This window comes from Oncorhynchus clarkii, chromosome 28, assembly GCF_045791955.1.
Source record: "Oncorhynchus clarkii lewisi isolate Uvic-CL-2024 chromosome 28, UVic_Ocla_1.0, whole genome shotgun sequence".
NCBI classification, from domain to species: Eukaryota; Metazoa; Chordata; class Actinopteri; order Salmoniformes; family Salmonidae; genus Oncorhynchus; species Oncorhynchus clarkii.
This window is the reverse complement of record NC_092174.1, coordinates 27,439,014-27,511,102: the sequence shown is the minus strand read 5'-3', so window position 1 is coordinate 27,511,102 and position 72,089 is coordinate 27,439,014. Positions and strand designations below refer to the sequence as shown.

The 72,089-nt window shown below is 42.3% G+C and overlaps 2 protein-coding genes across 2 annotated transcripts; both read right to left on the bottom strand.

The window, feature by feature from the left end:
- Positions 1–27,289: 27,289 nt before the first annotated feature.
- LOC139387139 (forkhead box protein F2-like) lies at positions 27,290–30,577 on the bottom strand. Its single transcript, XM_071133162.1, has 2 exons — positions 29,107–30,577; positions 27,290–27,952 (listed from the first exon to the last, which is right to left on the bottom strand). Exons 1-2 carry the CDS (start codon positions 30,101–30,103, stop codon positions 27,777–27,779), a joined length of 1,173 nt encoding a protein of 390 aa, XP_070989263.1. The 5' UTR covers positions 30,104–30,577; the 3' UTR covers positions 27,290–27,776.
- Positions 30,578–36,465: 5,888 nt separating this feature from the next.
- LOC139387087 (forkhead box protein Q1-like) lies at positions 36,466–38,091 on the bottom strand. The gene has a single exon (XM_071133082.1). It carries the CDS (start codon positions 37,900–37,902, stop codon positions 37,003–37,005), a length of 900 nt encoding a protein of 299 aa, XP_070989183.1. The 5' UTR covers positions 37,903–38,091; the 3' UTR covers positions 36,466–37,002.
- Positions 38,092–72,089: the final 33,998 nt, after the last annotated feature.

Below are 72,089 nucleotides of genomic sequence, written 5' to 3'. Positions count from 1 at the left end.
CAATTGGAGGTCAGGTAGTACAGAGTGAGCAGCAATGGATATCCTGGCCACACACACGACTTTAGAAAAAGAGAGGAGGTGTTGGTAACTCCCAGTCCCTTCCAGCCAAAGACACAAGACTCCAGGCGTGAGCGCGCTGCCTGCTCACGTACACAATCAGATTATGAACTAAATTTGTTACTGAAGAATATTTCCAAACATGAGCAAACACATTAGAGAAACCAACAGGTGGAAGGATAAATAATGAATACCAATGTATTTTGTAAATTCTGAAAATATTGTCTGGTGGCCTAATAGGCTGCACTTACACAGACAGTCCCAAATCAATGACCAGAATTGGACTGCCTGTGTAGACACCCGAATTATGATTGTTTTTTTTGTTTTTTCCAGGAGTTGGTCTTTTGACCAATCAGCTCTGAAAAAGATCTGATGTGAAAAGTTCTGATGTGATTGATCAAAAGACCAATTAGTGGGGGAAAAAAAATCAGAATTGGGCTGCCTTTGTAAACGCAGCCATTTAGGCCTACATTTAGATTAAGACAGTTGGTGATCGTGTGACCTTAATTGGCACATTCATTAATATGCTATTACAATCAAGTTTAAAAAATAGTTTTCATTCAGAATGTGCTTACATGTTGCTATTCATTCTGAAATAATTGGACAACAAAAAGTCCCCTATCATCTCAGTTTGGGTGAATCACTCAATTGCAAGCTTAACTTGCACATCTGTTTTCAAATAAGCAATACATACGCGTTAGGAGGCGGCAATAACCCCAAGTGTTTGCTTCCTGCAGTTTAGTGTCCTAATACCAAGCTTTATTAAGGCAGTCTGTTAGTAAAAAGTCTCAATCAACACACGCGGTCGGATCAAAGCTCCACGGAGTGCTCCTCATCCAGTGCAGTGGGCGGTATGTGAGATCTCATTACGACAGAATTAAAGCTGGGTTTGGCCAGAGAAAAAGTCAAGGTGCGAAAGTTTGCTCTAAGTGAGAAGCAGATTAAACAGAGGAACCAAATGGGGTGGTCAAACAGCTAACATGTGTCATTCTTGTGGTCAAAAGGTGTGACTACTAACGGAATAATTGCATTATAATGTAGCTTAGACAAGATAAACTATATAGGCCTACCGTTAGTTTTGGTTGCATGGGAAAGCCTCTTATCTATTAGCTCAGACAACTAACTAAAATCAAACGGATTGTATCAAGTTGAATGTGTCTAACACGCTTAAGACCGGTTTTATTGTATTTATCTATTCTATATTCAGCCTCTCGTATATGCTGCTAAACGTGGACACCATGACATTCAGCTGTAAATATTTTTTTAGGTTGACAATTTTATTACTAAAATAAAACATATTCACTCAAAATTATCCCAGGGACACACTATTCAAAATAAAATTGTCGGCCTATCAGAAATGATTATGGATGATCAGGTTTGCATTATATATAAACAATTATATTAATTATATAGAAGTGATATAAGTGATGTTATCGTTTTGATATTAATTAAGCCTACACTATTAGAAAACACGCTTCTTATATGGCACCCCTAAAGGTTCTATAAAGAACCCTTTTGTAAGGTTCTTTGATCAGAACCCCAGGGGTTCGTCTTCACTGAACTAAAATGTGTGTATTTCAAAAACATTTTTATTGCTCGGTACTACCGCACTGTTGGAGCTAGAAACACAAGCCTTTTGCTGCACCTTCGAAAACAGCTGCAATTCTGTGTATGTGATCAATAAACTTTCATTTGATTTGAAATGTGGTACCATATAGAACCCTTGAGTTCCATACAGGGTTCTATATGGAAACAATTTCGGTTCTATATAGAACCTTCAGCAAGCATCGAACCCTTTTTGGTTATATGCATAACCTTTCTTTCTAAGTGTAATATTTCTTAATGCATACCTAGCTATTTTGTATTAATAAATGAGGCATATTTACCAGAGATATGAGCCCACCCTCAGCAACAATATCTATTTTTTTCATCGTGAATATATTTCATGCAATTAAGTGATTCCATAGTTCTTAAAATTTGACAATAAACGAATGCAAACTACACAAACGTGTATCGGTGCGCCAGTCGTAGTGAATGCCTGTGGACAACGGCTATATCATTTAGGATGAATAAGATGCTCCCCTACAGCTGCTCTTTTGCCACACATGTTAACTTTCTAGAGAATAAACACAGGAGGCGAAAACATGAAATTGTTAATGGTCATTGTGAGGCTAAATTACGGCTTCAATATCGCCCTAATCCCTTACAGGTCGTCTTGATTAAATGGCTGTGCACTGGCGCTCCACCGGTTTCTTCTTACAGGGACCCGGGCATGAACTTTTTCCACTGCCCGGGGCTGTTTACACAATTCACAACGTGTCTCTTACTTAACCCCATGCTTCTGCCCACCCAGTACCCCATTCCTCTGAACCATGCATTTAGTAGATCTACTACTACTCAAGTAGGCCCAGGCGATATGTTATTTATTTGTGATATCACTGAAGCTATGAATGGGCTACAGTAGTTTGAATTCATGTACAGGAACAATTATCGACAACATATAAATTCATCTGTTTTAACAAATACAAAATATTATAGCGAAGCTCAACATGTTAGAAGCATTACTGGGACTGTACAGCCCTACTTTGCGTGTCATGTGTAGGTCAGGGTAGTAGGTTAGTTTTGTTGTGTCATGCTATACGTTTTTGGGCTTATATCGACTACCTGAAAAGTATGTGGAAAAAGTCCACCACGTAAATATCCATATACAAAGTCCAACATGGGAAAAAAATATGAATAGCCCTTACTCAAAATTGTGTGGCAGGGCTAAATCATTTTTAGGTATGGCTCATTGGCTTTCCAGTATGGGTTATGGATTGGAGCTAATTCTGCATTGATGGTGTGCAATTAGCGCCCCCTGGTGATCAATACGGGATCTATCAGTCACATAGCTTTAGGTATTTGCACATTTGAGTTTATTGTATGAGTGACATGGATTGGAATGTTAACTTGCGAACTTGAAGGGGGGGGGGGGGGATTAGGTAAAAAAAAATCAATATTAAATTATTAACCTATCATCATTAACATAATATTTTATTATATTATTTGTATTATATTATTATTAATATTTTTTATTTACAATGTAAATTAAATGGTTCGGACCTGCCCCCAAACCAGGCTCGAACTGTACTTGCTAGCAGTGAATTGCGAGTGAGGAGTGCCGGTAGAGCATCCCTAAGAAAAATCTGGTTTCCAAAAATGAAAAGAAAGGAAAGAAAGACATGAGAGAGAAAAGAAAGTGTCACCCAATTTTTCACAAAGGTAGGTGGGTGTAGTCCATGAGTGGTGGTGATTAGCTTAGTCCATAGTGAAATAGGCTACTTTTGCTCCCCAAACATTAGTTGCTTAATAATATCGTCACAGAAAATTCTGAGTGTTTACGTTTCACTCCTCTTTTAGCCGACATTTAATCAATGCAGGCAAACTTACTAAATCAGTTATCCTTGCCCTTCCCTGGTACCAGGCCAAACAGATGCAGCTTCAGGCTCAGCAGCCCTGTCTCCTCATACCCATACCCCTGAACCAGCCCTGTCTCCCCATCCCCACCCCCCTGAAGCAGCCCTGTCTCCCCATCCCCACCCCCCTGAACCAGCCCTGTCTCCCCATCCCCACCCCCCAAACCGGCCCTGTCTCCCCATCCCCATACCCCTGAACCGGCCCTGTCTCCCCATCCCCATACCCCTGAACCAACCCTGTCTCCCCATCCCCATACCCCTGAACCAGCCCTGTCTCCCCATCCCCATGCCCCTGAACCAGCCCTGTCTCCCCATCCCCATGCCCCTGAACCAGCCCTAGCCCTGTCTCCCCATCCCCATGCCCCTGAACCAGCCCTGTCTCCCGATCCCCATACCCCTGAACCAGCCCTGTCTCCCCATCCACATACCCCTGAACCAGCCCTACTCCCAACTGAAGAAGGAGGTGAGCAGCATTGTGTTGAATGACATGTCAGTTGGCATAATTGCAGGTACTGCAATATATTGAAGACAGGAATGTGATTCTCCAGTCAGGAAAAATCTTACTTGACACAGAGGCAGCCAATATCAGAGCCGTAAAAGGAAGAGATGGAGGCTCTTAGAGATGGATGGGAGTCTCTCCTGTCTGAGGCAACACTGATTGCAACGCAAATGGATGTTGCACCTCAATTTAGCAAGGAACACAGAGGAAAAGGAAGAGACTCCATGATGAGACCTCTCAAGAGGAGACAGCTCAGGACAGTGCAGCAACGGTGTTTCGGAACACAGTGTTTTTTTACTGCTATGGACAACATCATAAGTGACTTGGACACTAGGTTCCACACCGCTGCAATGGCTAATTGACATCATTTGTGTCAATTGGAGGTGTACCTGTGGATGTATTTCTGGGCCTACCTTCACACTCAGTGCCTCTTTGCTTGACATCATGGGAAAATCAAAAGAAATCAGCCAAGACCTCAGAAAAAAAATTGTAGACCTCCACAAGTCTGGTTCATGCTTGGGAGCAATTTCCAAATGCCTGAAGGTACCACGTTCATCTGAACAAACAATAGTACGCAGGTATAAACACCATGGGGCCACGCAGTGGTCATATCGCTCAGGAAGGAGACTCGTTCTGTCTCCTAGAAATGAACATACTTTGGTGTGAAATGTGCAAATCAATCCCAAAACAACAGCAAAGGACCTTGTGAAGATGTTGGAGGTAACAGGTACAAAAGTATCTACATCCATAGCGAAACGAGTCCTATATCGACATAACCTGAAAGGCCGCTCAGCAAGGAAGAAGCCACTGCTCCAAAACCACTATAAAAAAGCCAGACTACGGTTAACAGCTGCACATGGGGACAAAGATCGTACTTTTTGGAGAAATTTTCTCCGGTCTGATGAAACAAAAATAGAACTGTTTGGCCACCATGAACATTGTTATGTTTGGAGGAAAAAGGTGGAGGCTTGCAAGCCGAAGAACACCATCCCAACCATGAAGCACGGGAGTGCCAGCATCATGTTGGGGGATGCTTTGCTGCAGGAGGGACTGGTTCACTTCACAAAATAGATGGCATCATGAGGAAAATTATGTGGATATACTAAAGCAACATCTCAAGACATCAGTCAGTCAGGATGTTAAAGCCTGGTCGCAAATGGGTCTTCCAAATGGACAATGACAAAATGGCTTAAGGGCAACAAAGTCAAGGTATTGGAGTGGCCATCACAAAGCCCTGACCTCAATCCTATGGGGGTGGCAGCATCATGTTATGGGGGTGCTTTGCTGCAGGAGGGACTGGTGCACTTCAAAAAAATAGATGTCATTATGAGGAAGAACAATTATGTGGATATATTGAAGCAACATCTCAAGACATCAGTCAGGAAGTTAAAGCTTGGTCGCAAAGAGTCTTCCAAATGCACAATGACCCCAAGCATACTTCCAAAGTTGTGGCAAAATGGACTAAAGACAACAAAGTCAAGGTATTGGAGTGGCCATCACAAAGCCCTGACCTCAATCCCATAGAAAATGTGTGGGCAGAACTGAAAAAGCATGTGCAAGCAAGGAGGCCTACAAACCTAACTCAGTTACACCAGCTCTGTCAGGAGGAATGGGCCAAAACTCACCCCACTTATTATGGGAAGCTTGTGGAAGGCTACACGAAACGTTTGACCCAAGTTAAACAATTTAAAGACAATGCTACCAAATACTAATTGAGTGTATGTAAACTTCTGACCCACTGGGAATGTGATGAAAGAAATTAAAGCTGAAATAAATCATTCCCTCTACAGTTATTCTGACATTTCACATTCTTAAAATAAAGTGGTGATCCTAACTGACCTAAAACATGGAATTCTTACTTGGATTAAATGTCAGGAATTGTTAAAAACTGAGTTTAAATCAAATCAAATCAAATCAAATTTATTTATATAGCCCTTCGTACATCAGCTGATATCTCAAAGTGCTGTACCGAAACCCAGCCTAAAACCACAAACAGCAAGCAATGCAGGTGTAGAAGCACGGTGGCTAGGAAAAACTCCCTAGAAAGGCCAAAACCTTGGAAGAAACCTAGAGAGGAACCAGGCTATGTGGGGTGGCCAGTCCTCTTCTGGCTGTGCCGGGTGGAGATTATAACAAAACATGGTCAAGATGTTCAAATGTTCATGAATGACCAGCATGGTCGAATAATAATAAGGCAGAACAGTTGAAACTGGAGCAGCAGCACAGTCAGGTGGCCTGGGGACAGCAAGGAGTCATCATGTCAGGTATTCCTGGGGCATGGTCCTAGGGCTCAGGTCCTCCGAGAGAGAGAAAGAAAGAGAGAATTAGAGAGAGCATATGTGGGATGGCCAGTCCTCTTCTGGCTGTGCCGGGTGGAGATTATAACAGAACATGGCCAAGATGTTCAAATGTTCATAAGTGACCAGCATGGTCAAATAATATTAAGGCAGAACAGTTGAAACTGGTGCAGCAGCACAGCCAGGTGGACTGGGGACAGCAAGGAGTCATCATGTCAGGTAGTCCTGGGGCATGGTCCTAGGGCTCAGGTCCTCCGAGAGAGAGAAAGAGAGAAGGAGAGAATTAGAGAACGCACACCTAGATTCACACAGGACACCGAATAGGACAGGAGAAGTACTCCAGATATAGCAAACTGACCCTAGCCCCCTGACACATAAACTACTACTGCAGCATAAATACTGGAGGCTGAGACAGGAGGGGTCAGGAGACACTGTGGCCCATTCCGAGGACACCCCCGGACAGGGCCAAACAGGAAGGATATAACCCCACCCACTTTGCCAAAGCACAGCCCCCACACCACTAGAGGGATATCTTCAACCACCAACTTACCATCCTGAGACAAGGCTGAGTATAGCCCACAAAGACCTCCGCCACGGCACAACCCAAGGGGGGGAGGGCCAACCCAGACAGGATGACCACATCAGTGACTCAACCCACTCAGGTGACGCACCCCCTCCAGGGACGGCATGAGAGAGCCCCAAGTAAGCCAGTGACTCAGCCCCTGTAATAGGGTTAGAGGCAGAGAATCCCAGTGGAAAGAGGGGAACCGGCCAGGCAGAGACAGCAAGGGCGGTTCGTTGCTCCAGAGCCTTTCCGTTCACCCTCCCACTCCTGGGCCAGACTACACTCAATCATATGACCCACTGAAGAGATGAGTCTTCAGTAGAGACTTAAAGGTTGAGACCGAGTTTGCGTCTCTGACATGGGTAGGCAGACCGTTCCATAAAAATGGAGCTCTATAGGAGAAAGCCCTGCCTCCAGCTGTTTGCTTAGAAATTCTAGGGACAATTAGGAGGCCTGCGTCTTGTGACCGTAGCGTACGTGTAGGTATGTACGGCAGGACCAAATCAGAGAGATAGGTAGGAGCAAGCCCATGTAATGCTTTGTAGGTTAGCAGTAAAACCTTGAAATCAGCCCTTGCTTTGACAGGAAGCCAGTGTAGAGAGGCTAGCACTGGAGTAATATGATCAAATTTTTTGGTTCTAGTCAGGATTCTAGCAGCCGTATTTAGCACTAACTGAAGTTTATTTAGTGCTTTATCCGGGTAGCCGGAAAGTAGAGCATTGCAGTAGTCTAACCTAGAAGTGACAAAAGCATGGATTAATTTTTCTGCATCATTTTTGGACAGAAAGTTTCTGATTTTTGCAATGTTACGTAGATGGAAAAAAGCTGTCCTTGAAATGGTCTTGATATGTTCTTCAAAAGAGAGATCAGGGTCCAGAGTAACGCCGAGGTCCTTCACAGTTTTATTTGAGACGACTGTACAACCATTAAGATTAATTGTCAGATTCAACAGAAGATCTCTTTGTTTCTTGGGACCTAGAACAAGCATCTCTGTTTTGTCCGAGTTTAAAAGTAGAAAGTTTGCAGCCATCCACTTCCTTTTTTTGGGGGCTTCACCATGTTTAATTGAAATGTACAGCTGTGTGTCATCCGCATAGCAGTGAAAGTTAACATTATGTTTTCGAATAACATCCCCAAGAGGTAAAATATATAGTGAAAACAATAGTGGTCCTAAAACGGAACCTTGAGGAACACCGAAATTTACAGTTGATTTGTCAGAGGACAAACTATTCACAGAGACATACTGATATCTTTCCGACAGATAAGATCTAAACCAGGCCAGAACTTGTCCGTGTAGACCAATTTGGGTTTCCAATCTCTCCAAAAGAATGTGGTGATCGATGGTATCAAAAGCAGCACTAAGGTCTAGGAGCACGAGGACAGATGCAGAGCCTCGGTCCGATGCCATTAAAATGTCATTTACCACCTTCACAAGTGCCGTCTCAGTGCTATGATGGGGTCTAAAACCAGACTGAAGCATTTCGTATACATTGTTTGTCTTCAGGAAGGCAGTGAGTTGTTGCGCAACAGCCTTTTCTAAAATTTTTGAGAGGAATGGAAGATTCGATATAGGCCGATAGTTTTTTATATTTTCTTGGTCAAGGTTTGGCTTTTTCAAGAGAGGCTTTATTACTGCCACTTTTAGTGAGTTTGGTACACATCCGGTGGATAGAGAGCCGTTTATTATGTTCAACATAGGAGGGCCAAGCACAGGAAGCAGCTCTTTCAGTAGTTTAGTTGGAATAGGGTCCAGTATGCAGCTTGAAGGTTTAGAGGCCATGATTATTTTCATCATTGTGTCAAGAGATATAGTACTAAAACACTTGAGCGTCTCTCTTGATCCTAGGTCCTGGCAGAGTTGTGCAGACTCAGGACAACTGATCTTTGAAGGAATACGCAGATTTAAGGAAGAGTCCGTAATTTGCTTTCTAATAATCATAATCTTTTCCTCAAAGAAGTTCATGAATTTATCACTGCTAAAGTGAAAGTCATCCTCTCTTGGGGAATGCTGCTTTTTAGTTAGCTTTGCGACAGTATCAAAAAGGAATTTCGGATTGTTCTTATTTTCCTCAATTAAGTTAGAAAAATAGGATGATCGAGCAGCAGTAAGGGCTCTTCGGTACTGCACAGTACTGTCTTTCCAAGCTAGTCGGAAGACTTCCAGTTTGGTGTGGCACCATTTCCGTTCCAATTTTCTGGAAGCTTGCTTCAGAGCTCGGGTATTTTCTGTGTACCAGGGAGCTAGTTTCTTATGAGAAATGTTTTTAGTTTTTAGGGGTGCAACTGCATCTAGGGTATTGCGCAAGGTTAAATTGAGTTCCTCAGTTAGGTGGTTAACTGATTTTTGTCCTCTGGCGTCCTTGGGTAGACAGAGGGAATCTGGAAGGACATCAAGGAATCTTTGTGTTGTCTGTGAATTTATAGCACGACTTTTGATGATCCTTGGTTGGGGTCTGAGCAGATTATTTGTTGCAATTGCAAACATAATAAAATGGTGGTCCGATAGTCCAGGATTATGAGGAAAAACATTAAGATCCACAACATTTATTCCATGGGACAAAACTAGGTCCAGCGTATGACTGTGACAGTGAGTGGGTCCAGAGACATGTTGGACAAAACCCACTGAGTCGATGATGGCTCCGAAAGCCTTTTGGAGTGGGTCTGTGGACTTTTCCATGTGAATATTAAAGTCACCAAAGATTAGAATATTATCCACTATGACTACAAGGTCCGATAGGAATTCAGGGAACTCAGTGAGGAACGCTGTATATGGCCCAGGAGGCCTGTAAACAGTAGCTATAAAAAGTGATTGAGTAGGCTGCATAGATTTCATGACTAGAAGCTCAAAAGACGAAAACGTCATTTTTTTTTTGTAAATTGAAATTTGCTATCGTAAATGTTAGCAACACCTCCGCCTTTGCGGGATGCACGGGGGATATGGTCACTAGTGTAGCCAGGAGGTGAGGCCTCATTTAACACAGTAAATTCATCAGGCTTAAGCCATGTTTCAGTCAGGCCAATCACATCAAGATTATGATCAGTGATTAGTTCATTGACTATAATTGCCTTTGAAGTAAGGGATCTAACATTAAGTAGCCCTATTTTGAGATGTGAGGTATCATGATCTCTTTCAATAATGACAGGAATGGAGGTGGTCTTTATCCTAGTGAGATTGCTAAGGCGAACACCGCCATGTTTAGTTTTGCCCAACCTAGGTCGAGGCACAGACACTGTCTCAATGGTGATAGCTGAGCTGACTACACTGACTGTGCTAGTGGCAGACTCCACTATGCTGGCAGGCTGGCTAACAGCCTGCTGCCTGGCCTGCACCCTATTTCATTGTGGAGCTAGAGGAGTTAGAGCCCTGTCTATGTTGGTAGATAAAATGAGAGCACCCCTCCAGCTAGGATGGAGTCCGTCACTCCTCAGCAGGTCAGGCTTGGTCCTGTTTGTGGGTGAGTCCCAGAAAGAGGGCCAATTATCTACAAATTCTATCTTTTGGGAGGGGCAGAAAACAGTTTTCAACCAGCGATTGAGTTGTGAGACTCTGCTGTAGAGCTCATCACTCCCCCTAACTGGGAGGGGGCCAGAGACAATTACTCGATGCCGACACATCTTTCTAGCTGATTTACACGCAGAAGCTATGTTGCGCTTGGTGATCTCTGACTGTTTCATCCTAACATCGTTGGTGCCGACGTGGATAACAATATCTCTATACTCTCTACACTCGCCAGTTTTAGCTTTAGCCAGCACCATCTTCAGATTAGCCTTAACGTCGGTAGCCCTGCCCCCCGGTAAACAGTGTATGATCGCTGGATGATTCGTTTTAAGTCTAATACTGCGGGTAATGGAGTCGCCAATGACTAGAGTTTTCAATTTGTCAGAGCTAATGGTGGGAAGCTTCGGCGTCTCAGACCCCGTAACGGGAGGAGTAGAGACCAGAGAAGACTCGGCCTCTGACTCCGACCCGCTGCTTAATGGGGAAAACCGGTTGAAAGTATCTGTCGGCTGAATGAGCGACACCGGTTGAGCGTTCCTACAGCATTTCCTTCCAGAAACCGTGAGAAAGTTGTCCGGCTGCGGGGACTGTGCCAGGGGATTTATACTACTATCTGTATTTACTGGTGGCACAGACGCTGTTTCATCCTTTCCTACACTGAAATTACCCTTGCCTAGCGATTGCGTCTGAAGCTGGGCTTGTAGCACAGCTATCCTCGCCGTAAGGCGAGTACAGCGACTGCAATTAGAAGGCATCATGTTAATGTTACTACTTAGCTTCGGCTGTTGGAGGTCCTGACGAACCACGTCCAGATAAAGCGTCCGGAGTGAAAAAGTTGAGGAGGAAAAAACAAAAATATAAACGGTAATTAAAAAGTAAAAACCGTAAATTTGTCAGGTAGCAAAACAGGTTGGCAACAAAACGCACAGCAACTCAAAAACAAGTCTGCAAGTCGTGACCGGAAATGACTTTGGAGTTGTATTTGGCTTAGGTGTATGTAAACTTCCGACTTCAACTGTATGCTGTGGCTAAGAAAGTAATACTATGTGTATGTTGTGTAGTAAGCTGTTAGTAGCCCATGTGCCTCACCCTAATAATTTGGTCCCTTTCCCCCTCATAACTTAGCCTACTGTTCTGACTTGGTGGTGCACATGTAGCATATAGACTGTTTTAGAGAAATGTCATCATCAAATATTGTATGAGCTTTCATTGTCTGCTTATAAGCCCCCCTAGTTTATCACACAGTTCTGACTTGGTGTACAGGGAGAATACTGTAAGAACGGCACACGTTCTGAATTCTGTCGCTGTACATTTCAAAAGTGCTGAACAAATAGTTATGTTGACGACGTCCGTCCTAGCTCGCTGGTTAATGTCTTAATCGAAATTACGGATTGACTCTTATCCGCTTGTCGTCCCCTTATGCCATAGTTTGTACATCTCAAATGTCAGTAGAAACCACACTTGTTTAAGCAAGTCAGCTATATCAGCTATGTTTTTTTTTCTCCTTGTCCCAGTCTGCAATCTCCACATGTCTTAAGCTGACCACCATCATTCCTGTTCCCAAGAACTCTATGGCTTCTGGCCATAATGACTACCCTGTAGCACTCACATCTGTAATCACAAAATGCTTTGAAAGGCTGGTTATGGTACACATACACTCCATCATCCCACAAACCCTAGACCCACTCCAATTTGCGTACCGCCCCATCCACGTCGATGGGGCTCCATTTCCTCAGTGTCCAAATCACTAAGGACTTAAAATGGTCCACACACACTCGCACAGTCCTCAGGAGGTTGAAAAGGTTTGGCATGGGCCCTCAGATCCTAGAAAGGTTATACAGCTACACCATTGAGAGCATCTTGACTGGCTGCACCACTGCTTGGTATGGCAACAGCACTGCCCTTTATTGCGTGGCTCTACAGAGGGTGATGTGGACAGCCCAGTACATAACTGGGGCCGAGCTCCCTGCCATCCTAACTATCTCTCAGAGTCTCACAATAGAAATATAAGTTATTGCAAATGTCAAATTTTGAAGTGTTTCAGGTTAAATTAATTCTGAATGTTTAAGGTTAGGGTTAAGTGTAGGCATTAACTCTGAAATCTTAAGGTTAGGCATTAACTCCAAATGGTTAAGGTAAGGGTTAACGCCTCAATCACACTGACCAACTGGCAAGTGTCTTCTCTGACATTTTCAACCTCATCCTGTTCGAGTCTATAATACCAACATGTTTTAAGCAGACCACCATAGTCCCTGTGCCCAAGAACACTTTGGTAACATGCCTAAATGACGACCGACCCGTAGCACTCACGTCTGTAGCCATGAAGTGCTTTGAAAGGCTGGTCATGGCTCACATCAACACCATTATCCCAGAAACCCTAGACCCACTCCAATTTGCATACTGCCCTAATAGATCCACAGATGATGCAATCTCTATTGCACTCCACACTGCCCTTTCCCACCTGGACAAAAGCAACACCTATGTGAGAATGCTATTCATTGACTACAGCTCAGCGTTCAACACCATAGTGCCCTCAAAGCTCATAAATAAGCTAAGGACCCTGGGCCTAAACACCCCCCTCTGCAACTGGATCCTGGACTTCCTGACAGGCTGCCCCCAGGTGGTAAGGGTAGGTAATATCACATCCGCCACGCTGATCCTCAACACAGGGGCCCCTCAGGAGTGCGTGCTCAGTCCCCTCCTGTACTCCCTGTTCACTCATGACTGCATAGCCAGGCACGACTCCAACACCATCATTAAGTTTGCAGATGACACAAGTGGTTGGCCTGATCACCGACAACGACGAGACAGCTTATAGGGAGAAGGTCAGACACCTGGCTGTGTGGTGTTAGGACAACAAACACAACAAAGGAGATGATTGTGGACTACAGGAAAAAGAGGACCGAGCAGGTCCCCATTCTCATCAACAGGGCTGTAGTGGATCAGTTTGAGAGCTTCAAGTTCCTTGGTGTCCACATCACCAACAAACTAACATGGTCCAAACACACCAAGACAGTCGTGAAGAGGGCACAACAAACCTATTCCCCCTCAGGAGACTGAAAAGATTTGGCATGGGTCCTCAGATCCTCAAAAGGTTCTACAGCTGCACCATTGAGAGCATTGGTTGCTTCACTGCCTGGTATGGCAACTGATCGGCCTCCGAGCCCAAGGCACTACAGAGGACCCAGTACATCACTGGGGCCAAGCTTCCTGCCATCCAGGACCTCTATATCAGGCGGTGTCAGAGGAAGGCCCTAAAAATTGTCAAAGACTCTAGCCACCCTAGTCACAGACTGTTCTCTCTGCTGCCGCATGGCAAGCGGTACCAGAGCGCCAAGTCTAGGTCCAAGAGGCTTCAAAACAGCATCTACCCCCAAGCCATAAGACTCCTGAACATCTAATCAAATGGCTACTCAGACTATTTGCTTCGCCCCCCCCCCCCCCCTGTCTTTTATACACTGCTGCTACTCTCTGTTGTTATCATCTATACAGTCACTTTATTAACTCTACCTACATGTACATATTACCTCAACTAACCGGTGCCCCCGCACATTGACTCTGTACCGGTACCCCTCTGTATATAGTCTCGCTATTGTTATTTTACTGCTGCTCTATAATTACTTGCTACTTTTATTTCTTATTCTTACTTATATTTGTTTTAAACTGCATTGTTGTTTAGGGGCTCGTAAGTAAGCATTTCACTGTAAGGTCTACTACACCTGTTATATTCAGCGCATGTGACTAATAACCTTTGATTTGATCTTGCATTTTGGTACACCAGAAGTACATTCATTTCCAATGGAACACTGCGTTTGCATTGCAGAATTACAGAGGCAGTTGCAGTGCGTTCTGTGTGGTGCATACGTTGGATTTATCGAACGTATTCATCACATTGTATACATAAACGACTTGACAGAAATTGTAGCAGAAGGTGAATGTTGAACTTTTGTTGCACACACATCCAGGTGATGCTGCGTTCCATTTTGTGCAATGACGCTGTAGGTGTGATTGAGGCATAAGGTTTTGGATAGGCTTAAAACTAAAATCTAAAATATGACTTTCTATCGTTGGATTTGAACTTGCAACCTTTGGAAGTTTAGGCATTAACTCCTAAATATTAAGATTAGGCATTAACTCCAAATGGTTAAGGTAAGGGTTAAGGTTTGGTCTTAAAGCAGAAATAAAAAAATGACTGTATATTGCTGGATTTTAAATTGCAAACTTTGGAATCAGAGGCAAATGCTTATCACAAGTGACCTGGTTGGCCATCCAGGATCTCTATAGCAGGCGATGTGAATTGTCGCCGTAGCTTTAAATCTCAGCAGTGTTTTTTGTTTTTGTTGCTTGACTGCACTGAGCCACCAGAGGTCCAGGCAAGAAGCAACTCCCCAGGGAATTACCCCGAAGTTATCCAACCCACTTCTTTAATGACTCAATTTTTGTCCTAAATTTGCTGACAACCATCCGACAATAACCTCATAAAATATACCAGACATAGCCTATTACTGTACTCTTATTACATTTATTTCAGTGTGGGTAAATGTCAAGGGCTGTCTTTGACAGAAGTTTTAGTTGGGCCCTTGGAATTTGGCTTTGCTGCTGATTGGGCTGTTTCAAAGAATTGACGCTACTGCCCCCATGTGTTTTATGTCCATATTATATTTAACTTAGCTTCTTTTGTCGTTTTGCCAATAACTAAATAACACAATGGAGGACACAGTGGCGATTTTAGCATGTAAATCTTGGTGGGGCAAACTCCCCAATTAGTTTTTTAGACACATGCCAGCAAAGCCATTACAGAACACAACACTGAACATTACATTAATTTCACTCTAACAGTGACAAGTATGCCCACAAACTGTTAGGGCCTACATAAAGCTGTCCCAACAGCAGAGCTTTCTTTTCTGCACCATGGAGTGAATCCTTACCACTGCTACACCTGGCTATCAGCGGAGCCTTGTCTGGAAGCGAAACAGTTCATTCAGCCTCATTTACTGCCTTTAAAAAACATAGCTGATATGGCTGACTTGCTTAAACAAATGTGGTTTCTACTGACATTTGAGATGTACAAACTATGGCATGAGGGGACAACGAGTGGATAAGAGTCAATCCGTAATTTCGATTAAGACATTAACCAGCGAGCTAGGACGGACTTCGTCAACATAACTATTTGTTCAGCACTTTTGTAGTGTACAGCGACAGAATTCAGAACATGTGCAATTCTTACAGTATTCTCCCTGTACACCAAGTCAGAACCGTATGATAAATAAAGGGGGCACATGCGCAGACAATGAAAGCTCTTACAATATTCGATGATGATGTTTATCTAAAACATGTGCACCAGCAACAGCTAACATCTTACTAAACAACAAATACAATTAGTATTATTTTCTTAGCTACAGTATACATATCTCCCTGGCATATTATTTATGCAGCAGCATACAATACATTTTTGGACTCACCTTGTTGTGCTCACTTGAACAGGAAGCTGGTGTAGTGGTCCTTCGTGGGCAAATTTTGTCATCAAACTTTCTCATCAAAGTCTGTCATTCTCTGGATTCTTGGTGCTTTCAAAACAATTGGGAACTCTGAAAAAACAAGGTTGAATCATAACGTCAGTGATCTTCAGGTCGGAGCTCTAGAAAGAGGACAGAGTACCCGACTTGGAATTCCGAGTGCAAAACAGGCAATAATTGATTTGATTTTATTATTATTTTAGCTGAACAGGTGGGGCTCTGCCACCTGAATGATGGGTCGCCACCGGTAGGACATAAAAAAAACTTTAGTGATAGCCTAATAATTGATTTCCCATTAGAGCAGCAGATTTATTTACCTCAAAAGAGTTGTTTGTTGATTGATGGCAGATGTTGCTCACTGGAAAATATCAAGCTCCCTTCTGACCCGGCGAGGTCACCTGACCTTTAATTTTGTTTAATGTTGGTCACCTGACCTTACATGTTTACTGATAACGTCATATACAAACTATACCTTTAACAGAAGTCCAACAGCAGATTCTGATAATCATACTAGATCACATGCATTTGACTGACTGGCCATATATAGTGAACAAAAATATAAATGCAACATGCAACAATTTCAAGGATTTTACTGAGGTACAGCTCATTTAAAGAAATGAGTCAATTCAAATGAATTGATTAGGCCCTAATCTATGGTTTTCACATGACTGGGCAGGGGTGCAGCTATGTTGGGCTGGGAGGGCATAGGCCCACCCACTTGGCAGCCAAGACCATCCACTGGTGAGCCAGGACCAACCAATCAGAATGAGTTTTTCCTAAAAACTTGAGACATATGAGGCATTGTGTTGTCTGACAAAACTGCACATTTTAAAGTGGCCTTTTATTCTCCCCACCACAAGTGCACCCGTGTAATGATCATGCTGTTTAATAAATTATTGATTTGCCACACCTGTCAGGTGGATGGATTATCTTGGCAAAGGAGAAAAGCTCACTAACAGGGACGTAAACACATTTGTGCACAGAATTTAAGAAAAATAATTTCAGGGATTTATTTTTTCAGCTCATGAAACATAGAACCCACATTTTACATTTTGTGTTCATATTTTAGTTCAGTGTAGCTTCCAGTGTTGAACACCTAGTTCCTCTTATTTATCACAAACTGTGGCAAGTGTTTGAGTCCCATATGAGTTGATTTCCCCATTTGAAATGTAGAACTACATTTATTGTGTTAGTGTGCTGAGAAGTGAAGTGTTGCCAAATACTTGAAAATGAAGATTTAGAATTAGTTTAATACGGAACTACGTCTTTCTTGAACCTTTCGGCCAAATACATTGCTGTGGCCTAATAGTCATCACCTAAATGTAGGCTTCCAAAGTTGTATATGCATTTTCATAATCATCTACTTTGTCACATATGCAAATAAAAACCTTGCCCCGTGGGGGCTTCTGACTAACTGTTGTCTCTGGGCCGTGCCTGGGCTTTACCGCCTTAGTGAATCACTCCACCAATTAGTGATTGTAGTAAGGGGTAAATTACAGCTATTTGACATGACCACGAGTGTCTTCAACTTATAAACGTACATGTGTAATCCTCCTACATTTGTATTGCTGCGAAAGCTTATGAATGTGTGTGAAACTGACAGGCAAAAGCTTATATGCGAAAACGTGCCTTTTTAATTTTGTCTGCAACGTAGCCTAGTCAAGGATGCATCATACAATAGCCTATTGGGACACTACATTTTACAGACCGAGTGGAACAAAAGTAAACCTTGAATTTGGAGGTTTTAAATATCTCTCTGGTGGCCAAGTTGACCTAAGAAATGCCACAGGTTGGTGGATATAAAGTCTAAGATCATTGATAGGCTGATGCAGAATTTGTTGCAAGAAATAATCACTGTCAGCTGGTGAGCATAGGGCTAACGTGTGCCAGGTTACGGACAGGACCAGCTACAATGTAACGTTCTGTCATGTGTAACTATGTCGACTATTGTAATTGGCTGATGGACATTTTGAGACTGAGGTCCAGGTTAAACTTAAGCTTTTCTAATGTTCGCATGTAAACCCCATCAGGTTTAGTTGTATCAATATAAACACATTTTTGATCAACTTCCACGTTGCGGTTGCTGTTTCACTTGAGGAATCGTACCTTAGTATTGAGGAACACGCAGCCACAACCCCTAATGAAATCAATCAAATTCAATCAAATTGATTTATAAAGCCCTTTTTACATCGGCCTATGTCACAAAGTGCTAACCAGCCTAAAACCCCAAAACAGCAAGCAATGCAGATGTAGAAGCACGGTGACTAGGAAAAACTCCCAAGAAAGGCAGGAACCTAGGAAGAAACCTAGCGAGGAACCAGGCTCAGGTAGTAATGTATCTATGAAAATAATGCCTTTATCCTGCAGAAAATAGTCTTTAAAATAGAGTCAGGGCATCATTGCCAGGTGATGGCTGACCATCAGAGCAAAGTGGATAATAATTGGAATTACCCAGCCACAGCTGAACCAATAGATGTTCTAGTCAAAGATTTCTTTATTTTCTAAAGCAAAGTAACCTTTCTGAAACGTTAAACAATCACCCTCCAGAATCCAGTTTTTAAGAGCCCTGTCTTGTCTCAAGTGGGAATGGGCAGGCTGAATTCTGAATCTATCCATCATCAATCATACATAACACCGATCTTTTCATAATGTCAGGGCTTCTTATGAGGCGATGGTTCACTAATGAGGCATGATTAAGGCAGCTGAACTGCTTTTTGCCTAACAAAAACCCTCAGAAGTTTTGGGTTAATAGACTTATGATGGATTGTGAATCATAAAGATATGTAGTGGTGTTGCTAGTAGTTTCTGGTGGTGGTTGTTATTGTTGTCGAAGGAATATTAGACAGCATTGAAAGTAGTAGTGAAAGCCAGGTTGAACTACACAGTCTATACGTATTACATAACCTGGAAAATATCCCACTTATTTCACCTTTTATTTATTCATCAGAGAGATACGCTGCTCTTCTATGGCAAGGATGTAGGCCTGTGGCAAAGAGGAGTATGGTGGGGATTCAGACATCTAATGGAACATTCACCTATACCTGGGAGGACTAGGAGGCCATGCCATCAGGTGATGAGTTCCACAGGAGTCCTATGGATAGAGGTAGGCCTGTGTGACTGCAAATGCTTAATGTGTAAGGGACCCACCAATTGGAAGTAGCCTATGGATTGTGAGAGAGATACATAGAGTGCCTTGCAAAAGTATTCATGCCCCTTGGCATTTTGTTGCATTACAACCTGTAATTTAAATTGTTTTTTGGGGGGGGGATTTCATGTAATGGACATGCACAAAATAGTCCAAATTGGTGAAGTGAAATGAAAAAAATTACTTGTGTGAAAAAATTATTTTTAAAAAATTAATGGAAAAGTGGTGCGTTGATATGTACAACAAACCTGCCAAGAAAGGGCCGCCCATCCAAATTCACTTTACGGAAGAGTGGCCAGAAAAAAAGCCATTGTTTAAAGAAAAAAATAAGCAAACACGTTTGTTGTTCGCCAAAAGGCATGTGGGAGACTCCACAAACATATGGAAGAAGGTACTCTGGTCAGATGAGACTAAAATTGAGCTTTTTGGCCATCAAGGAAGACGCTATGTCTGGCACAAACCCAACACCTCTCATCACCCCGAGTACACCATCCCCACAATGAAGCATGGTGGTTTCAGCATCCTGCTGTTGGGATGTTTTTCATCGACAGGGACTGGGAAACAGGTCAGAATTGAAGGAATGATGGATGGCGCTAAATACAGGGAAATTGAGGGAAACCTGTTTCAGTCTTCCAGAGATTTGAGACTGGGACGGAGGTTCACCTTCCAGCAGGACAACTACCCTAAGCATATTGCTAAAGCAACACTCAAGTGGTTTAAGGGGATACATTTAAATGCCTTGGAATGGTCTAGTCAAAGCCCAGACCTCAATCCAATTGAGAATCTGTGGTATGACTTAAAGATTGTTGTAGACAAGCGGAACCCATCCAACTTGAAGGAGCTAGAGGAGTTTTGCCTTGAAGAATGAGCAAAAATCCCAGTGGGTAGATGTGCCAAGCTTATAGAGACATACCCCAAGAGACTTGCAGCTGTAATTGCTGCAAAAGGTGGCCCTACAAAGTATTGACTTTGGGGGGTAAATAGTTGTGCACGCTTGGACCATCCAGATTATTAATAATTTGACTTAACCTGCAGTGCAATGATGATCTATGCAATAGGGATAAAATCTCTATAATGTTAAGGGGCAGCTTTGTTAATGCATTTACATATAGAATAAAGTTTTCTGCTTTAACGTTTCTGAAATGTTAGTATTTTCTAATGTTATACTCTCACACAATGCATCATGCACATCTGCTGAAGCTGTTAGTGAAAAGTATGATGTTTAGATTTGAAAAATGACTGCAGATGATGAAAGAGCACTTTTTCCATTCTTGTTTTTTCTTGTGGTTTTTCATGGTGATGTTGATGATAATGAATACATCATCTAAACTCTGTTTTTTTTATAAGTAACTGACATTAGCTGCATAACTTTGTGTGGTTACACATACTGTACTTTGAAAATTATTTATTTCATTTTCTTCCTTTCACAATGAATGGACCCCAGCCAGAGTCAACATAGACCCCATATACAGTATATTCTGAAATTAAATTCAATTTGCATCCACCCTCGGCTAAGCAGAATAATCTAATACCATTTACCTTCATGATATAGTAGATACATTTCCATTCAACTGCAGATTCAACCTGTTTTGTATGAACCACAATTTGAGAAATCTTGGAGGTCAGTTGTTGCTGCTGGCTGGCCAGTCATATAGAAAAGCTGTAAGCCTGGTAATGAATGAGGCAGAGGGAAGGCTCAAGACTGAGTCTTGTCTATATGTTCAGGTATGTATCATGCCCATGAAAGAGGAAATGATCACTAGCACCTACCAGTGTCTAGATGCTGTATTGAACCTGAACCATTTCACATTCCAGACATCAGAGGTATATATTTGATGGTTGTATAGCTGCAGATTACTTTAACTACTACTGTGGGTAATAAAATACCAATATTCCCAATATGATTGCATCCTCTCAAATTTCAATTCTGAGCAAACTTATGGAGAAAACACAAATTGGAACTTTCTCAATTCCTGTGGCTGGATGCCGCTCGTGCTTGATGGTTGTATCCCCACCTTGTCATCATTCCACATCCGAATGGCCTGTGCTACCTGGAACTTGCCTGCCAAGGAAGTTGTCTCCATCTGCTTCTCCTCCTCCATCTTGTAGTGGAGTAGACGGAGAACAGCAAGAGGATTGTTCCATTCAGTGCTGGTCCCATGTCACAATTCGTGGAAACCGAAGGCAGAGAGAGGCAGGATGCTAAGTGGACTGGAGTGTCTACAAGAGGTTCGGAGCAGAATGACATAAGGAATAGCTGCACTGGTGCCTGTTCTACCTGCGCCTTCATTTCCGGAATTGCCTGTGTCTGCGACGGCTGTGATGACTCCAGCAGCGGCTTTGTTGTCGAGTTAGGCTCCTTTCCCTCTCTTTGGATCTGACGGGGGATCTCCTGCTGTGAGAGGTCTGAACCTATTGTCGGAAGCAGCGGGCTTATGCCTTCCTGCTTCTCATGGGCCCGTGAAAGTTTAATTGAATTGTGTGAGGGGTAGGAATGGGCAGATTTCTCCATCCCCTTCTCCGGCCATTGTATTGGGCAGTTCAATGGTAAGAAATGTCTCAGTCCCTGGAGCAAAAATGTTGCGCTATCCAGAAGCACGAGTACAGGACATCAATAAGCTGCTCCCAAACATTTTAAACCGGCATCAGGAAATGTAGTCTATCATGGTTCTTGTGGTATTCAATGACATTATGAAGGGCAGCTCAGAACAGCTGAAGATTTCAAAGAACTGATAGGGTCTCTGCTTGACACCAACAAATTCCCCATACAATCTGGCCCTGTGACCTCCCTAAATTGTGGGAATGAACGTTTCAGACTTTTAGCCCTCCATAACTGGCTATGACACTATTACCGCTCTTTTGTGTGTATCATTAATTGACAATTTTGATACCTTCTGGAAACAAAGCTTGTTTTATAAGGAGGATTGGATACACCCAATCATTTGGGTTCCTGGATCTTTTCACAGCGTTATAAGGGTGCTTTGAGACAATTACTTATCAAGCCCAAATCCCAAGCCCAATTCAGTTAATCCCTACCATTGTGTTGCTGAGTTGTCATAATGCTTCAACAAATGTACATTATACCAGGGGTGTTGAAAGACACAATTTAAGTAACATAATTTGTGTCCCTCTAACTGCTCCGAAGGCCTCTGCTGATCCTACAGCTATTGTATGCATTACTGTAATCAACGCTGTGTGCCCTAGTAGGAAATCCACTGTGTGCAGCTCACCCTGCACTATCATAAATTCCATGAGCATGGCTACTTCTGCTGAGCATCCCAGTAAAGCTATGAAAACAATCAAGCATCCCAGAAAAGTGTTACAAATAGCCCACATTAACATATCTATCTTAGGAAACAATGTTCATGAAATCAATAATTTGCTAGTAACAGATGACATTCATATGCTGACAACCTCTGAAACTCACTTAGATAATACCTTTGATGATAAAGTGGTAGCAATACATGGTTATAACATCTACAGAAAAGACAAAAATGCCAAATGTGGAGGTGTTGCCATTTATATTCAGAACCGCATTCCTGTAAAGCTTAGAAAGGATCTCATGTTCAATACTGTTGAAGTAATGATAACAGGTTCATCTGCCTCACCTCCCATTCTGGTGGGACGCTGCTATAGATCACCAAGTGCTAACAGTCCGTATCTGGATAACATGTGAGAAATGCTTGATAATGTATGTGATATCAACAGAGAGGTATCTTTTCTGGGTGATTTAAATATTGACTGGCTTTCATCAAGCTACCCACGTAAGAAAAAGCTTCAAACTGTAACTAGTGCCTGCAACCTGGTTCAGGTTATCAGACAACCTACCACGTTGACTGATAATCAACATGTATTGATCACATCTTTACTAATGCTGCAGAAATGCTTTAAAGCAGTATCCAAATCTATCGGATGAAGTGATCACAATATAGTAGCCATGTCTAGGAAAATCAAAGTTCTGAAGCCTGGGCCTAATACAGTGTATAAGAGGTCATACAATATGTTTTGTTGTGATTCCTATGTTGTTGATGTAAAAAATATTTGTTGGTCTGTGGTGTGTAATGAGGAGCAACCAGATGCTGCACTTGACACATTTATGAAATTGCTTTTTCCAGTTAGTAATAAGCATGCACCCATTAAGAAAATTACTCTAAAAACTGTATGGTTAAGAGGGATGAGGCAAAGGAATGGCAAATAAGTCTGGCTGTACAACCGATTGGCAAACGTACTGCAAATTGAGAAATCATGTGACTAAACTGAATAAAAAGAAGAAACTCCACTCTGAAATAAATATAAATTACACAAAGAATGATAGTTAACAAATTTGGAGCACCTTACATTACGATTTGGGCAAAAAGGCAAACTCAGCTCCATCATTCATTGAATCAGATGGCTCATTCATCACAAAACCAACTGATATTGCCGATTACTTTAATGATTTTTTCATTGGCAAGATTAGCAAATTTAGGCATGAAATGCCAGTATCAAATGCTGACACTACAAATTCACGTATAGCTAATCAAATTATGAATGACAAGCATTGTAATTTTGAATTCTATAAAGTGAGTGTGGAAGAAGTGAAAAAAAGATTGTTGTCTATTTTAACAGACTTTCAACATGCTTATAGGGAAGGACATACAACAAGCACAGCACTCATACAAATTCATGATTATTGGCTGAGAGAAATTGATGATAAAAAGATTGCGGGAGGTGTTTTGTTAGACTTCAGTGCAGCTTTTGACATTATCGATCATAGTCTGCTGATGAAAAAACATATGTATTATGGCTTTACACCCTCTGCTATATTGTGGATTTAGAATGACCTGTCTAACAGAGCACAGAGGATGTTCTTTAATGGAAGCCTCTCCAACATAATCCAGGTAGAATCAGGAATTCCCCAAGGCAGCTGTCTAGGCCCATTACTTAAAATCTTTACTAATGTCATGCTACTGGTCTTGAGTAAAGCCAGTGTGTCTACGTATGCAGATGATTCAACACTATACACGTCAGCTACTACAGTAAGTGAAATCACTGCAGCACTTAACAAAGAGCTGCAGTTAGTTTCAGAATGGGTGGAAAGGAATAAGCTAGTCCTAAATATTCCCAAAACTAAAATAATTGTATTTGGGACAAGTCATTCACTAAACCCTAAACCTCAACTAAGTCTTATAATAAATAATGTGGAAATTTAGCAAGTTGAGGTGACTAAACTGCTTGGACTAACCCTGGATTGTAAACTGTCATGGTCAAAACATGTTGATACAACAGTAGATAAGATGGGGAGACGTTTGTCCATAATAAAGCACTACTCTGCCGTTTTAACAACACTATCAACAAGCAGGTCCTACAGACTCTAGTTTTGTCGCACCCAGACTACTGTTCAGTCATATGGTCAGGTGCCACAAAGAGGGACCTCTAAAAATTACAATTGGCTCAGAACAGGTCAGCACGGCAGGCCCTTAAATGTACACAGAGAGCTAACATTATTAATATGCATGTAAATATCTCATGGCTCAAAGTGGAGATGAGATTGGCTTCATCACTACTCATTTTTGTAAAAGGCGTTGAATATGCTGAAAGCACCAAGTTGTCTGTTTAAACTACTAGCACACAGCTTAGACACCCATGCATAACCCACAAGACATGCCACCAAAGGTCTCTTCACAATCCCCAAGTCAAGAACAGACTATGGGAGTTGCACAGTACTACACAGAGCCACATGGATGTTGTATTGTAAATATGTGATAGTGGAGTAGTGGCCTGAGGGAACACATTAAATGTATTGGGTAAAGTGTTATGAAATGTAATGTAATGTAATATTTAAACTGTATATAACTGCCTTAATTTTCCTTGACCACAGCTTCTAATAGGGATCCTTAATAAATACAAACACAAAGTTAAAAATAATATCCCTCTACCCATTTCTCTGTCTATATGAGAGGTGTACAGGTAAGCCAGTACCACTAGGTGGTGACATCGGTACATCATTGCAATAGAGGGACTTGTGACCAAATTGTATGCTTAACTAATAGCCTCAAATCCAAACTTGAGTAACCTTCTGTTTCACTATTGTTTCACTTATGCAGATTTCAGGCAAAACAATTGATGCCTTTTAGCTATTATTCATTTCGCAAAGGCCAACCAAGGAAGCTTCTCCAACTTTTTTATATTTTTCTTTCTCTCTTCTCTCTACACCGCTATGCCTCAATTTTATCCAAACGTGTAGGCTACACGTTTATTACTGTTTAAAATAAGTCAAACCAAGTGATATCTAGAAAACAACTGCCCACACACAACAGAGTCATTCCTCCAAATCAGATTGATAAATGAGGATCTAGAGAATAAACTATATTGTTTGAATAGTAGGCCTAAGTATGTTTAAATGTTTGTAATGGATGCTGCATTTTCAAAGTCCCCATTTCACAGATTTCTCAAATTTTGTATTTAAAATGTACGCTAATGCCCTCATGATTATTTATCAAATGTATCCTGTAACAATTCTGTAACAATATGTTCATATTAGTATGAACATGTTAGATAGTCGATCACACTGGCTATTAATTCACTAAATAATTTAAATTAACACTATAGAGTACAAGTCATATGTTTGCTGCGAAGATCAGCAAGAAAGCGCACAACATTCAGATGAGCTATTTTATTTTAATATCTCTAGCATGAAGAGATGTTCGTTTTCAACCGCAATATTTCTAAATTTGTCGGTGGGTTCCGGTCGAATTCGACCGATTTACGAGGTTTCTCTCTGAAAAATGTAGTTAATTTAATCTGATTGTCACAAGGTTCCATGACTTTGTCCACACAGGGCATCTGAACACACAAAATATATTTAGATGATTTTCATTTCATTTTGAGTGTTTTATGTAACTTTTGTACACCTGTGGTGTTCCCGGTCAAAAATGACCGGTCATTAGAAGTGAATGGATGAGACTACAATTAGTGTATAAAATTGAGTTCAGGCACATGCCCATTAATCAGATGTACACACTTCCCTCTCCCAGACCCCCACATGCATGTGTGTTTGAGCACACACACACACACACACACACACACACACACACACACACACACACACACACACCTCACTCCCCTTCTTGGCTTCCATGGCAACCCCCAATAGAAAATGTTCCCCACGGGAACCACTCCTGTTGGCATTCTCACAAACAGTCGCAACATTCTTTCAGTAATATATAGAACTTTTCTCGCAGCTCTGGTATATAAAAGCTTTTTTGAGGCCTTGCTCACAATTCATTCTGTGGCAGCACAATGACCAAACGATATACTGTATGTGAGGCTCTTGAACATATCTTTCATCGTGACACTGGTGAGGAGGAGAGAGTCATTGTTACATTTTGACACAAAGTAGTCTGTGAAAAATAGCACAATATGTTTCATCTGAGTATTTGTTATAGTCAAAATAACCCATACATTATGCTATCTTTACTCAAAACGAGTTGTCTGAGCTCAGGTCAATGAGGCCTACAGGCCATAAATAGCAAATAGAAGTTCAAAACTTGTAATGTTTACAATAACTTAAGTTGATCAAAAGATGTAACACAACATGAGGTGATAATATATGTGTTATTATGGATTTATGATCAGCTATAATGGGGCGGTAATTTTGGACTGGAAACACAGAACATGAAACGAACACAATAGGAGGGTTAAATTAGTACTAGGTTTCAGTTGTATGTAGTATGGAGAAGGTGAGCTGCCTGTGGTCGTAATTTTAGCTATGCTTTTTTTTAAGACATCAGATTTTAGGGATGTGGATTCGCTTGGCTCTCGTGTTTTCCCCGATTCACCATTCACCAGGGTTCCCATTCTCATTGTTGCAATGTAACTTTACCTTTGAATACATTTCTAATTGAAATGTCCATCTAATATTCATGTTTCGCAAGGCTACTGATTGATAACTAAATCAAACATTGCATTTGTACAGTTTATGCTGAATAATACATTATAGGTATTAATATGTTGTGTAATTATTTGTAAACAGTGCATTCATTGAATTAAAATAATATGCTATAACAATAACAACAGTTATATTAAGGTTTGCAATAACAAAAACAACATACCAAAACACCTCATTGTCATAAAGTGGTAAAATTGTCTCAAACGCAATCTTGGGAAATAATTCCCTTGCTGTATACATTTACCTTTGAATAAAAACTAACCCAAACAGTTTTAAAATATATATATTTATTGGCTTGCTGTAGCCTACAGCGAAATCTTAAAAAAAAGAAAACTCTGGGGTCTAGAAGTAAGTGCAAATAGCTAAAGATAACCCGGGGTGAATGTGCATGTATTTTTAAGTAAACACATTTAATGTGGTTGGATATTACATTTTATCCATGTCGATAACTGGTACTCACACACTAACCTACAATATTGAATGATACAATAACTTCTGAATAGATCATGGCATGGACGAGCTGTCTGAGCCGTGATTGACAACGTGTTGGACAATGGCAATACATGCATTTTTTCAATTTTTACTTCATGCACTCCGTCGTTTTTAAATTCTCCGGAATGGTGTCGTGACACAGACCTTCTCAGAGACAAATAGAGTGCCCGACGTTATGTATATATAGCCTACATTCCCCTAATTCGTCTTAGATATTTGTACCGGACTTGGCAAGGGACAAATGGTATAAGCGTATAGCTTGTATATAGTGTAGTTCATGTGAGCTTCATCCAAGATGGCAATGGTCTTATTGCGTTTATTTCACATGATGCATGGCTTGACATCCTGACAGACGCTCTGGTGATGGTGATGTAGCTGGTGATAGTATGATCCACTGGCAGTCGCCGGGTGAAACGAAGAAATTCCGTTAAAGTTTAAAAAAAGATCTTTCCTGTCACACACTGGCGATGAAGGGCTTGAGTATCGAGATAATCCCACTGCAAACAGATGGAAGAGACGTGACAGTCAAACACCAACCTTGTAAATACTATAACAACTTATTCTAATACACATAATGACTGCAATCCATGGCGTGTGTTTCAGCCTATAGGTACCAATATTTGGACGTTGTATTTATCTAAATGGAATATACTCCATTTATTTTTATAAAATGGTAGGCTTGAATTTTTCCTTAAACATGCAGATCATTTAGAGCATACATGATCACGAAAAACAAACGAATTTATGAAACATTACTTTTACAATGTGAAAATAGTAGACCTATTTGCATATTTAAGGTTGGCATTTCAGAATGTTGTGAGTGTCGTTCTATTTTCATCACATTTTAAATATATACCATAATTACTTTGCTTTCTATTTAGTCCTGAATTTGCTTATATTTATTACGTACACGACAGTATTGAGATAATGCTGCTTTAGCCTAATATCTGTAAAATCTATAACTATTTCAGAAACAGCAGTGGTGTTTCTGTTGAACCTATTTATTTATTTCAGTAATATTACCGTTATACCATTTATGTGTTGTTCAATAAGTGTAAACCTTTCGGAGACCATTAAGTAAAGGTCACATGTTCACAATGGTCACAATAAACCATTTTTATAGATAGGTAAAACTGTATTCAGTGTTGACATAGATATATTGTTGTATATTAATTTACACATAATTGGGTGTTGTCATATTATTGTCATGTCACATATTGTTGTTTGGAGCATTTTCAATAAGGACTTGAAAATAAAATCTAGGCTACGTGTTCAACTTTATTGGGAATGATTCTGTTAATCTTGGCAATAGCATTTGCTTTAATATTGTTAGAAATATGACTTTATTGTTTATATTTTTCGTCATATTTTCATAGTTCTGTAATAGTCTTTTGGTCATAAGTGGACAAGCAGAGTAATGTCCGTGTTGCCTAACTAGGCCAGATGTCTACTTCCCTCTGATTCGCAATTTGCAATTGCCCATCTCGACTACTTACAAATAAAATAGCTCATATAAATACGAACTATTTAATGCAAACTATCCATCGGAGTGGACGATTGGTTGTATACGAGTTGTATATTTTATAATTGGCCATATATTGCACAAATTAAAGATTGTGTTCGCCTATATTGACAGGAAAGTAAAGCCTACCTGAAATGTCAGATGAGTCCCTTCCGTTGTGATGGATATAGCTTTGCTCCAGAGAGTATGGGGACATGCTGGAGTGCAAGGCGGAGGATGTGGGACTGTTTGAGGCCAGGGATTGCTGCTTGATATATGGAGACATACCAGGTGATGCCCAGTGTGAGGGGGCACTGGCGTAGGGAGAAGCACTGGCGTAGGGAGAATGACAGTCCAAAGTGCCCACTGCCATCGCAGCCGGGGAGGTGTGCAAAGGGCTACTACTGCTGTCCGGGCAGTAGTCTCCATTAGACGCCACCTGACAAGCCGCCATGTAGGTGGACCCGGGGCTTGGTGACATATGAGGGACATGATGCCCTCCACCCAGCCCGTCGTAGCTCCCTGGCATCGTGTTCCCCATCACGTCCAGGTTGTAACCGTTGGCATGACATGCCAAGGACGCGGAGGGGTTCTGGAAATCAAAGTTTTGGGGAAGTATCGACGCTCCAAAACCGATGCCATTCATCATTCGATACATTGGTTTCAGAGCTTGGCATTTCCTACGGAATCCGCGAGGTCTGCGACGGAAGGATCCCTCCTCGAACATAAACTCGCTGCCCGGGTCTATAGTCCAGTAGTGGCCCTTCCCTGGTCTGCCGAGGCCCTTAGGCAGTTTGATGAAGCACTCGTTTAAAGACAGGTTGTGCCTCACTGAGTTTTTCCAGCCCTGGTAAGACCCCATAAAGAACGGGAAACGGGCCTGAAGGAACTGATATATTTCTGCCAGAGTAAGCGTCTTTGTCGGGGAGCTTTGGATAGCCATCACAATGAGGGCGATGTATGAATAGGGCGGTTTCTCAGGTCGCCTCAAGCCAGAGTTGCCCTTTTTCCCTTTAGTTGATGCATTTGTTGAGCTCTCCGCCACTGGCTGTGCGCTCATCGGTGTGGCGTGCATCACTCCGGCTGCTGGGCTGCATCTCAGAGGATGAGACGGCACCAGATGTTGCTGTGAGCTCTCAGTCGTCATGTTTGCGTCCACTTTAGAGACACAGAAGGACACGTGTAGGCTACGACCAATGCCTTGCTCGACTTTTGTTCCACTGACCTGAAATGTCTAATACTGCCCTGAAATGTCTAAGAAGTAGGCTACACCAAATCCTCTTCAGTCAGCTACTTCAGACGTTCTAGAAAATATGTTTCCAAATGGATAATCGAATAAGTTAGTGTCCAGTGGCGATTCACTGCACGTGTATTGCTGTTATAATCAGGAAAAACAGCTGTGTATCGGTGTGGCCGCTGCTCCAACTCCGTCTCACTGTGGCCATCTCTGGAAATAACCCTTTAAGAGGGGAAACATAAAGCTCTTCGACTTTCCTGCGCATATCCCACTCGGCCAAACAAAACTCGACCACCTATCAATTCTTCAATCTCTCTCTGCCCTATAGATCCCGGCTAAATCCCTCTAAGAAATCGCTAGGATCTCCAGATCCAACCCCTGCCAGATCTGGCCTCCGTCCAGACATAATTCTAGCAAGAGCCACACATAACACAGTGCAGAGCAGAGGACTAACAGAGACCTCCTCCCACCCGCTCCTCACAACTCTAATACACGCAATTACACCATTTATCAAACTTATTTAGACACTGCAGTCAACACTGCAACAGCCAAAGGATGAAGGCAATGGTTCCAAATTAACTATGACACCGCTTGCTTATATACCAGAGACAGAAACACAGTATAGCCCTATTCTATTTAGTAGAATTCTAGTTTAGTTGTACAATATATATACTGTGATAGTATTCTAATTAATTAATTATTGTGTTCATTCATGATGCTCTCTGTTGTCCTTATTCAAAATAGGTTGCGCTTGAATGATAGCACATTGGACCTATGATGTACTTGAAGATGGAAAAAAATACAAGAAGAGTAGATAACTACAGATAATAGTATTTTGCTGAACAGTCAGAGCTTCTTCGAGCTTGCGGTTTTGTCTAGCAAAGGTAATAATAGTCCTTAGTTGTCGTGTTAATTTGTTGGGGGATGTTCAGGATAGGACTTTGCCATGAGTGGAACCATGCTTTTTCCATCAGGCGCTGCCAGTATACCACACACATCGCGCGAGTGTCAGTTTACGGGCTCGAGCCTGGATCATATCCCCCGAGAGCTGAATTAATTGCACAGATCCAAATGAGGTCTTGGAGATAGATGTAAATGTTTCCATATTTATAGTACCCTAATGATGATGATTATGATGTTATTTTGTTGTTATTGTTCTGTCGTTTTGAGTTTATAATTATTTAGAAGCTAAACAAATGAGTCTAGGCCTTATAATGTACAAGAGGAAACCATGCATGCATGCAGATTGTGCCCATATGCTGGGGAACATTGTACCATGCGTAATGCATACACAATGCTTGTAAGGAGATTATGTTTGGGGAAACAAAAGAAGGTCAAACGAAAACTGGTAGGAAGTGTCGCCTCTACCAATTAATGTGATCAGGATAAGTTCAAATGAAATTCAAATCAGTTCAGGCAATCTAAATAAAAAAATAATCGAGGAAACATGGATAGACGACACCTTTGGCTGTACATGCAATATAATTTAACCAAATATGCATTTATATTCCTATAAGGGAATACAGGAAAATAACAAAATGATCAAGTCAAAGATTTAATGACGACATTGAAGCTATTTGGAGACGCGGTGTTAGCAATTTGTTCTACCCGTTGAATGTGTAATAACAGTAAGGTATTTTAAGCCAATAGCTTTGATGCAACAGTTAGAAATGACAAGCTCAAACTCCTAACCAAACAAGGATGTGGAGATAAGATCATTTTTCATTATAAAAACAAAGGTAGAGAACATAATCTCCTCAGAATTTCCGGCAATAATAACCCCGCTGCGTTCAGGATGCACAGCTGGTTCAAGGAACTTTTTTGTCTCAGTCACAGAAGAATACTTGGAAGGTTTTGAAAATGTAACGCACAGAATGAGAGATACTGCAATATCGTCTTGGTAAAAATCTAACAAAAAATCGATGTGGACTGAAATCCACTTAAAGTCTACATCGTGATTCTCCCTCACCCTGCTCATGTGTCTCTATTTGAGGCGTCGGCTATTTGTAACTTCAGACAGAATATATATATATATATATATATATATATATATATATATATATATATATATATATATTTATATACTGAATGTCTGTATCACACACAGCAAGCTTCTCGGACACAGAAAAATACTTTGGCGTATTTCTGCCCCAATACAGGAACCAATTAATAATGACATTTGTGCCACATTAATAATGATAAACATAATTTATATAAAGAACATCATAGCTGAATGTATTATTATTGTTGTAGTTGTTATTATTATTAGTAGTAGTAATAGTATGCCAACTTATTTTTGCAAATAACGATAGTTATTAATGATTCTTGTAACGCAGTAGGCCTACATATGAAGTTGCCTACTGTGATATTCGTAACAATGTTAGTTTAAATCTCGAATAATATATATGAAACATTTGAAGGGATATAACTCATGTTATTGGATCATTGGTCCCGCTATAGATGACCTGCAGCTTATAAAGGCTTCATAAAGCCTTCATAAAGACTTCATAAACACTACATAAATGTGTTGCAAATCATATATAACCTTATTTCATGCTCTATAAAGGGTTCATAAATGTGGCATAACTGTGTGACATAACCAGCAAAGTCAAATGTGACATAACCCACTATGTCAAATAGGACATAAACATGTGCTTTATAAAGGGTGGCATAAGCAACGCTTAATAAAGACTCTAGAAATCATATTAACCTTGTCAAGCATCTTGGTAGAGCATTGCAACGCCAAGATAGTGTGTTCAATTCCCGGGACCACCAATATGTAAAAATGTATGCACGCATTACTGTAAGTTGCTTTGGATAATGTGTCTGCTAAATGGCATATATATTACTCTAAAACATTTATAGTTTGGCCCAACCTCTTTCCGTCTTGGTGCATAGCCAATATTGTACCTGACCTTAACTTTCCCCATAATGCTGTGCTGCAGGATGACACGCTCGAAAGTGCAGTCTTGCATAGCAAAAAACAACAACTTAGTAGTGCATTTTAAATCAGTTTTTCTCTTTTGCCTAATTCATACATTTTTTTCCGCACATTTGATTATCTTGCATTTGTTTTCCAGGTTTCGGATTTACCCAATTTTTTTCTGGCTTTCTCACACTTTTTTAAATAGAGAAACCACAAAATTAGATTTTCTGTGTTCACAACAATGCTTAAAATGCAACCATGGACCCTTTAAGAGGTCCGGGAAAAATCTTCGAAACGTACATTTTTGAGTGTAGTTTCCCTTTAATTCCCATTTAAAGCATGCACTGTTGTTTGGTTCACTGGTGTTTCTGCAGTGCAGTAAGCCCCCATGTGATGGTATTCGCAAATCAAATTCCCACTTGTGGTGCCACTGGACAGCAAAAAATGTGTAAGTTAAGCGTTATCTATTGTAATTTAATTTAGTTTGTAGTAGTTAAGCAATGAGTTATATTACATAGCTACCTCAATCGTTATTTCAAATAATTTTGGGGACTTCACAGCAATTGCTAGCCAGCTAAGTTACATAGCTAGCTAACTATACCAACACAAAATGTAGCCAACTAACAGGCTCAACTAAATACAAATCCCCCAATAAACATCAATGTCTCATAGTCATGTCATGAGATTTGTAAATTTAAGAGGAATCTAATAAAACGAATCAAAATGAGTTTCTCATCTCCCCCATTTAGAGTATTTCTGGTTCAGCACAGAAATGTCCTTAACCAGATGGTGTGGCAAAGGTATTTTCTAACAGACCTGCTAACTTTCTTTGTGGTTACTTTTAAGGTTGGAACCTCCAGCAGGCAGAGACAAGAACCATCTGTCCACCAGCTCAGGGACAAGCTATTCTATTCGTAGCCCTGTGTAATGTTCAATGTAATTGCATTGCTGGACTTTTTTAGACTTAAAGTATTTGTATTGTTTTAAAAATGTAAAAATAATATTTAATATTTATTTGTTTTAGCTGTTAGTATCTGTTAGTATGTGTTATGAATGACCAAAGGTGTCTGACTTTAAAGTAAGTTCAGTGTCATGTGATATAGAGTCCTTATGGATGTGTTATGATTGACCGAAGGAGTCTCACTTTAAAGTATTACAGGACACTACATACATTGTCAATAAATAGATTATACATCTATGGTTCTCATGATCTACAGGTTGCTGTACGGTGTGAGAGGTATTTAGATGGGTTGATGGACCAACAAAGCCTGAGTTGAAGTGTGTGTGCGTGTGTGTGTCAGAGCCAAGATTATTTGGAGTAGTCCTACCTGAGACTACCGCAACAGGCATTCCTCTTCTGTTCCCATAATGGAGACTAGGGCTTGAATACAACCTGTTACAAAGGTGGCATCCGTTTGTGGCTGATCTTTCAGTGGGGGAGTGGGTGAAGTCAGTGGCGGAGTGGGTGAATATGTCAAAGACCTGACTGGGCCCAGCACCTGCACAGTATGGCTCATTATATTGTTGTGTGCTTGTTTGTGTACTGAGGAACATGTATCTTGGTTCCAGAATAAAGACACTTTCAAGTTCCTTATGTTGAATTTCCTTTTGTAGACTACAGTACATTTAACGCTATTGCTCACACATCATATACAAGCCTGGGATATCAACCATTCAAACCTGGACCTTAGTGGGAGTGACTATATAATTCAACGGGAACGACCTTACTGAGTCAAGTATTTGTCATCAGGCATCAGCAAAAACATTACACCTGGTCGTCACTAGTTAACCCAGCCACAAAGTCAGAATTGTGGCTCAACTCTGCCCATTTCCACAATTTAACCACACTGCTAAACTTATGCCTAACCTAACCTGAAATTAAGACCAATAAACTAATTTTTGTCCTCGTACATTTTTACAATTAAGCCCATTTAACTTGTGGCTGTGCTATCTAGTGGAAACCATTCCCCCTGGCCTCAAGGGAGAGAAAAAACAACAGGCCCTACCTTCCAGCTAGCTAATTAGCAAAGGACAAAGGACAAAGCTATTTATTAATGGATTTACCGAGAAGAAGAAAGACTACACCCTTACAGCCTATGGTCAATGTGTGTCGCGCGTGTGAGGAAAACTATCCCAAGAAGAGTTACCAAACATCTCTTTATTGCCAAGACGTCGGGCCGATAGGACAGAAGTGCAAACGACACGTGGCAGAAGGTGTTGTAGGAGATGATTGGCTGGTAGATTATACAAACGAGTAATGCTTTTCAAGTTTGATGGTTTGGTCTACCAGCCCTTAGGTGTAATGTGACTATGACTTCAAATTAAAGAGTGTCTGCCATCTTTTAGCACAATATGTCACAATTTATAAAGCAGGTGTTTAAATCATATTTGACATAGTGGGTTATTTCACATTTGACATTGGTGATTATGTCACACAGTTCTGCGATATTTAGGAACCCTTTATAAAGCACGACAGAAGGTTATAGATGGTTTGTAACACATTTATGTAGTTCTTATGAAGGCATTGCGAAGGTTTTATGATGCCTTTATAAGCTGAACGTCATTTTTTAAGCGGGACCGGATCATGTTTAGTGATTTATTAAAGTGAGATGTGATATATAGCCTACCATTAGTCTACTATTAGCCTACCATTAGCCTAGCCTTTCGCAACCCTTTTCGATATCTTCAGGTCCTCCTTCCTTGTACTTCCGTCCGTCCTTATTTCCCTTCTCTGGCCTTTTTACCCTGGTTTCCCTTTTAATGTGTTTATGCTATTTCATACAGCGATAGTCTAGGCGAGACGACAATAGCCTATACTGTAAGAATATTTACAACATTATCAACGTGTTTCATTCAGCACATTCATTGTTTGAGTGCTGACAATGATAGGGATACGTTTTGAATGACAGCTTTCAGTCAACGAAGCCTTACGAATTAGGCATCATGTCACGCGCATGTCCCAATCAATTTCAATTTGACAGCGAGCGAATAAAATTAGCCTAATAATATGTCGCCTTGATAGAAATGGTAAAGCAGTGTTTTGAAAAGGGTTGGATATTAGACCAAGTCGATTAGGCAATTTTTACATTTATTTTTAAAAGCACCTGCAGGCCTACAACATACAGTCAGTCAGTCAGTGGTTTTGACGGTATGTTGGGATTTAGTCATTCATAATTAATTTCTCAAAGGTTCCCTTCATTTTGACGTTTTGAATATCATTTTTCTTGCAAACAACTTGTAGGGCAGATATCTTGTATATCTTATTTTTTCACAATCTATGCGCTATGGATTCAATAAGATAATAAAGATAGAAACACATCACATTTCAAAGTTAAAGTTTCTCTTTATTACAAATATTAATCGTGTTTTTTAAAATAAAAACATACAAACAGCTCGACTAGCACAAATGACATGCCAAATGTTATAAACAGCATGTTCTGAAGCTCAACTGATTGTCGAAAGTAACAACTTTTCAACAAACCAACGACATAAATAGCCTATAATCTATACATCATAAACTGTACACTGTATAGCACAAAAAAATGCCCTTGATTTAAAGGGAAATTACCACAGAACCTCAAAGGAATGACATAAAGCCTACTCCTTCCCACACTAAATGTCCATACTAAAATGCCCTGATGAAATAATACGACGCCCTGTGTAGGTGACTGGTTGTCCACATTTAAGGTAATGCAATAAAATGCATTTAGTTGATACACAATAATAACTAAAGTACACAAGTGCAAACTCAGTGTTTTCATTCCATTTGCTACACCCCTCGGGTCCATTATGACAACAAACGTTCTATTTCTAATAGGTGGTAAACGTCAGTTTTTTTTTAAGTAGTTGGCGATGGTACTGTAGAGATTATCTGGTAAACTGATTATGCCTTTGAATAATATTCTGCGGGGTAACTGTCTTTGCGATTGTCCCTCTCTGAATAAAATCCACCACCGTATGCCCTCAGCACATGCGCAGCGTATGAGTCCACATGGAACATCGACTGGGCGTGATGTGGCAAGGCGACAGGTGATCCTCTCATAATGTGTGGCATCATCTGAGTGTAACCGGGCCACGGTAATGCAGCAACGGTGGGAGAATCCTCTGCCCACTCCTGTCTCTTGAACGGTTTGCTGAGGATACTGTCTATAGCGAACGAACTGGAGAACTTGGCACTGCTGGGTCCGGTTTTAGTGGCTGGGGGTGTGGATGTGATGGTGACTTGCGCGTTCTCGTCGGCAGCATGGTCGGAGACGTTTTGCTCTTTGCCTGTCTTTTTATTGATGCGCTTTCTCCTGCGTCGGAACACTCCGTCAGCGAAGGTGTACTCGCTGTGAGGATTCAGCATCCAGTAGTTGTCTTTCCCCCAGGGTCTGGACGGGTCCCGGAGGACCTTTAGAAAACAGTCGTTAAGTGACAAGTTGTGGCGCACCGAATTTCTCCAACCAGTGTAGCTGCCCCGGAAAAATGGAAACTTTTTCATCAGATAGTCATTGATCTCTGCCAGAGTCAGACGACCAGATGTTGAGTCACGGATAGCCATGGCAATCAGTGCGATGTAAGAGTACGGAGGTTTTGGTCTCCGTATGTACGGTTTGCCAATGCCTATGCCGTCTACGCCGGGTGTGACAGGTGGCGGGCTGTGCGCCACGCAGTCCCCATCCGAACCCAACTCTTCCTCACCGGAGAGAGGCGAGCGGACGCTGCCCTCGGCATCGCTGCACAGCTCCTGCAAAGATTTCACCTCGTTGTGGTGGTTTCCACAGAATACTTCAAGTTTCATGTTGTCTATTATTATTTATCCTATAGCCTACTGCTAGTTTTCTATCCAAATTGTATCAGAATCTCAAGTAAAAACAGGCACGTCCTCAGATGAAGTCTTGTCTTGTGCGTAAATGTGTCAAAACGCAGACCGCTTTCTGTCAAAATATCCTAGAAGTACCTGATGAAGTCACCGTCCTCATACCTTTGGGTTCACTAGCTCGTCTCACCTCCCGTCTGTCTGGTGACCTGTTTATAGCACAGGCTCACCTCAGTACCAACCCAACTAGGCGGGGCTAGATGATGATTATGGATATTTTGGAACAAATGAAATATCATGCACTCTCAATGTTTATGACACATCGTAAATCATCATATCTATTTTTATGTAAGTGTTTTTTTGGAAATACGATTGCGATGAATACCCCTTTCACCATCCTGTTTTCAGCATAACAAGACAAGTATATGCTACCTTTCATGTGTAACTCGATCAGGCTGTGAAAGTAGACACCTCTGGAGAATTTCACCTGAGACAACAGGTGGCGTTATTTTCCTTTCCATCCGTTCTGTCTAGAAGGATACCATCATTATGGAGAGTTATACCTGATCCATTATCGTTTTGTTTGAATTTTCAAATGTTTCAGTTTGGCCATCATTTGTCTGCAGATGCACTTAATAATGCCCTATTTGATGCAAGCAGCCTCCACTGATTTTTTATATATTTTTTATATAGAGATGCTATACAGTGCTTGTATTACTTTGAATATTATTTTCCCACAGTTTCTCTACTCTTTGCCTGCTCTGCATCTAGGAAAGAAAGCATTTCGTCAAACAAATAAGAGCTATCTCAGCTGTCAATCATGGGGACATCCCAGAAGCACACTCATAGTCAAGTAATTCTCTGTAAAGTCAGCAGTAGGTTAATGTTACTGTAAAAGGCTGAAAAATTAAAATGCCATTATAAATAGTTAACATTCAGTTGTCCTATGCTGGTGTGTGGTAATTCCATACTTATTAAACTATGGTTAATGTAGAGAGGACATCACAAGCAGTGTTGGGGATACTACTCTGAAAATATAGTTTACCAAGCTACCAATTACTTCACACCAAATGAAGTTAAGCTACACAAAAGTTACCCCTATGAAAACTATAGTTTACTCAACTAAAGTTACCTTGAAAAAGTAGTTCACTACATCCAAACTACTGCGTTAAAAATGATCATACAGTATGTAAATCAGAAATGTCACAGACTACAAATTGCAAGAACAGATATCTTTGTGGTCATATGTTAACAGAATGTGTAACTTAGCCTATTAAACACAAAAGCAATGTGTCAAGTGAAAATTAGGCAACCATATTTAATCACATTTTTGCAAAAAAAGTAGTGTTGTTCCGGTAGTTAGCTACACTGCTACATAGAAAAAAAGTAATCAACTACTGAAAACACTACCTCAATTTGAATTTAGTTGAACTACCACCAAGCTACTGCAAAATGTAGTTTTATTACTCGTTGAACTACATGTTCAACACTGATCACAAGGCAGGTATTAAGGGCGGGCGGGGCTAATGGTTAACTCTTAGTGAGTCTTAAGTTGTTTTGTCTTGAAGAATATTCACACTTGTGGATTTCAGTGTGAAGAAGACAAAATAAAAACAACTCGTTTTAAAGTGCAAAGTGACACTTTCATGTGTTCTCATGATCACACATCAAAACACTTTTTTTGATAGAGCTGAAAGCATGTTCATGCCAACTCCAGCACCCACGTAGAGACCAATGTTGTTGTGTGAGTCTTTCTTTCCTAAACAGCAGCAACTAGATTATTTACCTGTGTATACTTGTTCCCCCTTGTTGCTGTGGTACTGAATGTTGGCCTCTTTTGATTAATTACTTATTTTGATTAATTAATTTATCTTGAACCTTTTATTGCAGTGGGCTAAATCAGGGTCACACAGAGTGTTTCTTGATAGTCTTAAACAAATCTACTTTGAATCAAAAGTATACAACTCACACACATGATTATGGTCTTAACAAAAATAAGACACCTCTGTACCATGTCAGATATATAGCTGAAATGTTTTCAATTTAGATTTTGCATTCCAATATTACACTTTATATACAGTATCAGTCAAAAGTTTGGACACACCTACTCAAAGTTTTTTAAATTTATTTAATTTTTTTTTTTTTTTTTACTATTTTCTACATTGTAGAATAATAGTGAAGACATCAAAACTATGAAAAAACACATATGGAATCATGTCTTAACCAAAGAAGTGTTTTACAAATCAAAATATATTTTACCTGTTAGATTCTTCAAAGTAGCCACACTTTGCCTTGATGACAGCAATGCACCCTCTTGGCATTCTCTCAACCAGCTCCACATGGAATGCTTTTCCAACAGTCTTGAAGGAGTTCCCACATATTCTGAGCACCTTTTGGCTGCTTTTGCTTCACTCTACGGTCTAACTCATCCTAAACCATCTCAATTGGGTTGAGGTCAGGTGATTGTGGATGCCAGGTCATCTGATGCAGCACTCCATCACTCTCCTTCTTGATCAAATAGCTCTTACGCAGCCTAGAGGTGTGTTGGGTCATTGTCCTGTTTAAAAACAAATGGTAGTCCCACTAAGCACAAACCAGATGGGATGGTGTATTGCTGCATAATGCTGTGGTAGCCAGGCTGGTTAAGTGTGCCTTGAATTCTAAATAAATCACTGTCAGTGTCACCAGCAAAGCACCACAACATCATCACACCTCCTCCTCCATGCTTCACGGTGGGAACCACACATTCTGTGATTATCCATTCACCTAATCTGCGTCTCACAAAGACATGGTGGTTGGAACCAAAAATCTCACATTTGGACTCATCAGATTAACGGACAGATTTCCACCGGTCTAATGTCAATTGCTCGTGTTTCTTGGCCCAAGTACGTCTTTTATTCTTATTGGTGTCCTTTTAGTAGTGGTTTCTTTGCAGCAAATAGACCATGAAGGCCTGATTCACGCAGTCTCCTCTGAGCACTTGATGTTGAGATGTGTCTGTAACTTGAACTTCTGAGGCTGGTAACTAATGAACTTATCCTCTGCAGCAGGGGTAACTCTGGGTTTTCCTTTCCTGTGGTGGTCCTCATGCGAGCCAGCTTCATAATAGGCCTTGATGGTTATTGCGACTGCATTGAAACTTTTGAAGTTCTTGAAATTTTCCACATTGACTGAACTTCATGTCTTCAAATAATGATGGGCTGTTGTTTCTCTTTGCTTATATGAGCTGTTCTTGCCATAATATGGACTTGGTCTTATACCAAATAGGGCTATATTCTGTATACCACCCCAACCTTGTCACAATACAACTGATTGGCTCAAATGCATTAAGAAGGAAATACATTTCACTAATTAACTTTAGTGGTTTCCAGGTGGTTTCCAGGTGACTACCTCATGAAGCTGTTTGAGAGAAGGCCAAGAGTGTGCAAAGCTGTCATCAAGGCAAAGGGTGGCTACTTTGAAGAATCTCAAATATAGAATATATTTAGATTTGTTTAACACTGTTTTGGTTACTACATGATTCCATTGTCACGCCCTGACCTTAGTTATCTTTGTTTTCATTATTATTTGGTTTGGTCAGGGTGTAACAAGGGTGGTGTGTTTTTGTTGTTGTTGTATTGTCTAGGGGTTTCTCTGGTCTAGGGGTTTATATGTCTATGGGGGCTTATATGTCTATGGTTGCCTAGATTGGTTCTCAATTAGAGGCAGCTGTTTATCGTTGTCTCTGATTGGGAACCATATTTAGGTAGCCATATTCCTTGGTTTATCTGTGGGTTATTGTTTATGTGTTGTTCCCTGTGTCAGCACTCAGTTTATATAGCGTCATGTTCATTTTGTTATTTTGTAAAGTTTGTTTAGTGTTTCTTCGTTTAATTAAAAGAAGAATGTATTCTCATCACGCTGCCCTTTGGTCTCCTCTATACGACGAACGTGACATCCATATGTGTTATTTCATTGTTTTGATGTCTTCACTCTTCTACAATGTATAAAATAAAGAAATCCTTGAAAGATTAGGTGTCCAAACTTTTGACTGGTACTGTACATCACAGGAGACTGAAATATTACAAAACCGTTTGACATAGAAACACCGAATTTTGAGAAAAAAAAAAAGTTTATTATTTATGAAACTTATTAATAACATTCCACCCAGGACACTAGATGTCAATTTGGTAATTTGACAGCAGGAAAAGACTACATAAATAGCCTTAAGGCTACTGATGACTTAAAGGAACAGGGAAGTTATGCAGATATTATACGACGGGGACACCATAATTGTGAAAACCGAGCGTCTAGCTGGAAGCCATTCTGGAAATATGCAAAGAGTGAGCAAGGTAAGCCCAATGCTTTCTGGGTAAGCATTCATCTCAAGGTCATGTACAGTTTAACAAAAGAGAAGGAAGATCACCCATACTGTTTGGTCACTGTGAAAAGCATTTGTCTGTTTCTCTATCTCTGTTGGTTTCAGGGTTTGGTTAGGCTATCTAATCCAGAGGATGCCCACCAAAAGTTTAGCAAAACACTGGTTGTGAAACATGGAGATTTTGCATTGTTTGTTGTGGTACTGAACCATAGCGAGCTGGCTTGTACTGTAAACCCTGTCCTCTGTAATGCATCGTATTTCAGTGGCAGTGAATGTTACTGTATTAAGCCCAACTGTCATGGATGTCTTGAGGATTCATGAATTCTATTGGTAAAATTTCAAGATAGACCATTATTGGTTTGAAGTTAGAGGTATGCTAAGGGCCTATGTGGCACTGGCATGGCAAAGGGCATACAGTAGCAGCTGATGACCTCTCTATGCCCTATCAACATTCTCCAACCTCTTCCAAAGGGACATAGCAGACTGAGGGCATGCTGTAGCAGAGTCAACCTCTGGAGTGAACATGACTTACGATGGGATTCCCCCTATGGCTAACGCCAATGCTTTCATTCTCCTTTAGCACTACCACACCTCAACTCAGAATGATGTTATGTTTACTTGAGATGTATGTGAAATATTCTCCTTCCCCACACCACATAGTGCATTTAAGTAAGACGAAATTGAATCCATCCATAGTTAATGCAAATGATAACTATTCAGCCATTTCTTCTTGACAACTTAAGGACATACACATGACCACATGTTCTTCCAGACACAAAGCCCTCCTCCCTCCTTTATGTTTATGTAAGAACCATTATGAATGTCAAGGTGTGTGTGTGTGTCATAGTCTGTGTGAGTGTGTGTTTTCAGAGCAGATTAAGTGTGATCATCTGTTTGTGCTGTCTTTGACGGCGAAGTCGCTGTTTTTGAAGAGACTCAGTGTTGACTATAGGTCTCTGTAATCCAACCACACAATGACTAAGGCTCAGATGACATGTATGCGTTCTCCTCACATGTAGTGGCTTGTGTTAGTGTGTGTCTATATGTGTACATGTCTGTATCCTCTTAATAATAGCTTGGCTGACATGCTGCAGCAAGTGGGACTGGAGAGAGAGAGAGGGGTAAGCCCCACATAGATCTGTAATGATGAGATATCACATTGGGACCTACATCAGAGTACAGGTGAAAATCAACGTGACATAATGGAATAGAATAGAACAGTGCCACCATAGAAAACCAGGATGACTTGGTGTGATAGCCTAGCTGTCATTATGAATATAGCCATGGTTGTAAGACTGTTAGCTTATGAGTGTATGGGTTTGAACTTTAGTGTAAGCTGACCATAAAAAGAGTGTCAACAATTTGTCATCTTGCTTACCAAGATGGCACAGCAGTCAGACGTCTTTTGTCCTCGTCTTATATACACTGCTCAAAAAAATAAAGGGAACACTTAAACAGCACAATGTAACTCCAAGTCAATCACACTTTTGTGAAATCATACTGTCCACTTAGGAAGCACCACTGATTGACAATAAATTTCACATGCTGTTGTGCAAATGGAATAGACAACAGGTGGAAATTATAGGCAATTAGTAAGACACCCCCAATAAAGGAGTGGTTCTGCAGGTGATTACCACAGACCACTTCTCAGTTCCTATGCTTCCTGGCTGATGTTTTGGTCACTTTTGAATGCTGGCGGTGCTTTCACTCTAGTGGTAGCATGAGACGGAATTTACAACCCACACAAGTGGCTCAGGTAGTGCAGCTCATCCAGGATGGTACATCAATGCGAGCTATGGCAAGAAGGTTTGCTGTGTCTGTCAGCGTAGTGTCCAGAGCATGGAGGCGCTACCAGGAGACAGGCCAGTACATCAGGAGACGTGGAGGAGGCCGTAGGAGGGCAACAGCCCAGCAGCAGGACCGCTACCTCCGCCTTTGTGCAAGGAGGAGCAGGAGGAGCACTGCCAGAGCCCTGCAAAATGACCTCCAGCAGGCTACAAATGTGCATATGTCTGCTCAAACGGTCAGAAACAGACTCCATGAGGGTGGTATGAGGGCCCGACGTCCACAGGTGGGGGTTGTGCTTACAGCCCAACACCGTACAGGACGTTTGGCATTTGCCAGAGAACACCAAGATTGGCAAATTTGCCACTGGCGCCTTGTGCTCTTCACAGATGAAAGCAGGTTCACACTGAGCACATGTGACAGGCGTGACAGTCTGGAGGCGCCGTGGAGAACGTTCTACTGCTTGCAACATCCTTCAGCATGACTGGTTTGGCAGTGGGTCAGTCATGGTATGGGGTGGCATTTCTTTGGGGGGCCGCACAGCCCTCCATGTGCTCGCCAGAGGTAGCCTGACTGCCATTAGGTACCGAGATGAGATCCTCAGACCCCTTGTGAGACCATATGCTGGTGCGTTTGGCCCTGGGTTCCTCCTAATGCAAGACAATGCTAGACCTCATGTGGCTGGAGTGTGTCAGCAGTTCCTGCAAGAATGGCATTGATGCTATGGACTGGCCCGCCCGTTCCCCAGACCTGAATCCAATTGAGCACATCTGGGACATCATGTCTCGCTACATCCACCAACGCCACGTTGCACCACAGACTGTCCAGGAGTTGGCGGATGCTTTAGTCCAGGTCTGGGAGGAGATCCCTCAGGAGACCATCCGCCACTTCATCAGGAGCATGCCCAGGCGTTGTAGGGAGGTCATACAGGCACGTGGAGGCCACACATACTACTGAGCCTCATTTTGACTTGTTTTAAGGACATCACATAAAAGTTGGATCAGCCTGTAGTGTGGTTTTCCACTTTAATTTTGAGTGTGACTCCAAATCCAGACCTCCATGGGTTGATACATTTGATTTCCATTGATAATTTTTGTGTGATTTTGTTGTCAGCACATTTAACTATGTAAAGAAAAAAGTATTTAAGAAGAATATTTCATTCATTCAGATCTAGGATGTGTTATTTTAGTGTTTTCTTTATTTTTTTGAGCAGTGTATATATATATATATATTTATAACTTTCTTCGCATACCTTTTTATATATATTTTTTATTTTCCATAAACTCATCTTCAAAACACTGCTGCAACCCGCCTCACCAATTTATATAAAAATGTAAGTATTATTTACCTCAAATCTGTAATCCTCCATAGAACCTAACCAGAAGCTAACCAGAAGCTAACCAGAAGCTAGCCAGAAGCTAACCAGAAGCTAATCAGAAGCTAGTCAGAAGCTAGTTAGCTTCTTTACTGGCTAATCGTTAGTATTCAGCTAACCGCGGTTTGTGGTCATCAGCTATCCTTTAGCTCAAATCTATCGCAAGTTTTGTACGGCGCGGCTCGGACCGGAACATACCGGACCAATTTTTCTCTCCATGTCCCCGGATTTCAACCGCAAGTTCTGGACATTTATACCTGGATCTCGCGGCTAGCTAGCTGCTATCCGTGTGGCTATCGGCTTATGTCGATTCTGGAGCATACATAAATTATTCCGGAGCTAGCCAGCTGAAGAGTTCAATTAGTCACTCCTGGGTTACAATCACCTATCCGGACCTGTTTTACTGTCAACGCGGAGCCCCACCGGGCCTTCACGACTGGACTACCGACGTTATCTGCCCGAGGGAGTTATCCAGCTGGCTCCTCCGTCGCGACGTTACCTGAATGCCCATCTGTGGTCCGCTAATTGTTAGCTGTCTTATCGGCTGCTATCTGAATTGACCTATCGGACAATTTTTTTTCTTCTTCTTGGGCCTCTATAACTATATCTATTTTTCTTTTGCGAATTGGATTGATCCCCTCTACCACACGGAACCCCACTAATCCTACCGACGGAAACGCACGAGGTGGCTAAAACCAGACCTCCATCCTATGCTAGCTTGCTACCGATGGCCCGGCTAGTTGTTTGAATCGCCGTGACCCCAACCAACCTCACTACTCACTGGACCCTTTTGATCACTCGACTAAGCATGCCTCTCCTTAATGTCAATATGCCTTGTCCATTGCTGTTCTGGTTCGTGTTTATTGGCTTATTTCACTGGAGAGCCTCTAGTCCTGCTCACTATACCTTATCCAACCTATTAGTTCCACCACGCATACATGCGATGACATCTCCTGGTTTCAATGGTGTTTCTAGAGACTATATCTCTCTCATCATCACTCAATACCTAGGTTTACCTCCACTGTATTCACATCCTACCATACCTTTGTCTGTACATTATACCTTGAAGCTATTTTATCGCCCCCCAGAAACCTCCTTTTACTCTCTGTTCCAGACGTTCTAGACGACCAATTCTCATTGCTTTTAGCCGTACCCTTATCCCACTCCTCCTCTTTTCCTCTGGTGATGTAGAGGTGAATCCAGGCCCTGCAGTGCCTAGCTCCACTCCTATTCCCCAGGCGCTCTCTTTTGATGACTTCTGGAACCGTAATAGCCTTGGTTTCATGCATGTTAACATTAGAAGCCTCCTCCCTAAGTTTGTTTTATTCACTGCTTTAGCACACTCTGCCAACCCGGATGTTCTAGCTGTGTCTGAATCCTGGCTTAGGAAGACCACCAAAAATTCAGAAATTTTCATCCCTAACTACAACATTTTCAGACAAGACAGAACTGCCAAAGGGGGCGGTGTTGCAATTTACTGCAAAGATAGCCTGCAGAGTTCTGTCCTACTATCCAGGTCTGTACCCAAACAATTTGAACTTCTACTTTTAAAAATCCACCTCTCTAAAAACAAGTCTCTCACCGTTGCCGCCTGCTATAGACCACCCTCTGCCCCCAGCTGTGCTCTGGACACCATATGTGAACTGATTGCCCCCCATCTATCTTCAGAGCTCGTGCTGCTAGGCAACCTAAACTGGAACATGCTTAACACCCCAGCCATCCTACAATCTAAGCTTGATGCCCTCAATCTCACACAAATGATCAATGAACCTACCAGGTACCTCCCCAAAGCCGGAAACACGGGCACCCTCATAGATATCATCCTAACTAACTTGCCCTCTAAATACACCTCTGCTGTCTTCAACCAAGATCTCAGCGATCACTGCCTCATTGCCTGCATCCGTAATGGGTCAGCGGTCAAACGACCTCCACTCATCACTGTCAAACGCTCCCTGAAACACTTCAGCGAGCAGGCCTTTCTAATCGACCTGGCCGTGGTATCCTGGAAGGATATTGATCTCATCCCGTCAGTAGAGGATGCCTGGTTATTTTTTTAAATGCCTTCCTAACCATCTTAAATGAGCATGCCCCGTTCAAGAAATGTTGAATCAGGAACAGATATAGCCCTTAGTTCTCCCCAGACCTGACTGCCCTTAACCAACACAAAAACATTCTATGGCGTTCTGCATTAGCATCGAACAGCCCCCGTGATATGCAGCTTTTCAGGGAAGCTAGAAACCATATACACAGGCAGTTAGAAAAGCCAAGGTTAGCTTTTTCAAGCAGAAATTTGCTTCCTGCAACACTAACTCAAAAACGTTCTGGGACACTGTAAAGTCCATGGAGAATAAGAACACCTCCTCCCAGCTGCCCACTGCACTAAAGATAGGAAACACTGTCACCACTGATAAATCCACTATGATTGAGAATTTCAATAAGCATTTTTCTACGGCTGGCCATGCTTTCCACCTGGCTACCCCTACCCCGGTCAACAGCACTGCACCCCCCACAGCAACTCGCCCAAGCCTTCCCCCTTTTCTCCTTCTCCCAAATCCAGTCAGCTGATGTTCTGAAAGAGCTGCAAAATCTGGACCCCTACAAATCAGCCGGGCTAGACAATCTGGACCCTTTCTTTCTAAAATTATCTGCTGAAATTGTTGCAACCCCAATTACTATCCTGTTCAACCTCTCTTTCGTGTCGTCTGAGATTCCCAAAGATTGGAAAGCAGCTGCGGTCATCCCCCTCTTGAAAGGGGGGGACACTCTTGACCCAAACTGCTACAGACCTATATCTATCCTACCCTGCCTTTCTAAGGTCTTCAAAAGCCAAGTCAACAAACAGATTACCGACCATTTTGAATCTCACCATACCCTCTCTGCTATGCAATCTGGTTTCAGAGCTGGTCATGGGTACACTTCAGCCACGCTCAAGGTCCTAAACGATATCTTAACCGCCATCGATAAGAAACATTACTGAGCAGCCATAATCATTGATCTGGCCAAGGCTTTTGACTCTGTCAATCACCACATCCTCATCGGCAGACTCGACAGCCTTGGTTTCTCAAATGATTGCCTCGCCTGGTTCACCAACTACTTCTCTGATAGAGTTCAGTGTGTCAAATCGGAGGGTCTGCTGTTCGGACCTCTAGCAGTCTCTATGGGGGTGCCACAGGGTTCAATTCTTGGACCGGCTCTCTTCTCTGTATACATCAATGATGTCGCAGTTGCTTCTGGTGAGTCTCTGATCCACCTCTACGCAGACGACACCGTTCTGTATACTTCTAGCCCTTCTTTGGACACTGTGTTAACAATCCTCCAGGCAAGCTTCAATGCCATACAACTCTCCTTCCGTGGCATCCAATTGCTCTTAAATACAAGTAAAACTAAATTCAACCGAAATCGCTGCCTGCACCTGCCCGCTTGTCCAACATTACTACTCTGGACGGCTCTGACTTAGAATATGTGGACAACTACAAATACCTAGGTGTCTGGTTAGACTGTAAACTCTCCTTCAAGACCCACATCAAACATCTCCAATCCAAAGTTAAATCTAGAATTGGCTTCCTATTTCGCAACAAAGCATCCTTCACTCATGCTGCCAAACATACCCTTGTAAAACTGATCATCCTACCAATCCTCGACTTCGGCGATGTCATTTACAAAATAGCCTCCAATACCCTACTCAACAAATTAGATGCAGTCTATCACAGTGCCATCTGTTTTGTCACCAAAGCCCCATATACTACCCACCATTGCGACCTGTACGCTCTCGTTGGCTGGCCCTAGCTTCATACTCATCGCCAAACCCACTAGCTCCATGTCATCTACAAGACCCTGCTAGGTAAAGTTCCCCCTTATCTCAGCTCGCTGGTCACCATAGCATCACCCACCTGTAGCAAGCGCTCCAGCAGATATATCTCTCTGGTCACTCCCAAAACCAATTATTTCTTTGGCCGCCTCTCCTTCCAGTTCTCTGCTGTCAATGACTGGAACGAACTACAAAATCTCTGAAACTGGAAACACTTATCTCCCTCAATAGCTTTAAGCACCAGCTGTCAGAGCAGCTCACAGATTACTGCACCTGTACACAGCCCACCTATAATTTAGCCCAAACAACCTCTTTCCCTACTGTATTTTTTTATTTATTTATTTTTATTTATTTATTTAGCTCCTTTGCACCGCATTATTTTTATTTCTCTTTGCACATTCTTCCACTGCAAATCTACCATTCCAGTGTTTTACTTGCTATATTGTATTTACTTCGCCACCATGGCCTTTTTTTTGCCTTTACCTCCCTTATCTCACCTCATTTATAGACTTGTTTCTACTGTATTATTGACTGCATGTTTGTTTTACTCCATGTGTAACTCTGTGTCGTTGTATGTGTCAAACTGCTTTGCTTTATCTTGGCCAGGTCGCAATTCTAAATGTGAACTTGTTCTCAACTTGCCTACCTGGTTAAATAAAGGTGGAAAAAATAAAAAAATAATAATCTTGGTCAACTTTCACCCTTCCAGTCACATTGTGTCTGACCAATTGATTGATTAAGTAAACCTGTGATTGACGGACGCTTCTGCTACCTGCTATCTCCTTCTCAATCTCACCTGTGTCAAGAACAGTGCTGTAAGATTTATGAGGACGTTAGATTACATTCAGGAGCCTTGCCACAGGCCCTAGATCAGATAAGACACCTCCAGTTAACGAACTCAGTCAGGTTCACATACACACAGACACACACTCACATTCACATGCACGAACACACGCAGACACGCAGACACACACACACACACACACACACACACACTGGTTCACATGTTGGATTCATGGAATGTGCTTTACGTGCAGTTTAGCCGGACACTCCAACATGAATCACATTGTTGAATAATGTCAGATTAATGATTAAGCATATAGTTCAGTATGTTCAGGTAAAACGTTTTATTTTATTATATCTGGGTCAGAAGGATGGAATTCTGTTAGAAAACTCTGATGTCTTTGGAGACATGATTAAATGCTTGTATCCCAGTGTCCCGTACAGTACCAAAATAAAACCACACACCATTCAGTACCACAGTCAAATAAACAACCCTAATTTGGTTTACAGCAGAACTATACTCTGACTGGCTTCAGCAGTAAATAATAAAATACATATTCCCTCTAATTCCTTTCCTCTGTCTTTGAGTTAGTTTCCAAAGCCAAAGTGGGCCTCAGTCATTTGAAGTATGGACTGTAGTGACCAACCGCCATGGAACCAAACATAAACAACTATACTTTGAAGAGACTGAGTGTTTTACACAGGAATGAGGAGGGGATGAACGTATAGAGGACAGGAATGAGGAGGGGATGAACATATAGAGGACAGGAATGAGGAGGGGATGAACATATAGAGGACAGGAATGAGGAGGGTGTGAAAGTATAGAGGACAGGAATGAGGATGGGATGAACATATAGAGGACAGGAATGAGGAGGGGATGAACATATAGAGGACAGAAATGAGGAGGGGATGAACATATAGAGGACAGGAAGGAGGAGGGGATGAACATATAGAGGACAGGAATGAGGAGGGGATGAACATATAGAGGACAGGAATGAGGAGGGTGTGAAAGTATAGAGGACAGGAATGATGAGGAGGTGAAAGTATAGAGGACAGGAATGAGGAGGAGGTGAAAGTATAGAGGACAGGAATGAGGAGGAGGTGAAAGTATAGACGACAGGAATGAGGAGGGGGTGAAAGTATAGACGAAAGGAATGAGGAGGGGATGAAAGTATAGAGGACAGGAATGAGGAGGAGGTGAAAGTATAGAGGACAGGAATGAGGAGGAGGTGAAAGTATAGAGGACAGGAATGAGGAGGAGGTGAAAGTATAGAGGACAGGAATGAGGAGGGGGTGAAAGTATAGAGGACAGGAATGAGGAGGAGGTGAAAGTATAGAGGACAGGAATGAGGAGGAGGTGAAAGTATAGAGGACAGGAATGAGGAGCGGGTGAAAGTATAGAGGGCAGGAATGAGGAGGGGGTGAAAGTATAGACGACAGGAATGAGGAGGGGGTGAAAGTATAGACGACAGGAATGAGGAGGGGGTGAAAGTATAGATGACAGGAATGAGGAGGGGGTGAAAGTATAGAGGACAGGAATGAGGAGGAGGTGAAAGTATAGAGGACAGGAATGAGGAGGAGGTGAAAGTATAGAGGACAGGAATGAGGAGGAGGTGAAAGTATAGAGGACAGGAATGAGGAGGAGGTGAAAGTATAGAGGACAGGAATGAGGAGGGGGTGAAAGTATAGAGGACAGGAATGAGGAGGGGATGAACGTATAGAGGACAGGAATGAGGAGGGTGTGAAAGTATAGAGGACAAGAATGAAGAGGGGGTGAAAGTATAGAGGACAGGAATGAGGAGGGGTGAAAGTATAGAGGACAGGAATGAGGAGGGGGTGAAAGTATAGAGGACAGGAATGAGGAGGGGATGAAAGTATAGACGACAGGAATGAGGAGGGGGTGAAAGTATAGAGGACATGAATGAGGAGGGGGTGAAAGTATAGAGGACAAGAATGAGGAGGGGGTGAAAGTATAGAGGACAGGAATGAGGAGGGGATGAAAGTATAGAGGACAGGAATGAGGCGGGATGAAGGGATAGAGGACAGAAATGAGGAGGGTGTGAAAATATAGAGGACAGGAATGAGGCAGGATGAAACTATAGAGGACAGAAATGAGGAGCGGGTGAAAGTATAGAGGACATAAATGAGGAGGGGGTGAAAGTATGGAGGACAGGAATGAGGAGGGGGTGAAAGTATAGATGACAGAAATGAGGATCGGGTGAAAGTATGGAGGACAAAAGTTATGATCGATGAAAAACTGATTTCTCTTCTCCTTTCCTGCTTCCTTCAATAGAATAGTTGAATTCATTTGAAGAATGAATCATAAGCTTTTCAGTCATTATGGTTGACCAGTTGTACTGTACCAAGTACTGTTTGCCCTATGTGCCAACAACTGTACTGTAATTGTGGACTGTAATTGTGTCGTTAGGCTAATAATATATTAGTGTGATATGGATGTATGTTACATGTATTTCTTTCATAATAAATGTTTTAAGTGTAAGAATATTTATTTATGTCAACATATGGTTATTGTACTTGAGCACAGGTCACACTGGTACATTTGAGCAAAGGCCTAGGGTTTTCCAAAAGATGCAGTTTATTTTGTTTATTACTATCTAGAAACATCTGTTGAGGTTAGAAAAGCCTTTCAAAGTGTTGACTTTATAAGTATTTCAGTAATGTAAACTGTGTCAGCTCATTACCCTGTCCTGTCTAAAAATATCCTCATCTGTAGATCTTGTACCTGCCAAGCAGTAAGTCTGCATAGTTTCAGCTCAAGAGGTTGTTTGTCTCTCAGTGGTGGAAAACTTACCCAATTGTCATACTTGAGTAAAAGTGAAGATAACTTAATAGAAAATGACTCAAGTAAAAGTGAAAGTCAGCCGGTAAAATGCTACTTAAGTAAAAGTCTAACAGTATTTGGTTTTAAATATACTTAAGTATCAAAAGTAAAAGTATAAATCATTTCAAATTCCTTATATTAAGCCAACCCGACAGCTTAATTTTCCTTATGTTTTTCTGTGTGCTTTCGGCAATAATAACATGACTTACAGTAGAAGCTGTTTTTTCATGTAGGGTTGGTCCCAGTCCTACCTTCTTGTGCACATTTGAAATCCTATTTCGTAACCTTTTTAGCAGTATATAAAAACAAGGGGGTGTTTTCTTTTACATGATATTGCATTCCAAAACCAAAAGCATTGCTTTTTAAGAAAGCTTTTCAAGACAAGCACTGATCTTTATCTTTATAATCCACTTCTGTATGTATTTGAGCCAAGTGTTCAACTTGGTATTTGTTCCCATTATGATATACAGTAAGTTTTAGCAGAGTCAGTTTACCAGAGCTTTTAAAATGCTTTGATAAAGCGAAATGATGTGAAGATAACAGTAAACAAAGCTCAAGTTCTTTCATGGCCTCCCATGTGAAACGTAGCCATTTTAGAGGGAGCATGCCCTTGCCTCTTGTTGGATGGAAGAAGTTTCTATTTTGGTTATGTGGTCTCCTCACCTCTCAACTATGGTACATGATCAATGCCAAGCAGGTGGCAACAACAATCTATCAAAATCCACAATTGAAATGACAAGTGGAGACGGTTATCTACAGGTGAAAAGGAGCTTTGCGTCTGTACATCTCTCAAAGTTAGTCTCCTCCAAATTGAGCAGTCAAAGCTTAGCAGTAATACCGCAACATTAGGGTGGCAGGTAGCCTAGTGGTTAGAGTGTTCCCACATAATGGTTGACCCTGGTGATGACTGCACTCTCTGACGGTGTCTCAGAGGGAGTTGGGATATGAAAAACAAAGATATGACAAATATAAGCACCCACCAACAAAGTCCATAAAAACTCCACCACACAGGGTCAAGGAGTCAAAAGCTAAATGATTAGCGCTCCTCTCTCGTTTTAACGCTGCCATTAAACAATCAGAGGAATGAGCGCTCGCTGACAATTTACTGCCTTGTCAGTGTGCAATTAGAAAGCAGTTTGTGGAGGCCTCTCAACCTGCAACTGTGTGTAATAGATGGGGAAGACAGCACGTTGGGAAGATTATATATGGGCATGAACAGCGCCACTGCTTAGGGAGTATGGAGTACATGTATGTAAATGTACTGTAAAGGTTGTTGATTGAAGGGATAGCATAGCACAATGCAAAGTGTTATGACTGTGTTGCTGCGTGCGTGTGGTCCTTGATGAATAGGTTAGGTTCCCATTGCAATTTCAAAAAGGGTAGGTTATTGGCTTTGTTCAGATAGATGACTGACATCTTCTCCAGATAATCTAGATGGTTAGTGAGTGAAGGGCACTTAGCCATTGGTAATGAGTAGGAATTAAAAATGCATTGGGACTTATCGGAAGAAAGAAAATAAATAATACATGTTTTCTTGTCACATACACAGGATAGGTGCAGTGAAATGTGCAGGGTCAGGGTCAGCCATGGTAGCACGGTGCCCCTGGAGCAAATGAGGGTAGATGTTCCACCTTGTCGGCTCGGGTACTCGAACCAGTGACCTTTCGATTACTGGCCCAACAGTCTAACAGCTAGGCTACCTGCCGCTAGGCTACCTCCCCTCCCCCTAACACTCTGGGCTGTTTACACAAGTGAAAAGGTGACAGGTATAATTTTTTTGTGTCTCGAAAACCAATTAGTCTTTCAGCGCTGAGGGTTCCAGAGCTTTCTGGTTTAATCCAGCCAGCCTAGGGAGAAACAGATCCTCCTCTGCCTGACCTGGAGGGAGCCAGAGTGGAGTGTAGAGGTAGAGAGGTGGAGGGTAGCAGGGGGTGCTGGAGGGCACTGTGGTATGGCGGTTAAGCGGTACATCTCGTGCAAGCCCTCTGCGTGAGTACGGTGTTTGGCTCCTCTTTCGTGTTTAGACAGAAAGAAAAAGGGGGGAAGGGGTGGAACCACTTCCAAGAAGGCAGCAGCACTGTACTGTAGGTGAGCCTGCTGCAGAGTGCAGAGAGAGGGGGAGATCAGAGTTACGATTGAGCCTCTCCAGAGAGGAAAAAATCCTCACTGTTGAATGGGGGCAGCGTCATAACATGGTGAGCGATAACAGACAGCTAAAGCGTTTAGAATGGGGATCAAACCTTCCCCTCTCTTTATTCTTCTATAGGCCTTGGGTGGTGGTGGTGTTGTGGCCCTTGTGGAGGGAGGACTAGAGTGTGAAGGCCAGACCAGAGAGAGATAGATCTGTGTAAGCTGTTACTGACAGACTCTGGCTACATTAACAGCTGGGCTATGAGAACTAACAAGCCCACACCATGGTCGAGGGAGGGATCAGATAAACATCTCATTGCAGATCCACCCCACACACCAACCAATAACGTCAAACTAGGTAGGCTTGGAGTGGAGGCTAGATAAAGCCCAACTCTGCTGGTTGTGTTTCATGAGTTTGAGAGGAATTCTGTCAGTCTTACAAAACATTATATTGTCAAATACAGTATAGCTCTGACATGATAAGCAAGTCCAACATATCATATCCTAGCAATAACGTAATATGTTATTCATAAACACATTCTCAGTGCACACCTGATACAGGTAACGAAGAATAGTAGGCATTGGATTATCCTTAAACATTGTTGATTAAAAACTTGATAGACAGTTATGTCAGATACAGTTGCTACCTCAGTTTCACAAGATACACTAGGTTCACTGTCACCTGTGGATAACCTTACTTCACTCCCTCCTAACTTTAATTGACAGTCTTGATACATTTTTTGTTGCCATCTGTTTGGCAGGCTGTGTACCCAAGCCCTGAGGAGAGGTAGAGAGGAGACCACAAAACCAAAATAGAAACAAGTTGAACGTAAACAGGCCAGGACCTGCTCTTCGTCTGGCTTTGACTGCTATTTATGGTCTCATGGCATAGTGGCAGATATGTAATTATTTGTGTGTGAATTCGAACAGTTATTTTGACCATGAGAAGTTGACCGAAGCACTCTTAAGGTTATGGTACAACAGTTTCCATTGCACAAAAGCAGCAGATAGTTATCAGATAGTTGTGAGAATGGGGGCAGTCAGGCTTTGCAATCGACACTTAAATTTATCACTTGATAACATATCAACATTTTCATTGGATTTTCCCTTGCCCTCTTGGACAATTTACATTTTAATCTCTAAAGCTTCTCCTTTTTTTCCCAGTACGGTGAACCTCTCAAGCTATAGCCTCTGGCAGGACAGAGTCCAGAATTAAACAGGGACTTTTTCACAAGCGTTGGTTGGTTGTTGCTTGTTTTCATGTTACTGGTCAGATGCCGTTGATGCCACTTTGTCGACAGTTGCAGAGAACAGTGTTGAGCGTGCAGTTGACCTGTGGATAACCCCTAATTATAGCTGAACAATTGACTCTTATTTCCTGCTCCAATGGTGATAACCAATACAATGGCAATTATATTCAAACTGACGGGCAGCGGAATCAAATGCAAAACGGTACCGGTGTCTATACAGACAGATGCTTGTCCAGAGGACCTATAGGAACATCGCTGGTGCTGTAGATGAGGGGAATGTACCCCACATTGTCTTCAGTTAGTACTCAATACAAAGTATTTGACACCAACTAGTCTGTTATGAACATTTGCATATTATTCACTATAAAGAACTGGGAGCCCTGCCACAGACAGTAGCGACTATGTCAACTGTGTCAACTGTCAATCACTGAAGTGTTTCACTGTGCAGTGTTGTGAATTCAAGGCAAGAGAAAGCCATCCATTTTCACACCACACATCTTCCTTCCTCCAAGTGCTACACAATCAGATGAACCTCTTCACCTTTGTTTGTGTAACCAGACTAACCTCATGTTGTCTCCAATGTCTGGAAGGCAGCCAAGGAATGTCAGGCCTTTAATCTCTTCTCTGATAGTTACCCAGAACTACATGTACTTATAGTTCTGTTAGTGTACATCTGGGGTGTGTTTGATGTCATGAACACTGGCAGTTCGCCCACACTGACTGTCCATGGTTATGGAATGATCCTTTATCTGAGAAGTTGACGGTAGCGTGAGGTCATGGTCTGATGCTCTGTGCCCAAAACAGAATCACTGTGTGGGATCTGAAAGATGGCTTGGGATAGCCCATTTTCTGTGATCTGATTTGATTTTGAATACTTACAGTGCATGTAGTTGACACTCACAGCATAACATCCATACTGGATCTATCATGTAAAGAGCTGAAAGATGCACGGTGATCTTTATTAATAATTTATTGAGTCCAATAGTGATGTAAGATTTAACACATAGGGAAGGTTTCCTAGACACAGATAAAGCATAGCCCTTGACTCAAAATCATGCTTAATGGAGATTCTCCAGTGAAAGTGCTATTTAGTCCAGGACAAGTTAATCTGTGTCTGGGAAACCAGCCCCTAAAGTTGGACTGTCTGAAAACACACCTTCTTCTCAATTTCACCTGACACACCACCTCTGTCTCCATTAGTGTGGCTGTGATTTATATTATGTCTGTGCAAACAAAGGTCCTGACCCCGACACATCGCGTGTATTCACCTGAGAAAAGGACTATTTACAGTGAGGCTGTTAAAAAGTATTTGAAAGGTGTTAGCAAGGCTTAGCCTGCCTCAGCGGTGCTCAACTTGTTTGGCCTGTAAAAGCCATTCTGCTCCAGGCCTCTTTCCTCCGTGCAGACGAAGAGAGGGAAAGAGAGAGAAAAAACAGCCCTGTGATGGGATCCCCCTTCAGGTGAAGTGCTTTGCTTAGATAATATCACCGTTCCTACATCTACAGAACCTGTTTGGGTTATTTTCAAATAAGAGAAAAGGAGAGGGGGTGAGGAGCAGGGAGGGGGGGGGGGGGGGGGGGGGGGTGAGGAGCAGGGAGGGGGAGGGAAAACTGAGTGCGTCAACAACAAAGGAGACCTGCGTGCAAACAGAAGGAGGAACTCCCTTTAGGTGAGTGCCTGGAAACGTGGGCTTTGCACGAAACCCTTTATACAGGTTGACTGGAGAGCACACCTTTTTTTTGGAGGACAGGCAGTTGTCATTTTATAAGTCTGATTTTAATCTCAGTAGTTTCACTGAGAATCATAATGATTATGATAATGATTATAATGACTTCAAGTTTTTGTTTGGTTGCTATACAGTAATAGTTGAGGTTGTTGCCATTGGTAAGCACTTTGTCCTTTGAACTTGGTTGACCACTGTCACTAAGAATTGTTGTTTATTTTTTTATTAAACCGTTATTTAAGTAGGCAAGTCAGTTAAGAACAAATTCTTATTTACAATGACGGCCTGCACCGGCCAAACCCGGATGACGCTGGTCCAATTGTGCACCGCCCTGTGACTCCCAATCACGGCCGGTTGTGATCCAGAAACACCACCAGAATGATTAGATCTCAAACCTTCGATTCTATGACCACTATTTTGCATTATGTATTTGTCTTTGTCTCTGTGTTCGTATGTGTTTCTGTTTCATTGTATGTATGTAAATGAGTTAGTGGCCATTTAATTAATGACTCTTTTGATCTATAACAGAAATCAAAGTTAGGCCTGTTACTGGTGGTGTGGTCCTTGCAGGCACCATAAACAGATCTCCCAGGTGGTCTGGGTGTGGGTGTATGTCTGTGTCTGTATATAATGTGAGAGGGTGTGAGGAGGCAGTCTGTGTGCGGGGGACAGCCAGGCTCTTATTGATGGTGGTGCGCTCAGCGGAGCCAAATCTAAACTGACAGCTGAGTTTAATGATATTTATTTCCAGGCCACGCACTCCCAGACCTGTTCTGGATCTGGAGCTGTGCTAGGGGCCTGAGCTCAGCACAATGTGCCTGCGGCGTCTAGTCTTGTGTATGTTTGCCTCTGTGTCTGTGTTGGGGCTAATGTTTATGCCATGTGTGATTTGTGTGTGTATGTGGTTGTGTATGTTTGAATGTTTGTGCGCGTGTTCTCGTTTGAAGCTTGCATGTGTGTATGTCTGTGTGTGTGTGTATGTGCATTTGTGTGCTTTTTTGATATGTGCATGTGTGTGTGTATCTGCACGTCTCTAGGTGTGTGTAAAGTACGTGCATCCGTGTGTCTCCGTTGGTACAGTATGTTTACCCTCACCTCTATGTTTCTGTATGCTGTACAAGAGCGTGAATCAATTCACTACATGAATGTACCCAGACTGTCCTCTACATAAACTATCCTGCTAAATTATCCTGCTATTTACTCTCTGTTCTACACCCTGTCCATCTTCTATCCCTGGGCCAGGCCTTCCAGCAGAGCTCTCTTTGACACCGCTCTGTTCAAGATCTCCACAGTTAACCCAGACATAACACGTCCTCCTAATCCACCACCACCCTGCCATGCTTCATTGCATTGGAACCACACTGACTGAAGCAGCGTTGGTTGAGTGCAATATTCTTCGTTTCTGGTCCTGGGAACCCACAGGGTGTGCAGGGTTTTGTTCCATCCCACTACTAACACACCCAAAACAGAATCCTGCGCAGCCTGTGGGTCCCCAGGTGTTTAGAGTATCACTGTCATGTTTGTCACTTTCATTCAAGGAAATTATGTCAGAGCTACAGTCACAGTAAACCATCGGTACACAATAGCCTCACCTATTATCTTGTTTATCATTTTACCTATACAGGACATTATGCTTTATGGTGAGTTATAGGGTATACGTTTACAAAGCAGTCAATGATGGGAGAGTATCACACATTGGTATCACACAGCAATTAAGTTACATCAGAGGTCATGTAATGTCACTATTATAATTGCCGACTTCATGGATTAATGTGTGTAGGTGTAGTCCAGCATAGGCCCTTTTAGCACTGATGTGATGCAAAACGTCTTTCAGCCTCATTAAACAGGCTTTTCCTTCCTCACAACCCACACCACTCATTGTTTCCATTGGTGGATTTGAATATCTCATTGACTAGATCATTAGACCTCCATATTCAGTCTGGGATAAGTCTCTATTGTTTGTGTGGTTAAATCTGCTACTGGCTATTTCATTTAGCTAGACTAGTAGCTAATGGAAATAGCATCTAATTGTAGAAACTAAAGCTAGTCTACTCTGCCCACAGACTTGTATCATTAAACAATATTGTAACCAGGGGTTGGAACCCAAATTATTTTCCAATGGTTTCGGTCTGAACAGTACCATCATTTGTTTTGTTCTGTTCCGCTGTTCTAACCAGCAACATAAAGTTCTGAAGTGGTTCAAACCCCAAAAAGGTAATGGTTAATTCCTTTCTGTTCCTTTTTAAATCACTGAAATCGTTTTTTGTTGTTGTTTTGCTATGGAGACAGGAGGCGGGCAAGCTGTAGTTATTTACATGCATGGGACAGACAAGTGTAGTGTGTAAAATGAGAGAGTGGGTGGAGGAGGAGCTTGGCTTGAAGTGCTTGGCATCTTGTTATGACATGCATAATCTGAATTAGGCCCAAAGAATTATACTTACAGAGGAGCGGCTTCTATGAAGGAACTAACTTAGAATGTCTTTGAAATTCAGAGAGTTGGCTTAACGTTGGACCAGAGCTAGCTAGCTAGCTAACAAACTTGTGTGTGCAGAGCGGCATCAGAATAAAAAATAAAAAACGTCTTATTTGTTTTTTAGTAAATAAAACCAACGCGAAACGTGATAACTATAGTCTCATTAACTATCATTGAAAAAGTGAATCCATTATTCTCTAATAAATAATTTCTGAGTCATGCTTGTAATGTCAGCGGGCTACAGTAAGCTGCGCATTATGCCCTAAATATATTCTACCATGTCCAGAAATCTGCTCCTTTCATTCTTTGTCCCCAACACTCTAGGCGACCAGTTTTGATAGCCTTTAGCCGCACCCTCATACTACTCCTCCTCTGTTCCGCGGGTGATGTGGAGGTAAACCCAGGCCCTGCATGTCCCCAGGCACCCTCATTTGTTGACTTCTGTAATCGAAAAAGCCTTGGTTTCATGCATGTCAACATCAGAAGCCTCCTCCCTAAGTTTGTTTTGCTCACTGCTTTAGCACACTCTGCCAACTCTGATGTCCTTGCCGTGTCTGAATCCTGGCTTAGGAAGGCCACCAAAAATTCTGAGATTTCCATACCCAACTATAACATTTTCTGTCAAGATAAAAGGGGGAGAAGTTGCAGTCTACTGCAGAGATAGCCTGCAAAGTAATGTCATACTTTCCAGGTCCCTACCCGAACAGATCGAACTACTAATTTTAAAAATTACTCTCTCCAGAAATGTCTCTCACTGTTGCCGCCTGCTACCGACCCCCCTCAGCTCCCAGCTGTGCCCTGGACACCATTTGTGAATTGATCACCCCCCATCTAGCTTCAGAGTTTGTTCTGTTAGGTGACCTAAACTGGGATATGCTTAACACCCCGGCAGTCCTACAATCTAAGCTAGATGCCCTCAATCTCACACAAATCATCAAGGAACCCACCAGGTACAACCCTAAATCTGTAAACAAGGGCACCCTCATAGACGTTATCCTGACCAACTGGCCCTCCAAATACACCTCCACTGTCTTCAATCAGGATCTCAGCGATCACTGCCTCATTGCCTGTATCCGCTACGGGTCCGCAGTCAAACGACCACCCCTCATCACTGTCAAACGCTCTCTAAAACACTTCTGCGAACAGGCCTTTCTAATCGACCTGGCCCGGGTATCCTGGAAGGATATTGACCTCATCCCGTCAGTTGAGGATGCCTGGTCATTCTTTAAAAGTAACTTCCTCACCATCTTAGATAAGTATACTCCGTTCAAAAAATGCAGAACTAAGAACAGATATAGCCCTTGGTTCACTCCAGACATGACTGCCCTCGACCAGCACAAAAACATCCTGTGGCGGACTGCAATAGCATCGAATAGTCCCCGCGATATGCAACTGTTCAGGGAAGTCAGGAACCAATACACGCAGTCAGTCAGGAAAGCAAAGACCAGCTTTTTCAAGCAGAAATTTGCATCCTGTAGCTCTAACTCCAAAAAGTTCTGGGACACTGTAAAGTCCATGGAGAACAAGAGCACCTCCTCCCAGCTGCCCACTGCACTAAGGCTAGGTAACACAGTCACCACCGATAAATCCATGATAATCGAAAACTTCAACAAGCATTTCTCAACGGCTGGCCATGCCTTCCTCCTGGCTACTCCAACCTCGGCCAACAGCTCCGCCCCCTCCGCAGCTACTCGCCCAAGCCTCCCCAGCTTCTCCTTTACCCAAATCCAGATAGCAGATGTTCTGAAAGAGCTGCAAAACCTGGACCCGTACAAATCAGCTGGTCTTGACAATCTGGACCCTCTATTTCTGAAACTATCCGCCGCCATTGTCGCAACCCCTATTACCAGCCTGTTCAACCTCTCTTTCATATCGTCTGAGATCCCCAAGGATTTGAAAGCTGCCGCAGTCATCCCCCTCTTCAAAGGGGGAGACACCCTGGACCCAAACTGTTACAGACCAATATCCATCCTGCCCTGCCTATCTAAGGTCTTCTAAAGCCAAGTCAATAAACAGATCACTGAGCATCTCGGTTTCCGAGCCGGTCACAGGTGCACCTCAGCCACGCTCAAGGTACTAAACGATATCATAACCGCCATCGATAAAAGACAGTACTGTGCAGCCATCTTCATCGACCTGGCCAAGGCTTTTGACTCTGTCAATCACCATATTTCTATCGGCAGACTCAGTAGCCTCGGTTTTTCTAATGACTGCCTTGCCTGGTTCACCAACTACTTTGCAGACAGAGTTCAGTGTGTCAAATCGGAGAGCATGTTGTCCGGTCCTCTGGCTGTCTCTATGGGGGTGCCACAGGGTTCAATTCTCGGGCCGACTCTTTTCTCTGTATATATCAATGATGTTGCTCTTGCTGCGGGCGATTCCCTGATCCACCTCTATGCAGACGACACCATTCTGTATACTTCTGGCCCTTCCTTGGACACTGTGCTATCTAACCTCCAAAAGAGCTTCAATGCCATACAACACTCCTTCCATGGCCTCCAACTGCTCTTAAACGCTGGTAAAACCAAATGCATGCTTTTCAACCGTTCGCTGCCTGCACCCGCACGCCAGACTAGCATCACCACCCTGGATGGTTCCGACCTAGAATATGTGGACATCTATAAGTACCTAGGTGTCTGGCTAGACTGTAAACTCTCATTCCAGACTCATATCAAACATCTCCAATCTAAAATCAAATCTAGAGTCGGCTTTCTATTTCGCAACAAAGCCTCCTTCACTCTCGCCGTCAAACTTACCCTAGTAAAACTGACTATCCTACCGATCCTCGACTTTGGCGATGTCATCTACAAGATAGCTTCCAATACTCTACTCAGCAAACTGGATGCAGTTTATCACAGTGCCATCCGTTTTGTTACTAAAGCACCTTATACCACCCACCACTGCGACCTGTATGCTCTAGTCGGCTGGCCCTCGCTACATATTCGTCGCCAGACCCACTGGCTCCAGGTCATCTACAAGTCCATGCTAGGTAAAACTCCGCTTTATCTCAGTTCACTTGTCACGATGGCAACACCCACCCGTAGCACGCTCTCCAGCAGGTGTATCTCACTGATCATCCCTAAAGCCAACACCTCATTTGGCCGCCTTTCCTTCCAGTTCTCTGCTGCCTGTGACTGGAACGAATTGCAAAAATCGCTGAAGTTGGAGACTTTTATCTCCCTCATCTGCTATCTGAGCAGCTAACCGATCGCTGCAGCTGTACATAGTCCATCGGTAAATAGCCCACCCAATTTACCTACCTCATCCCCATACTGTTTTTATTTATTTACTTTTCTGCTCTTTTGCACACCAGTGTCTCTACCTGCACATGACCATCTGATCATTTATCACTCCAGTGTTAATCTGCTAAATTGTAATTATTCGCCTACCTCCTCATGCCTTTTGCACACAATGTATATAGACTCTTTTTTTTCTACTGTGTTATTGACATGTTTATTGTTTACTCCATGTGTAACTCTGTGTTGTTGTCTGTTCACACTGCTATGCTTTATCTTGACCAGGTCGCAGTTGTAAATGAGAACTTGTTCTCAACTAGCCTACCTGGTTAAATAAAGGTGAAATCATTTTTTAAATTTTTTAAATAGAGGCAGGTAGCCTACACATGCAAATACACTGGCAAAGATTTTCAGCTGGCAGGCAGACACGGGAATAGGCGATTTGTTGCATTTTTATGTGTGACTGGAACTTAAAAATAACATTGTTAACCAGTTCCCATGCTTTTAAAAGAACAGTTCTGTTCCGGAACAGTATAGATCACTTCAGTTCCTGGTTCTGATTCTGTTCCTCAAAACATTTCATAATATTCCGGTTTCCGGTTCTGTTCCCCGAACCGGTTCCAATCCCCTCATTGTAACACACAGTTTATTCTCAGAAGTCAACCATCTCAGTCTGTTCACGTGACATTCCAATTATAGATACTTGTCAACAATCATCAGCAACTTCAATCTGCAGTCTTACAATATTATAAACAATAAATTATTATGGATACTCTTCACTATGAGTGACATGGAAGATGTCGATGAGAACTACACCCACCCGTACTACTTACCACATCTTTGTTTCCCTGTAGTAGACTTCAAAAAGACTCTGGGTTGATCTGTTTGTGAACAGTATACTTGTGTGTGTGCGCACGCACGTGCGCGCGTGTGTGTGTGTGTGTGTAGCTAGCTAACTTCCTGGAGAATTTAACCAAGGTAGGTCACAGTCATAGAAAGGCAGACGTTGGGTGTTTTTATGAATACCTGTAGAGAAGATGACATGTAAGTCGACTAAAACTACACCTAGTTTGCAGAGCATGCAGAAGCTTGAAATGCAATGTGTTGTTTTGTACGCTTACATGTCAGTGTATGCGTGTGTAGGTTTAGAATTGTTTGTGAATAGAACACAATGTTTTAGTCTGGGTGTGTTTGCTTCGCTTCACACCTGAGCAATGTTTCTGTGGCTGGTTTTGGTTGTTTAAAAATAACTGTACATTTTATTGTTAGTTGCTGAAAGAATATTCCCTCCCTACTCTCTAACCCCCTAATACTGATATATGATTTACTGTACTGTATTTTGGGCGGTTACTATTGTCAGGTTACAAACGTCATCACGAACGTCAGTGAAAGGAATGCCACCACACAGCAATGTGATGCAGACTCTGCCTCCATGCCTCAACCTGGGCCTCCTCTTTGGTTGGCTTGGTCATGGACTGTGGTAATATGATATTATGGAAACAATACAAAGCCATAACTCATGTAAAGTATTATATCTAACTACCACTGGTACTCTTCTCTATTGTGAAAAGATACCTGCAAGCTGCTTGTTCTGAATAGAAATGTGGCAATGATCCAATCATAACAGTTTTGAAAAATATGCTTTCTAGTCTAGTGTATGACGACAATTGACAAACATATCATGTCAATCCATTGATTGAAGCAAACTGAGAAGTTAATTGCAGTGTGTGTCAAATTTCTACTTGAAAGGTGTAAAATATATGCAAATAAAAGCTTGAAATGTTTCACTACCAGTGATACTCTCTGTCTGTCACGTGTCACATATATCACAGCTCATGACTAGACCCATCATTGTTTGGATACTGCAGATTATGATGGATTGGTTAACTCACTGATTGACAGATGTTGATTATTTAATGGTCCAATGCAGACTTTTTTTTATCTCAATATGAAATCAGTTCTGGGTAACAATTAAATACCTTACTAAAATTGTCAAAAATAAACCAAAATAGCATCTTAGTAAAGAGCATTATCTCAAGAAAAAACGTAAGTAGGACTGTCTGGGAGTGGTCTTAGTGGGGAGGGGAAAACTGAAACTTGGAACTCTTTTTGTATTGCTCCCGAGTGGCACAGCGGTCTAAGGCACTGCATCTCAGTGCTTGAGGTGTCATTACAGACACCCTTGTTCAAGTCCAGGCTGTATCACAACTGGCCACGATTGGGAGTCCCATAGGGCGGTGCACAATTGGCCCAGCGTCGTCCCGGTTTGGTCGGTGTAGGCCATCATTGTAAATAAGAATTTGTTCTTAACTGACTTGCCTAGTTAAATAAAGGTTAAAAAAAAACTAACTGACTGCCTGCCTGGTGATGTCACCAGGCAGGCCAAAACTCCCTCCCACCAAAACAGGCTGATATTTCAGGCAGTCTTTTCAAACAGCTCTTACACTAAAAGCGCATCATCATAATTTTCACTGTTTCACAGTATTATTCCAGCCTCATAGTGTGGAAATATATATAAATGTCACGCCCTGACCTTAGATATCCCTGTTTTTTATATATTTTGGTTAGGTCAGGGTGTGACTAGGGTGGGTACTCTAGGTTTTTGTATGTAAAGGGTTTGTTGTATGTCTGGGTTTTTGTATGTCTAGGGGTTTTGTATGTCTATGTTGGCCTGATATGGTTCCCAATCAGAGACATCTGTTTATCGTTTGGGGATCATATTTAGGCAGACCTTTTTCCCACTTTCTGGTGTGGGATCTTGTCTACATTTAGTTGCTTGAGTGCACAACAGTAGCTTTACGTTTCGTTTGGTTGTTTGTTGTTTTTTGTTCAGTGAGTTTCAGTTTATTAAAATGATGTGGAACTCTACTCACACTGCGCCTTGGTCTCATCATTACGACAAACATGACAGAAGATCCCACCACAAAAGGACCAAGCAGCGTGTTCAGGAGGGATGGACCTGGGAGGAGATCCTGGATGGAGCAGGACCCTGGACACAGGCTGGGGAGTATCGCCGTCCGAGGGAGGAATTTGAGGCAGCGAAAGCGGAACGGCGATGTTAAGAGGAGTATTACCAACGAGGCAAGCACAAGAGGCAGTCCGAAAATATTTTTTGGGGGGGCACACGGGGAGATTGGCGAAGGTAGGGTTTAGACCTGAGCCAACTCCTCGTGCTTATCGTGGGGAGCGTGTGACTTGTCAGGCACCTTGTTATGCAGTGATGCGCACGGTGTCTCCAGTGCACATTCATAATTCATAGCTGGGTGTGCTCTATTCCAGCTCCCCGCATTTGCCGCGCTAGAGTGGGAATCAAGCCAGGATGGGTTGTGCTGGCTCAGTGCTCCTGGTCTCCAGTACACCTCATCGGACCAGGATATCCTGCTCCGGCTCTACTTACTGTATCGCCAGTATGCCTTCACAGCCCGGCGACAGTACCGTGCACAGTACCCAGTCAAGAACTTCCGGCGACAGTACCCAGTCCAGAGCTTCCGGCGACAGTACCCAGTCCAGAGCTTCCGGCGACAGTACCCAGTCCAGAGCTTCCGGCGACAGTACCCAGTCCAGAGCTTCCGGCGACGTTTCACAGTCCGGAACCTCCAATGACGGGCCACAGTCCGGAACCTCCAACGACGGTCCCCAGTCCGGAACCTCCAGCGACGGTCCCCAGTCCGGAGTCTCCAGCGACAAGCTGCAGTCCAGATCCTACAGCGGTGGTGCCCAGTTCTGAGCCTCCGGCGATGATCCACGGTCCAGATCCACAGAAGTGGAGGGATCAGTGTAGGGAGCGGGGACTGCGTCCAGAACCAGAGCCACCACCGAAGGTAGATGCCCATCCGGACCCTCCCCTATAGGTTCAGGTTTGCGGCCGGGAGTCTGGGTATTGTCACACTCTGACCTTAGATACTGTGTCCCTGTTTTCTATACAGTGCCTTGCGAAAGTATTCGGCCCCCTTGAACTTTGCGACCTTTTGCCACATTTCAGGCTTCAAACATAAAGATATAAAACTGTATTTTTTTGTGAAGAATCAACAACAAGTGGGACACAATCATGAAGTGGAACAACATTTATTGGATATTTCAAACTTTTTTAACAAATCAAAAACTGAAAAATTGGGCGTGCAAAATTATTCAGCCCCCTTAAGTTAATACTTTGTAGCGTCACCTTTTGCTGCGATTATAGCTGTAAGTCGCTTGGGGTATGTCTCTATCAGTTTTGCACATCGAGAGACTGACATTTTTTCCCATTCCTCCTTGCAAAACAGCTCGAGCTCAGTGAGGTTGGATGGAGAGCATTTGTGAACAGCAGTTTTCAGTTCTTTCCACAGATTCTCGATTGGATTCAGGTCTGGACTTTGACTTGGCCATTGTCTTGACTTGACTTGATTATTGTCTTGTTGGAAGACAAATCTCCGTCCCAGTCTCAGGTCTTTTGCAGACTCCATCAGGTTTTCTTCCAGAATGGTCCTGTATTTGGCTCCATCCATCTTCCCATCAATTTTAACCATCTTCCCTGTCCCTGCTGAAGAAAAGCAGGCCCAAACCATGATGCTGCCACCACCATGTTTGACAGTGGGGATGGTGTGTTCAGCTGTGTTGCTTTTACGCCAAACATAACGTTTTGCATTGTTGCCAAAAAGTTCAATTTTGGTTTCATCTGACCAGAGCACCTTCTTCCACATGTTTGGTGTGTCTCCCAGGTGGCTTGTGGCAAACTTTAAAAAACACTTTTTATGGATATCTTTAAGAAATGGCTTTCTTCTTGCCACTCTTCCATAAAGGTCAGATTTGTGCAATATACGACTGATTGTTGTCCTATAGACAGAGTCTCCCACCTCAGCTGTAGATCTCTGCAGTTCATCCAGAGTGATCATGGGCCTCTTGGCTGCATCTCTGATCAGTCTTCTCCTTGTATGGGCGTGCATTGTCTCTGGTTGGGGATCATATTTAGGCCGCCCTTTTTCTCACTTTCTGGTGTGGGATCTTGTCGACATTTAGTTGCCTGAGTGCACAACAGTAGCTTCACTTTTCGTTTGGTTGTTGTTTTTTGTTCAGTGAGTTTCGGTTTATTAAAATCATGTGGAACTCTACTCACGCTGCGCCTTGGTCTCATCATTACGACAAACGTGACAATAAAACACAGGGAAATCACGTTGTTGACGGCACTGGGCCTTTAAAAAGCACTGCAGATATGGATACAGTGCCTAATTCAAAATATCATAATCAAAATATAATAAATATAACAAAATATAATAATAATAACTAACTTCCATTATGATCCTCTGACTAGTTTGATGTGGTACCTCTCTGCTCGGGAGAGTGACGAGAGGTAAACTGAGAGGTGTAGTTGTCCACAACAGAGTGACAGTTACATTGGCATCCCTGTTATTTGACTACACCAAAAGACACCTACAAAGATAAACATGAAGGAAACCTCACATGCTTATGACACACATGCTTATCTGTGACAACGTGGATTGGTGATCTACGCTCGCATAGACTATCTCAGTGGTCTTGTGTCGTGTGGAAAACACAGGTTCGATACTTGATCCCTCAGCAAAGATACTGAACTGTGAAAATCTCAATGTCCCTCTTATGCTCCTGGTTTAATTTTCTCTTTTCCCCCTCTCTTCCACCAAACTAAAGGGAATATTATTGGAAAGCATTGAAGTAGATGAGGAATCATTTAAGATATGGACCTCTCTACATTTTACCACATACCAAGAAATGTACTTTATAAATAAAACACTGTCATTCTTATTTATTGCCCTTCTCCTACTAAAAATGATTTTTTTGGTGTGTGGAAATCCCAGCGTGAAAAGAATGCTAACAATGTCAGCGATGTGATTTTCTCCACTGTTTACCATGGCTTTAGATATCAGTGATCATCCGGATAAGAGAACACGCATTCTGTGTTTGATCTGTCTAGACAGTATGTCACCTGCTGTGTTTATGGAGATAGGCATAATTTAGATGGCTAGATATTTGGGGCGGCAGGGTAGCCTAGTGGTTAGAGCGTTGGACTAGGAAGGTTGCGAGTTCAAACCCCCGAGCTAACAAATCTGTCGTTCTGCCCCTGAACAGGCAGTTAACCCACTGTTCCTAGGCCGTCATTGAAAATAAGAATTTGTTCTTAACTGACTTGACTAGTTAAATAAAGGTAAAATAAAAAATAAATAAAAAAATAGTTCCCTTATATGGCATTGCCACTTCTACTGTCTTAAATGCTAACTGTTGTTTTCTATTCTGAGAATGCTAACTAATCTCCAAGGGGACCTGTCAGTAGCTGGCCTGGTCGTCTGGTTGGCGTGGCTTCCTGACTGTGTCAGAGCTGTGGGACTGTTGCGTAATCAGCCTTCCTACTCCTCTGTGGTTGGCCATAAAGGTGCGTGAGAGAGCCTGTTCTACCCCATTTAATGAATCATTTTCTAGCCATCAGATACTGCGTCATCAGATAAAACGTCATAAATCAGTTGTCTACATAAACATTGGCGATAAAGAATCGGAGAACATGAGAGCTACTTAAAGAACACAGCAGAGCTCTGATAAGTCACTCTAGATCAGACTCAAATCAGGCCACGCTACAGTAGTGTGCCGAGTAGAAGATGGTTCTGTGGAATGTCTTTACCCCACAGCCTCATCTCCCTCAACAATGATTGTGTCAAATGGAGAATCCCTTAAATTGTAGAATATTCTGCAGACAAATATACTGTGGTATCAGGAGGTCCTCAAGTGAGAATTATCATGCTTTTGAAGTGCAAGATTGAGATATTGTTGTGTTTGAAACACCTGCCAAATGCCTGCCTGCCTCCCTATCAGCACTCATATTTAGGAGAGGGAGAACGTGAAGGAGGGATTGCTGCCGCTATGCTGACAGAAACAAGCTGAGACACAAACAGTGATCTCACCCAGGGCCAACCCATCCTCTCTCCATGCTAAAATACTGTACAGGAAAGGAACAGCCCTGTCAGCCTTTTTGTTGTTGTTTTTTACCCCCTTTTTCTTCGATCTTTTCTGTCTCATCCCCAACAGGCTCGGGAGAGGCGAAGGTGGTGTCATGCGTCCTCTGAAACATGACCCGGCTAATCGCGCTCCTTAAAACCTGCCAGCTTAACCCGGAAGCCAATGTGTCGGTGGAAACACCGTTCAACTGGTGATCGGGGTCAGCCTGCAGGCACCTGGCTCGCCACAAGAAGTCGCGCGATAAGCCATGTAAAGCCCCACCAGCCAAACCCTCCTCTAACCTGGACGACACTGGGCCAATTGTGCGGTTGTGGCACAGCATGGGAATGCCTTAGACCGCTGCGCCACTTGGGAGGCCCAGGCAACTTGTTTTCAAAAGAGGAATCCCAGGAAACACAGGCCTATAAACAATTGTTATGATCGTGTCATTGTTAATGATTAATCTTTGTGTCATTCATATTGGGAATCACAGCACTGACCATAAAACACAAATAGCTTCAACAACCTGGGATGCTTTTCCTGAAAATTTTGTAGCACTAATATTGTGCAATGGACTTCAGATGATCTTAGTGCTATGAAGCTTTTGGGAAACTCATTCCTGTACATCATTCCCTATTATTTCATTAGAACAAAATCAGCTGACCCTCTTCATGCTTCCCTTCAGTCTCAGTCTGTTATTTCCAGTCTAGTTGTGGTAAAAGACACAGTGAAAGCTGGTCACATCCTGTCCCTGGCTTTGGCCCTGGTCTGCTGTTTCTAATCAGGAAAGTTCATGTCCAGCCACTGAGCTAGGGACCATGGAGCTCTACCCTTTCCAGGAAGCTGGCCTGGCAATGGGACAGCCTGCCTGTGCCTGAGAGAGGATGTTTTCTTTTCTACACCCTCTGTTTGTCTTGTCTGGACTGGAAGGGGGGTTACGTGGGGGTTGGAGTGGGCCTGGGTAAATTGGTGTTTCTATTTCAGTCTCTGCGATGGAGGGAGGGTGGGAGGAAGGGAGGGTGGGAGGAAGGGAGGGTCCCTGTCTATGAGGTCTTTGGTCCGTCTCTTACCTTTGATCGAGCCTGTGACATCAGAGGTGAAGGAAGGGCACCAGAGCAAGCCAGGAGAATGGAAAGGAAGTCTTGCCCTTGTGATGTCACAGCGTCATCACTGACCCTTGCCCCTCTCAACCTCCCTAACACCCTCCTTTGCTCCCTGTTTCTTGACACATTACCCATGTTTTTGTCGTAGTTTTGGTTGTTTGATTGACAGAAGCTGTCAGCGGGGGACTGCTCTACAACCTCACCTTCATTGTAAATTGGTGGTGTCTTTGTCCTTGTTCATTCAAGGTAATTAGCACCTACACATTCTCTAACATACCTAACCTTACAACGTCAACAGAAGTGTTCCTCAGAAAGACAGCTTCTAATATATAATGAATTAGATGATCTTGGAACCCAATCAA

What these genes read in the sequence shown, in the direction of transcription:
- LOC139387139 (XM_071133162.1), bottom strand. Translation starts at nt 30,103, where the DNA reads ATGACGACTGAGAGCTCACAGCAACATCTGGTGCCGTCTCATCCTCTG. An exon ending in GGACTCATCTGACATTTCAG is followed by an intron (nt 27,953 to 29,106) that starts GTAGGCTTTACT and finishes ATCTGTTTGCAG; the next exon opens with TGGGATTATCTCGATACTCA.
- LOC139387087 (XM_071133082.1), bottom strand. Translation starts at nt 37,902, where the DNA reads ATGAAACTTGAAGTATTCTGTGGAAACCACCACAACGAGGTGAAATCT.